Source organism: Dromiciops gliroides, chromosome 2 (genome assembly GCF_019393635.1).
Source record: "Dromiciops gliroides isolate mDroGli1 chromosome 2, mDroGli1.pri, whole genome shotgun sequence".
Lineage (NCBI taxonomy): Eukaryota > Metazoa > Chordata > Mammalia > Microbiotheria > Microbiotheriidae > Dromiciops > Dromiciops gliroides.
The window spans coordinates 6335166-6407254 of NC_057862.1; positions in this window are offsets into that span (position 1 = coordinate 6335166).

Below are 72089 nucleotides of genomic sequence, written 5' to 3' on the forward strand. Positions count from 1 at the left end.
CTGGTTGCAATATTGTGGAGGGGAGAGGAAAGGGAGGGAGGGAGGGAGAAAAATTTGGAACTCTAAATCTTATGAAAATGATTGTTGAAAAGTACCCTTACATCTCACTGGAAAATAAAATAAATGTTTGTTGCTAAAAAAATTTTTTTTTAAATTATTTTACTGAGTTAGAAAATAATAACTAAGTTCTTTTGGAAGAACAAAAGGTCAGAAACTTCAAAGAAATCATGAAAAAGATGTAAAGGGAATAGTTTTAGCAGTATTAGAGCTTAAGTTATATTAAAGGTGAACCTATTGTTGAACTGTAAAATGGATAATTTCAACTATTTCGAAATAATTTTAAAACCTATGTAGGCAAGAATAGACGAAAATTTAAAAATGGGAAAAAAAACATTTCATGCATAATCTCTCGGATAGAAAGTGATTTGGTTGGAGTATTCGTATGGTGTAGGATATGAGGAGCTGATTGACTTGGAAAGATATGGAAAGGAAAATGCTATTCATTCACCTTCAGAGAAACAGATGAGTGGAAATAAGCATAGTATGGTCTTACATATGTGTGTATCAGTGTTTATTTGTATATATCTGTATTCATATAGATATCTATGAATATGTGCATATAGCCATGCTTAATTTCAACCTTCTTTAGGGTGGAGGGGAGGGAGGAGGAAAATAATCAAGTAAAAAGTACATAGCAGAGAACACAAAACCCAAGGAAACAAAGAAATGATAGGCAGATTCAAAACTAATATGTAGTCTTTGTTATATAGGTTTTCTTGAAATGGAAATTTATCATTTTATATTTAATTCTTTCCTATATGTACATAGCAACTTTCTTTTTCTTTTCTCATTTTGTATTTAAGTTTAAAATTTAAAAAAATAAGTGAAGAATGATGAAATTGAGAAGATAAATTGGCTGGAATAAAACAAGCCAACCAATGACTTGATTTATTCCCAACTCCAACATAAGTGAGGATTATGAATCACTGAAGGCCTCTAATATTGTAGATTCTTCCCCCACCCCCTGTCTTCCTCTCTCTCTTTCACTCTATCCTTTACACACACACACATACACACACACACACACACACACACACAGTCCTCCTGTCCCTCCCTACTCCCTACCTTCTCTCATCCTCTCCTCTCTATCTTCCTCATTCTCTCCCTCATTCATTTCACTTTTTCTCTTTCCTTCCCCTCATCGTTTTCCCCTCTCTAGTTACCTCTTTCTCCCCCTTCTCTCTGTTTCTTTCTCTGCTTTCAAGGTCCTTTCATCTCTCCCCTCTTCCCTTGCTTTCCTGCTTGTTTTCTCCCTGACCCTTCCTTCTCTGTATTACTTCCTCTCCAGACGCCCTTATGAATCCTGCTCCCACAGTAAGGGAGCAGGTCCAATTTCTGTTTCCCACAACATAAGGGAAAAGTTCCAAACCCTATTTCTTTCAAATACTTCCTGGCAGGGAACTGTGGTTGAGTATTTGTTTCCAGAAATACCCCAGAGACAGTGGGGACTGGAGTCAACTTTTGCCCCAGTAACCCCAACATCAGAGATAGCCTGGCTTACTGGATAGAAGCTCTGATTTGAGCAATCAGGAAGACCTGAGTTCAAACTCTGAGAATCATACAGACTACCCATGTGACTTTTCTAAGATCATAGATCTAGAGTTGGAAGACACTTTTGAAGTAATTCAGTACAACCTCCTCATTTTACAAGTGAGAAAATTGAGGATAAGTGAAGTTAAGTTATACCAGCAAGGTCACATATGGAGTAAGTGGTAGAGTTGGGATTTAAAGCCAGGTTCAGAGACTCCAAATACTACTCTTTTCCCCTCACAGTTGTCATCTTGAGCAAGTCACTAAAAGGCTAATTTGGGAATCTTTTTAAGACTGTTTAGTTATAAAAAAAGTTGTAAAGGTGAAGACAATTTCCATTTTGGGAAGCCCCCAATATTGATGACATTACAGGAGCCTGGACCAAAACCAACTAACTGACCAACCAACCAACCAACCAAACTCCCATCAGATGAGGTTTCCTTAGCAAGGCCTTGGCTTCCGTCCTGTATCTCACAGCCCCCAGCTGGAAGGGGCCTTTGTGACCATCCAGTTTAAATGTATTTTAAAAAGCCTCCTCTCTATGAGCTACTCACCATGTGATCATCCAACCCCTATCTGAAAGCCTCCAGGGAGGCAGGACCCATCCCCACCTAGGCTTCGAAGTCCTCTTTTTTTAATCATAAAAGCATTTTATTATTTTCCAGTTACATCTAAAGACAGTTTTCAACATTTGTTTTCATAAGATGTTTAGTTCCAAGTTTTCTCCCTCCCTTCCCTTGTCCCTCCCCAAGACAGAAACAATGAGATATAAGTTACATGTGTAGAATCACATCAAACATATTTCTGCTTTAGTCATGTTGTACAAGATGAATCAGAAGAAAAGGGAAAAACCTAGAAAAAGAGAAAAAGAAAACAAAAACAAAAGTAGAAACAGTCTGGTTCAATCTGCATTCAGAATCTACAATTCGTTTTGTGGATGCGGAGAACATTTTCCATCATGAGTTCTTTGGAATGGTCTTGGCTCATTGTATTGTTGAGAAGAGCTGTCTATCACAGTTGATCATCACACAATGTTGCTGTAACTGTGCACAATGTTCTCCTGGTTCTGCTCGCTTCACTCAACGATCAGTCCACTTAAGTCTTTCCAGGTTTTTCTGGATTCTTCTTGCTCATCATTTCTTATAGCACAATAATATTCCATTACCTTAATATTCCACAACTTGTTCAACCATTCCCTCAGTTTCCAATGCTTTGCCACCACAAAGAGAGCTCCTATAAATATTTTTGTACACGTGGGTCCTTTTCCCTTTTCTATGATCTCTTTGGGATACCGACCTAGTAGTGGTATTACTGGGTCAAAGGGTATGCACGGTCCCATAGTCCTTTGAGGATAGTTCCAAATTGCTCTCCAGAATGGATGGATCAGGTCACAGTCCCACCAACAATGAATTAGTCTTCCAATTTTCCCATAGTTTCTTCAACATTTATTATTTTCCTTTTTTGTCATATTAGTCAATCTGATAGCTGTGAGTTGGTACATCAGAGTTGTTTTAATTTGCATTTCCATAATCAATAGTGATTTAGAGCATTTTTTCATATGGCAATAGGTAGCTTTTACTTCTTCATCTGAAAATTGCCTATTTGCATCCTCCTTTGACCATTTATCAATTGGGGAATGAGCAAAGACTACTTTTAAGCAGAAAAAGCAATGGCTCTGAAGTTAGAGGACCTGGCTTCAACCCTATTTAGGGACCCACTGCCTAGATGACTTTAGCAAGCTACTTTCTGTCCCTGAGACTCACTTTCTTTATCTATAAAATGGGAGGGGTGGAGCCATAGCTTCTGAGGCCATGCAGCTCTAGACTGTTGGGAAATCTTTTGTCACATTAAACATACATTTCTTCTTTTGTGACTACCCTTCTGCCCTCTGGGCTCAGGTAGAACAGTGTATGACCTCTTCCACATGCCAGTCCTTCAAATGCTTGAAGGCCATCATCTTGCTGTCCTGTACCCAGTTCTCTCTTCTCCAAGTTAATACCCCCAGTTCCTACAGCTTATCCATATGTGACATAGTCCCCCACTACCTCCCAATCCCATTTGCCCTCTTGTGGGTCCCTTCCATTTCATTAATGTCCTTTTTAAAATATGGCAATCCCTGAGCTGAATGCAGCTGGGAGTCACAACCCAGAGCCCAGGGGCCATCAACCTAAATCAAGGTCAGCTGCATTTTGCTGCCTCTTCCAGGGAATACATCCCCCCCCCAAAAAAAAATATAAAAGAACACTCTTCCACTGACTTTGTGAATTTCATGGATCATGTGACCTAATTGGCTACATTCAAATCCATGGGGTAATCTACTAGAATTTGCTTCATTGCAGGTATGAGAGCTGTCACATGACAATCATTTGTCATTCCCCACACCACCCTCTCTTGTTTCTCATGGCCTCTGAAGTTTGGCAAGCACTTGGATTCTCTTCCTGCCCATTTAAATTCAACTACCACCCCAAGGTCCGGAAGGAAAGGCCACCCTTTGCATTATAAAAATATGTAAAATAATAAATCAACATTTCTGAGAAATACATGGGGATCCTAGAATAACAAAAAGTAACTTCACTGGTGGGAAATTCCCTTTGAATGGGGATAATTCCATTTCAAGCTGAAATTCTATCCCTTTAACCCCCTGGGTGGTACAGGGACAGCCCCTGGGCCCATTGGTTTGTCTGGTGCTTCCACTCTCACCATCTTGCTCCTCAGGAGCCCTCCTGTTCTTGCTTATAATTCAGCCCTTGATGGAAGACTCATCAGAGGCTACAACTGCATTTTTTCCATTTTTCCATATTTTATGTTCTACTGGAGGGCTGTTGAGGGTTTAAGGAATTCTACCATGCTTGGAGAGAATTCAGTGATGGTAGTGAGAGTTCATGAATTTTTCTCATCTGAGGGATTCTAGGAATAGGACACAGCCAGTGCAAAGGTGTGGAGATAAGAGATGGTGTGCTCCATGCCAGGAAGATTGAGAATAGCTGTTCACTTAGTACATGGATGGGAGTAAAGCATAAATAGTGAGGCTGACTCCCCGCCCCCACCCCCCATGTAGCATGGGGGTGTCATCACGTGGCTTGAAAGGAGGCAGAATAGACACCCTTAACTTCCTCTTCCACCCTCCTCCAAGGGAGACTTTCCTTCCTGCCAGAAGGGAAAACAGGAGGTTGGGGCAGAAGGCTGACTGCCCCTCTGCTCTTCTCAGAGACAAGGGCCACTGGGCTATAGTTATATCTATCTGATCTCTTAAAATTGTTAGTTGGGGCACCTAGGTAGCACAGTGGACAAAGCACTGGCCTTGAATTCAGGAGGACCTGAGTTCAAATCCAGCCCCAGACACTTAACACTTACTAGCTGTGTGACCCTGGGCAAGTCATTTAACCCTCATTGCCCCACCAAAAAAAAAAAAAGAAATATAAAATTGTTAGTTGAAGGGATGTAGTTTTCAGGTTCAAGCCAAACTTCTAATTGCTGTTTATTAATGGAGAAAGGAGGACCCAAGTTTTAGAGCCAAGGTTTGACTCCCTTTCTACCAAATATCAGTTCCACAATGTAACATTCATCCAAGTCTATAGCAAACAGAAATCAGAGAAAGTATACATAGGAGAATATTTCCCAGACAATAGAGTGAAGGTGATCTCCTATTGGGAGTGAAGTAATTCAGCTCACCCAAGAAAGAATCCTAAATCTCACCCAAGGGGGAATTCCCTAAAGTCTCTAATGTAGCAAGGTGGTGGTAGGGATATGATGAGAGATTGCCAGCTTTTCTCATGCAAGTGTCTGCCCAGAGCCTTATTTTCCCTTCAGAAACCTGGAGTGGGATTGGCATCTTCCATTTGCTTTCTCTCAAAGCTGGAAGCCAGAAGCATCCAAAGTGACTGCAGATCCTGAAGAGACTCAAGGAAACAGACTGAAGAGCCCTGAAGAAGCTGATGAGTCCTGCTTTCTCCTACGCTCTGGTTCACTCCACCCCTCACACAAGCATGGGCCATTGATCTCTACCAGTAAGGAGATTCTAGGAGTAGTGGGCTTGAATTTCAAAAAGAGGAGTTCACATCTGATCTAGAGGCCACAGGAAGCCACTGAGTGACATGACCTATGCTTTATGAAAACCACTTTAGCAGGTGAATGGATTGGAGTGGGAAGACATTGGAAGCAGAAAGATAAAATAAAAGCCAACTTCCATATTCCAGGGAGGAGGTGATAAGGAATTGAATTTGAGTGCTGGCTGTGTAAGTGGGAAGAAGGGATTGTACAAGAGCTGTTGTGAAGGTAGAAACAACAAAATTTGGCAACAGACTGATTTCTAATTAAGCTTTTACCATCAAAGAATCTCTCTCTTTTTTTGCTAGAAGTACAGAAGAATACTAGTCCTTACCACAGTCCAGTGATGAGATGTACCCATGGAAAGGGTGGTACATAATTATAACATGGGATGCCAAGAGCAACAGCAAAATTTACTGTAAACAGCAAATCTGGAAGGGACCAGTGAGAATGCAATTCCAGCAACTTTTAGAAAAAGTGAAATAGTAAGACAGATCATAAATCTTCAGGGATTTACTTAAGATAATCTCCCCAGTTTTCATGTGTGTGTGTGTGTGTGTGTGTGTGTGTGTGTGTGTGTGTGTGTGTGTATGCTGAGCACTACATTAAGTACACACATTTCCCATTGGTTCACAGAACTGAAACATCTGGTGAATACATAACTGGTTTCTTAATTCAGCATCTAGAAAGCCAATGTAAGTGATCAGATGAAATATCTATGACTGAGGGGTATTTTGTTGGAGTTAGTAGAGATCATTAAAGGAAACAGGAAAACTGTAGTCTGGAGGAATTTATAAAATAAAAACTCTGGCAAAAATGGACATTTGGCTTTGGCTGGGATGAACAGCTTCTATGAAAGGAATCCTTTTTTGAGTAATTTTCTCTGAATAATTTGTTTTACATAATATTCACCTCAAGTACAGAAGATTCCCAGGCTGGCTGTCTGAGGACATGATGAACTTCTATATGTTGGAGCAGCACGTTCCTGTTGATTCCACGTTTCCGTCTTGTCAATCTTCTCTGGAAGTCCCTTAAGGGGAAAGACTTACCCTATTAGCATGTATCCCCAAACGCCAACTGTATTACTCACTGGCCATTTGTCAGGTATGTTATTGGTGGGAAGGTTGCTTTTTGGTATGGATGGCACCAGAGAACCTTTGAGGTCCCTTATAATGAGACCCTATGATTACTCTCTGTTCCCTCTTAGGACTCAATAGCCACTTTCTAATTGCCTACTTGCTGCTTTTCAACCATCCATCCATCCATCCATCCATCCATCCATCCATCCATCCATCCATCCATCCATCCACCCATCCATCCATCCATCAACAAGCATTTATTAAGTGCTTGCCATATGCCAAGCAGAGTCTCAGAGTAGGATGGGTTCTTTGTGTACATTTGGTCTAACTTCAAATTGAAAAAAAAGGATTCTTTTCTACATTGTCCCCAACAAGTGGTTACCTTTCCTTTTCTTGAAGACCTCTAGTAATGGGAAGCTCACAACTGCCTAAAGCAGTCCATTCTGTTTTTGTATAGCTTTATGTTTCCAGACATTGATTCTGAACTTACATTTTGGAATCTTCCTCTCATTTCTCCTGGTTATTCCTTCTAGGGCCAACTTGAAGAAGACTAATACCTCTTCAACAGAATAACTGTTGAAACACTATGAGACAGAAATTAGACAATCTTTTTCAAAAGAACTGTTGCCATTTGGCTTAAATGGGTGTTGAATTGGAGAACCACATGGAAGGGGATTGGATTGTGCTTCATGATCTCTCTGGGCCAAATGTAAACCCAGGCTTTACTCCAATGTATTAACCATCATGGATCAAGGCTCCTTGCCTCTGATACTGTATTTTGTCTATTTTGGATACATTTTTGTCTAAATCTATATAAGTACATGTAGTCTCTTCCATTAGAATGTAAGATCCTTAAGGACAGGGGTTATTTTGTTTCTGTATTTATGTTCCCAGTGCATTACATTCTGTCTGGTACATAATAGGTTCTTTTTTTAATCACAAAAGAATTTTTATTATTTTCCAGTTACATGTAAAGATAGTTTTCAACATTTGTTTTCATAAGATTTTTAGTTCCAAGTTTTTCTCTCTCCCTTCCTTTCCTTCTCCCTCCCCATGACAGAAAGCAATCTGATATAGGTTATATATGTACAATCACGTCAAACATATTTCTGCATTAGTCATGTTGTGGAAGAAGAATCAGAACAAAAGGGAAAAACCTCAAAAAAGAATACAAACAACCAAAAATTAAAAACAGCATGGCTCAATCTGCATTCAGAATCCACAGTTCTTTTTCTGGATGTGGAGAACATTTTCTATCATGAGTTTTTTTGGAATTGTTTTGGATCATTGCACTGCTGAGAAGAGCCAAGTCTATCACAGTTGATCATCACACAATGTTGCTGTAACTGTGTACATTGTTCTTCTGGTTCTGCTAAATTCACTTAACATCAGTCCACTTAAGTCTTTCCAGGTTTTTCTGAAATCTTCCTGCTTATCATTTCTTACAGCACAATAGTATTCCATTACATTCATATACCACAACTTATTCACCCATTCCCCAATTGATGGGTATTCCCTCTATTTTCCAATTCTTTGCCACCACAAAGAGAGCTCCTATAAATATTTTTGTACACGTGGGTCCTTTTCCCTTTTCTATGATCTCTTTGGAATACAGACCTAGTAGTGAGTGGTATTACTGGATTAAAGGATATGGACAGTTCCATAGTCCTTTGGGCATAGTTCCAAATTGCTCTCCAGAATGGGTGGATCAGGTCACAATTCTACCAATAATGCATTAGTGTTCCAATTTTCCCACAGCTTCTCCAACGTTTATTATCTTCCTTTTTTGTCATATTAGCTAATCTGATAGCTGTGAGGTGGTACCTCAGAGTTGTTTTAATTTGCATTTCTCTAATCAATAGCAATTTAGAGCATTTTTAAATTTGGTAACAGATAGCTTTTATTTCTTCATCTGAAAGCTGCCTGTTGATATCTGTTGACCATTTCTCAATTGGGGAATGACTTGCATTCTTATGAATTTCATTTAATTCCCTATATATTTTAGAAATGAGGCCTTTATGAGGCCTTTTTACAACATTGGTTGTAAAATTGTTTCCCAGCTTTCTGGTTCCCTTCTAATTTTGGCTGCATTACTTCTGTTTGTAATCAAAATCCATTTTGCATTTTATAATATTCTCTATCTCTTGTTTGGTCAGAAATTGCTCTCCTCTCCATAGACCTGAGAAGTAAACTATTCCTTCCTTTCCTAATTTATCTATGGTATAACCCTTTATGTCTAAATCATGTACCCATTTTGACCTTATTTTTGTATACAGTGTAAGATGTTGGTCTATGCCTAGTTTCTGCCATACTATCTTCTAGTTTACCCAGCAGTTTTTGTCAAATACTGAGTTCCTATCTCAGAAGCTGGAGTCTTTGGATTTATCAAATAGTACACTACTATAGTCATTTCCTACTGTGTCTCCTGTGCCTAACCTATTCCATTGATCCTCCACTCTATTTCTTAGACAGTACCAGCTAGTTTTGATGACTTCCGCTTTATAGTAGAGCTTCAGATTTGGTATGGCTAGCCCACTTTCCTGTGCATTTTCATAAGGTCTCTTGATATTCTTGACCTTCTGTTCTTCCAGATGAATTTTGCTATTATTTTTTCTAGCTCTACAAAATAATTTTAGGTAGTCTGATTGGTATAGCACTAAATAAGTAAATTAATTTAGTTAGAATTCTCATTTTTATTACATTAGCTCAGCCTATCCATGAGCAACTGATATTTTTTTTCAGTTATTTAGATCTGATTTTATTTGGGTGAAAAGTGTTTTGTAATTGTGTTCATAGAGTTCCTGGGTTTGTCATGGCAGGTAGCCTCCCAAGGAATTTATATCATCTGCAGTTATTTTAAATGGAATTTCTTTTTCTATCTCTTACTGCTGAGATTTGTTGATCATGAATAGATATGTTGATGATTTATGTGGATTTTTTTTTTTTTAGTGAGGCAATTGGGGTTAAGTGACTTGCCCAGGGTCACACAGCTAGTAAGTGTTAAGTGTCTGAGGCTGGATTTGAACTCAGATACTCCTGATTCCAGGGCCGGTGCTCTATCCACTGCGCCACCTAGCTGCCCCCATGTGGATTTATTTTATGTCCTGCAACTTTGCTAAAGTTGTTAATTGTTTCAAGTAGTTTTTTAGTTGATTTTCTAGGATTCTATAAATACATCATAATATCATCTGCAATTACTTTGTTTCCTCCTTGGCTATTCTAATTCCTTTAATTCCTCTTTCTTCTCTTATTGCTAAAGCTAACATTTCTAGTACAATATTAAATAATAGAGGTGATAATGGACATCTCTGTCTCACCCCCTGATCTTATTGGGAATGCCTCTAACCTATGCCAATTGCATATAATGTTTGCTGATAGTTTTCATAATAGGTTCTTAATAAGTGCTTGTCAATTGATTGAAGGTAGGGGATGTAGGTATTGTGGGAAACTGAGAGACCTTTTCCTTGGAGAGAAGGGACACATTCACCTCAAAGGTAACTTGATTTGTTCAGCCAGTGGTTATACTTTCACCTCACCCCTGGAACCAGCCTTTGATATTGAAGATACTATAAAAATTGGTTTCTAATTGTGCCTAGTGGATCATGGAGTACCAAAGAATACCAAATATTTTCAAGGCTACCCCACTTCCAAATAAAACAAAACAACCACTGAACCCAGCAATAAAAGTGGTTCCAGCTTATCTTTTCAGGTGGCTTCCACATGGGTGCCCTACTGGCATTTGACTTTCTAGCCCAACTGGATGACTTTCTGTCCTGTGTACTTCATATTTCCCCTCCCTCTCCACACTTTTGCCCAAGCTGACCCACATGCTTGTAAGACACTCCTTTCTCTGCTCTGCCTTACAAGATGCTGATTTTCCTTCAGGGTTCATCTCAGGCATCACATTTTCTGAACTTTTTTAGTTAAGAGTGGTCTCCTCTTCCATAATTGTATATATACATGTACACACAAATGCACATGTACATGTATATATATGCACATTTGCATGTGCATGTATATATACACATGCAACAAATCTTTTTATGTATCTGGACTCTGGTGAAGAGTTTTAAACTTGGAATCAGAGGATCTCAGTTCCAGTCTCAGCTGTGCTACTCACTATCTATGTGACCCTTGGACAGATACTTAAACTCTTGAATATCCTTGTCTGTAAAGCCAGGGGCTGCTACCCAACCTACTTTTTTGTATACAGAATTGTTGGTAGAGTCTCTTATTGATTGGTTAATTGCATGCTTGACTTGGTGACCTAAAAGATGCCTTCTTGCTATGGATCTGTGATTCTGCCACCCTCCAGCTGATCAAAAGCTGCATGAAGACTGGACAAGAAAATTTGTCCACCTTATACCTTAGCATATATTAGTCACCAAACTCATTTCAACTGAATCCAATTGAACTACTCAGATGTGTGTCCCTTGATTGCACCTCTGACCCAGAATGCAACTTTCTATCAGTTTCCACAAGAATGCAAGAAAATTGCAGCCAAAAGGACAGCAAATTCCCAAATATTTATCTTGTACTCAGTAGCATCAAGAATTCCATCAATTTTTGTGTTGTTTTGATTTTTCAAGTTTGTGGTCTGTTATTAAAGTAACTGAGAGCAAGAAGTCTTATGAAGCTTGTTTTAGGATTGAAAAAAAAGAAAGGTACAACAAATCTCATCTTCTGATACAAAAATCCAGCTATTTCTGTTTCTTTTTTCATCTCTTCCTTTCAAGCCCATATTCATTTTGGGCACCCTTGCTTATTGGCCATGAATACCCTGGGAGTCAGTCCTTGGTAATGGTTCTGCCCAGCCTCAGAAAAATCCCCGGCTCCTGGTGACATCCACCTGGCTGTCGGGCATCAGAGCGCTTTGTTCTGTGGGCATGAATGTGCACTATCTGTGTCTTGCAGACATCCTCTAATTAGAAAAGCAAAATCATTTGCTGCCTCCCTTTCCATTTACTGTGTGGGCCACTGTCACACACAGGAGCATGAGTACTCCATCCCAGGTTAGGAAATAGAGACACCAAGAGCAGCGAGAGAGACAGACAGACAGACAGACAGACAGACAGACAGACACACACACACACACACAAAGAGATAGATACAGAGACAGAGATGGAGAGAGAGAGACAGAGAGACACAGAGAGAGACAGAGATAGAAACAGACAGAGACAGACAGAGACAGACAGAGAGAGAAGGGGAAAAGAGAGAGAGACAGAGAGAGACAGAGAGAGATACAGAGACAGAGACAGAGGCAGAGACAGAGACAGAAAGTGAGCCTGAGTGAGTGAAAGAGAGAGATCAAGGTTTCTCAAGCTGTCTCTTTTATTGAAATTCCAACAACTGGAGAGTCCCAGACCAAGTTTCTCAAATGCTTCCCTCCTCCCACCCTTAGGGCAGGAACTGACCAGAATTTAACAAGGTAAGACCTGTCACCTTGACTTACACTTGCATGTTCTAAAAATGGAACTGAAAAGTTACCCTCTTGATCTGAATCTTGCTTTACTGGAAGGCTCGAATTCAGCAGAACCAGGTGGTCTCTTTGTGGGGCAGGGACTTGAATTCTTGGGGAACTGGATTTGAATCTCAGCTCCACTATTAAAACAAAAATAAAACCCAAGCCTGCTGCATAACTTTGGGGAAGTCCCTTTCTCTCTCTAAGACTCATTTTCTTGCTCCATAAAATGAAGGAGTTGAACTTGATGACATCTCAGGACCCTCTTGGCTCAAAATGATGCTGGACAAACAAGTCACTTAACTTAGCTCAACCCAGAGTTTCTTCATCTGCAAAATAATAGTAGCTCACACTAGACAGAGTTTTAAAATTGACAAAATATTTTCTTTAGGAAAGAACGAACACCTCTTTGAGCTAAGAGGTAAAGATATAATTATCCCCATTCTACAGATGAAGAAATTGAAGGTCCAAGAAAGAGACTTATCCGGGATCACACAACTAGTAAGTGCCTGTCCTCATGTTTGAACTCAGGAAGATGAGTCCTCCTGACTTCAGGCCTGTGCACTATGGTGCCCCCTAGCGAAACCCCGCTCTAATCTGGGAGAAGGGACTGAGAATCATCATAGACTCAGAAGAGCTAGAAGAGACTTTTGAAGCTACCTTGTCATCAGCCTTTTCAGCTCCAAAGGAGAGCATTGAGCCTCATCTGTGCCACAGCCCTACCTATGAGGAAACTGAGGCCCAGAAGCTAGATGACTTGGCTGGGGTCACAGGGATATTAACTTGAGGCTCCAGATCTTTCTGACTCCCACCAAGTTCTGCTTCTGGCCTGGGCCTTTTTAATTTATCAGAGGTCTCTGGTTGAGGGGTAGTAGGTGCTGATGGCACTGGGGAATACCAGTTTTGTATTTGTCATCCCCCTTGTCCCTATTATGCTAAGGCAGGGGTATTTGGGTAGGGTAGACTCTAGGCATAATGATACAGCAGATGGGCTCCATGTTCCCTTTTCTGGGGTGTACCATTGCCGGAATTCCAGACCCCTCAGAGAAGGTAAAGATAGTACCCTTGGCAAGAGTAAGGAAGAAGTATGCATATACAGGGTTGGGAAATGGGAGGGGGAGGCTAAAGTAAGAGAACCCCAGAATTGTGGGCTCTACTCAGCCAACTACTGTATGTAGTAGCTACAAAACTAGAGCATCTGAAGTTGTTCTTGGACTTTCCCTTCAGCCTGCCTTCTCTCTCTAACATTGATTAATGAAGATGATAGAAAGATAGGCCATACGATCTCTATCTATCTATCTATCTATCTATCTATCTATCTATCTATCTATCTATCTATCTATCTATCTAATCTATGTATCTATTCATCTATCTCTACCTCCATCTCCATCTTTATCTCTATTTCTATATCTTTATATGATTGAGAGGCAGACAGCTGGATGATAGAGATAGATGATAAATTGATAGGTGATAGATTACTGATAGATGGATGATATAGATAGATTGAGATGGATAGACATACAGAGACAGACAAGCAGATAGATAGATAGATCAATGGATGATAGGTAGGTAATTAACAGCTATATGATAGTTGGGGAGATGAGAGAGAGAGAGAGAGAGAGAGAGAGAGAGAGAGAGAGAGAGAGAGAGAGAGAGAGTGAGGACATTCAAGATCTTCTATGTGCCAGACATTGTCTTAAGCCCTGGAAATAAAACAGAACAAAAAATCCAACATGGGCCTGCCCTCAAAGAGGTTATATTTCTATCTCAAAATGTAAGATGTAACATGCTCACAGACATACAATACATACTCATACATAATTCACATATGAATATGCATGCACACACAACTCACATATATATTTATTCACACACATACACATATTTACACACCCTCTACATACACACATATGCATAATGCATCATATCAAGGCACACAGTCATCTATACTCATACAATATACTTATGTAATGCGCTCACATGAGAAATATGCACACTCATATACATAAGCACACATACACAGCACACATATATGTATGATAAAATAATGGAATTTGGCAGATGCCCAGGGGTCCCACCTGATTGATTTAGTATTGTTTGAGAAACTGACTAAGTACCTACTTGGGATGATTAGATATAAGCCACACCTGGCCTGCCCTGAGTGACCTATACTACTGACGTCACCAGGGGGACCACTCTCTGCCAACCAACTTGAAGGACCTACCTTTTGGGGGAGGGAGAGAAAAGGTAGAAAAGAGAACGCTCACTCTGAGTTCTCTGGTGAACTTCTGAGAGCAGACTGGAGAGGGGCTGCACAGCTGACTTCTATAGAAACTATGGACCCCAGTTGGTGAGTTAATAGAAACGAAGCCAGCTCTTTGAATTAGCTGAGCTGGAAGCAAGTTTGGTGATTGAGTCAGTCTTTGCTAGAGCCAGAGAGCTTATCCATTTTTCTCTTCCCCTATTCCCTTGTCCCTGGCTTTATTAACTTCACCTTTATTGTATATTCCCATTAATAAAAGCTGATTTGTTCATGGGAAAGAGGCTGTTAATCTCCTTTCTTATTGGCCTGGGAGAAATAACTTAAAAAGGCATTTTGGAAGGGAGGAAACTTTGGACCTAGAGGCCCCTCATTATTTTCTGAACCCCAATATTATGGTGAGCCACCCAATTAACTCTCCCCTATTAAATTTAGCCCCTACATATTTATGCACATATACTCACCCCTTTACATACATATACACATGCATCCACATATATGTGCATACACATGATATATATGCACCAATACAGAGATTCATAATGCACATTATATTCATATGCGCACAATACACGTGTGTACATACATGCATCCCATATTCACATAGCACACATGTGTACATACAGAATCACACACATTAGCACATTATGCCACACACATCCCCACATATATATAACCTCTCACAAATACACAGTCATATCCCCACACATACATTCATACCTACACTTAGTCACACACTTACAGAAAATAAATGTCATTGCTCTCCCCTCCCACCCAGATGAATTTGCCAACAGGAGAGGTGGAGATGCTAAGGAATGGGGGGGGGCAGGCATTGTATCCATTGAAAGGACTATTGCCTTCGCTGGAAGAGGTAAGGTACCCATATTGTCATTCTGTCCAGTAATGTCTTGCACACTATGTATTCCAAGTAAATATTTGTTGAAAAGGATAGAATAGAATATAGTTGAAGGCAGCTAGTCCATAAATTGCCCATTTAGAAGGAGCTAGGTGGTGCAGTGAATTGAGTGCTGGGAGTGGAGCTATGAAGACCTGAGTACAAATACGACCTCAGACTCATACCAGCCAGGTGACCTTGCCTGGGAGGGCCACATAACCTGCTTCAACTTCTTCAACTGCAAAGTGAGGATCATAATAGAACCCTCTCCCAGGACTGTTGGGAGGATCATATGAGATAATCTTTGTAAGTCACTTAGCACAGTGCCTGGCACAATGCAGGCTTTTAAAATTAATGTTAGATCCCTTTCCTTCTCTGCCATTTGGCAGTCTTATATGGCTACAAAGAGGAGTCACAGAAATCCTTCATTCACTATAGTTGTATGGAGCAGGTTCTCTTGGACTTGGCATCCATAGCAGTAGTACCAGTGGTACTGGTGGTGGTGGGGATAGTGGTCCTCCTGTCCAGATCCAGCACTAACCCCACATTTCACAGATTCAAATCTGCATTTTAATGAACCAAATGCATAGAATGATGCAATTAAAACCATTTTACTACAATTTCTCCTATCTGTGCAAATGCACTACAAATAGAATTACAAGCAGATACTTCACTTGGTCACAACATTAAACACCTTCATCATTCAGTTCAATTCAATCCAATAAACATTAAGTGCTTACTCTGTTCAAAGCACTGGCGAAACAATGACAAAAGTGATACAGCTCTGTCCTCAGAGAACTTCCATTCTATTGTGGGATATAATTGGCACAGTAAAAATACAAGATAATTCAACAAAGAAAAGAATATTAAAAACTGAAGGGATCAGAAAAAGCTTCCCTTAGTGGAAAGTGTAACCCTTCCAACGTTTCATTTTCCTATCTGTAAAATGTAGATAACTATACATAGGATTTTCAAAGAATTGTGTTAGTATCTCCTGATTATGACAGTCTGTCTACAATTTATAAACATGAAGTAGGGTCTCTCTGCTTTCCATACAATATCAACTAATGTTGAATGGATTGAAGAGATGGTGTGCAGAAACTGCTTTAAGATCCTAGGGAAACAAAAGATGAAATTCAAGATTTAAAACACTATGCCTGGGGCAGCTAGGTGGCTCAGTGGATACAGTGAATCCTTCTGGATTCAGAAGGACCTGAGTTCAAATCCAGCCTCAGACACTTGACACTAGCTGTGTGACCCTGGGCAGGTCACTTAACCTTCATTGCCCTGCAAAAAACCCAACAAAACAAAGCAAAACAAACAAAAACACTATGCCTATATTGTTAGAGTAAAGAATTTGCAGCTGTTTCGACATTGAAATGAGATAATCATATAAAGTGCTTTTCAAAGTCCAATATACCATGTAAAGGGTATTTCTTATTATTTTTATTATGATTTGATTTTTTCCTATTCATGCTCATTGATGTTAGAGATGTGTTCTAGAAAAGATGCTACTCTAATGTATTCTTTTATGTGTGGCAAACTATTGGACAGGTGGAAAAATAATTGTTGTTTGTAATTTGCAAACAGGTGGTAAGAATTACAACTAAATAAAATCATTTCAAAGGAATTTGACAAAACTGGATAAACACGAAATAGGAGAAAAATGGAAAATAACTCTAAAGATTACTATAATTAACTCCTCTCACCATCAAGGAAAATGGAAGCACCATGTTTGAACCCTACCATAATAGTATTGAATGTGCTCTTTTGGGGGGGTGGCAAAAATAACACTAAAGAGACAAAAATACCCTAAAATGGGGAAAAACAATTGAATAATTGACATACTTCCAAGGTATGTTGCAAAAGCATAGAAAAAAACCTCAGATCTTAGAAATATATAGATACATTTACAAAAAAATACCAACCTAAACCCCCAAAAAACAAATTACTCAATCCAACAATTGGGAAACCATAAATGACTGCTTAAACTTTTGCCTAGTCTTCCACCTGTATGCCATCTTTATGCCAGCCATCTATACACAAATTGATGATACCCTTGTTGAAAGTATTATTAGGGATCAAGAAGAAAACATCCAATAGGAGAGTGACTTTGTAGAATCTTTACAACACCTGGTACCTCATATCTACAGAATAATATCATTCAAGATCCTTTGCAAGAATTGAAAATAACAATAGCCCATTCAATAACCTCATTCTAAACTTCAATCTGAGACTACAACAAGGGAGAACATGCTGAGCAAAGGTGATGGAGGAGAACCAGTGCAGTGTTCAAGTTGAAGAGGGTTTCTCTGTTTTGCTGAGACTTCCAGATGTTCCTATTTCTGGTTGATGTTGTTCTGGAGATATTAAGCCTGAGAATAAAATGGATATTGAAGAAATCTATAATGACACAAGAGAGTCTGACCTAATCATCCACAAAGGAAAAACTGAGCAGATAAAGAACGTCAGTTGACCAAATAATGACACACACAGCTTGTCAAGAAGTATATTTGGGACAAAAATAAACATCAAGTTGGACCAGAAGTAAAGATGAGGAAGAAAAAAGTCTGAATTGCTTTTGGGAAATGGCAAAATTTTTAAAAATTTCCCAAGCTTCCCATGGAAACAAAAGCCCATCTTTGTTACAACAATCTTCCTCATAAATTGGAGGCCTTTAAGAAGAGACTGAACAATAATTATCCTGTAGTAGATATTTATTTATGTATAGGTTAGACTAAATGGTTGCTGAAGCTGCCTTTACTCTGAATTTCTGTGGTTCTGAATTTGGCTGAAGCTTTTGGTAGAGGTATGGAAAACAACATCTACAGAAGAAATAAAATGAATCTCACACAGAGGAAAATGGAAAGTCAAATGGTAGCTGTGAGTAGATAGAAATGTATACTCAGTGAGGACATTTGACAGGCAGGAGTATAATAAGTTATCAATAAAATGTATTGTTGTACAATGCCCTCCTTAACCTTGTTTCCCAGTCTCACAGTTCCCAAGCAGACTTCTATTAATTGGTTCCCCAGAAGATGACTCACCACAGCTCCCTTGAAGGTTCTTGGGATAACCTTAAGTGCTTGAGAATATTTTCTAATATTGTTGCTTTCATGCCCTCCTGTGGTGTACTCCCCACTGATTATCAGTTGGTCCGCCAAAGTTCACTGGATTTTCGCAAGGGGTTTTTAAATGACATGGTCTAGTGATAATGATTTGCACAAAGCAAAATGCCCCAGAAGCCTGGGACACACTGTCCCATAGCTATACACAGGTTCTCTGGGGAGAGTGGGCTCAAACTTACATGTGGTTGAAGAATGAATTCATGATTACTGAAGTAACTGCCCACAGAAAATGTATTGAGATTGGTTGAAAAAATGATATAAACTTATGGGTTTATGTGTTTCACAAAAAGAGATCCCAAAAGCAAATCAGTAAAGTTTTAGAAGTGATTTGATGAGGCAGATCTTTTCTCTCTTCATAGCATCTTTGTGAAGTTCTTCATAGGGGGCAGTTCTCTACTGAAACCTGAGGTTTGGCACCCTTCTTGTGTCTTGCCTGTGTCTACATTGTCTTTGGAATGTCAGCACCCAATCTGCTCCTATTCAATGGACACAACTATTGATATTGATGCGCAGTCAACATTTTCAGGTTTTTCATGGTTGACAAGCTTGTCTTGTGTTTAGTGGGAGGGAGGTAGAGAGAGGATAGAATTAATTCTCCCTCTACCCTTAATTAGAGGTACAACTGTTTGCCCCCTCAAAGAGCTCCCAGGGCTTATATCACTTGTTCCTGGAATCTCTTTTCTCATAAAGTTTCTCTCATTCTTTCATCCAGTCCCAATACACATCCTGTGTAGGCTAATCTGATTTCATCCAATGACACAATGACTTGAAGCACTAGAAGTGATTAAAGATCTAGCTTATACTTTTGGTTAATTGTTTATTTCTGTAATTTAATCAAAGAGAATTATATAGTTCCCTTAGGATACTGGGCTTCATTTTTTGTTACTATTGTATATATTTTTATTTGTATTCTTTTGGAATCCATTGTTATCCATTTTAGAAGTATTTGTGAAAGGTTGGTATTGTTAAAGTGTTAATTGCTCTCAATGGATTCTTCATAGTAAGCTCTGACTTCAGGATGCTAGTTTTTATCTTGACATACTCAACCAGAACGTTCTCTGTGATAACTTGGGATTGATTATATCTTGTCTTTGTCCGCCATTCTACTTAAGCTCTTGATTCAAACTCAAAGCTTCTAGTCTCTATTTTTCTTGGACACACCTTAAGAATCTTAAACTTCTCATGTGCAAATGACCTTTTGATATTACTGGAGATTGTCTCTGAGAGCTAGAGAAGCATTTTTCAGAGGAGCCTTACTCACTGCTAAAGGGGCAGTGAGGTTGCACAGTAAATAGAGCACTGGGCCTGGAGTCAGGAAGTACCAAGTTCTAATCTATCCTCATATACTTATGAACTCTGACTTTGAGCAAGTTGCTTACCCTCCATTTGTCTCAGTTTCTGTAAAGTGGGAATAACAATAGCACCTACTTTCCTGGATTATTGTGAGGATTAAATGAAATCATATTTATAAAATGTTTAGCACAGTGGCTGTCACAGAGTAAGCACCAGATAAATATTGGTGGTTGTTGTTTTTGTTGTCCATGTACCCAAGTGGCTGCTATTTATTTGGGGATCGCTGTCAGTAGGTGATTGGTGGATTCTTTCAATTTTTATTTTACCTTCTGCTTCTAGGATATCAGAACAATTTTCCCTGACAATCTCTTGGAGGATGATGTCTAAGCTCTTATTTTGGTCACAGTTTTCAGGTAGTCCAATGATTTCCAAATTCTCTCTCCTGGCTCTATTTTCCAGGTCAGCTGTTTTTCCAAGAAGATATTTCATATTACCCTCTTTTTATTTATTTGGATTTTCTTTACTGTGTCTTTGTTTCTCATAAAGTCACTAGCTTCCATTTGTTCAATCCTAATTCTTAGGCAGTAATTTTCTTCAAAGAGCTTTTGTATCTCCTTTTCCATTTGACTTTTCAAGCTGCTGACTTTTTTCTTATGACTTTCCTTCATGACTATCATTTCTCATTCCATTTTTTTCCTCTACTTCTCTTACTTTGTCTTAAAAGTCCTTTTTGAGTGCCTCTGTGGCCTGACACCAATTAAAATTTTTTTGGAAACTTTGGATGTAGGGGCCCTGACATTGCTATCCTCTTCTGAGGGTGCACCTTGATCTTCCTTGTTGCTAAAGAAACTTTCTAGTGTTCTCAACCTTCTCTGCTTGCTCATCTTGCCCATCTTTTACTTGACTTTTGTTTTTGTTTTTGACAGGCAATGAGGGTTAACTGACTTCCCCAGGGTCACACAGCTAGTACCTGTCAAGTGTTTGAAGTCAGATTTGAACTCAGGTCCTCCTGAATCCAGGGCTGGTGCTTTATCCACTGAACCACCTTGGTGTCCCTATTACTTGACTTTTAAATCCCTTTTCCATTGGGGCCCTACTTCTAAGCTACACTGTCCCAAGCTTCAGAAGGTCCCAGGTAGTTTTTGGTTTAATGAGGAGCAGGTTTTTCACTCACCTGGACTGTTCTCTGGTCTGAAGATGACCTCAAGCCAACTTGCTAATTAACCAGACAGCAAAACTTTGTCTGCTGTGGTTTTTAGTTCTGATGAGTCTATGCCCCTCCCCTACCTGGGCCTCCTGCCACTCAAGATTTCTTCCTTGTTTCCCACTGGAGTTGGACAACCAAATTCCTCCTTAGGTCCCACAGATACCCCTGTATTCTGCTCCCCTCCCCAAGCAGCTGTTCAGCCCTCTCCTTGGCTGCTATTTATGTAGTTTGCCATTCACTTTGCCCAATTTTCTTGTTTTCTCCTGTAGAGGAGAAAGATCTCTAAGATTGTTTCAAAGTCTACATCCTCTACTTTTAAGAAGCACTCACAGGAATTCAAAGTTTGCGCTTGTGTCCAAAGAGGTTTCTAAGAACCGGTGACTGCAGATACTGGGGGAATCTTCTGTAACCACTTGAGTTGTGAATATTGCTGATTCCACTGTCTAGACAGAATAGTTGATTGTTTGGAATATGTGAAATTTTGTTGGCCCTTTTGGGGGTTGTCCCAAATGAAAGTGGGACTTAGCCCAAGTCTTTATTAAACATTTGCTATATGTGTGTCATTGTGCAAAGTTCCAGTGATACAAAGAAAGGTAAGAACAAAAGTGAAAGAAAATAGCTCATGATCTAAAGGCACACACTCTAATAGGAAGAAACATATGGAGATCTAGGCACATACAAAATATGGGAAAGTAATTAGAAAAGAGATGGCATTAGCTTCATATACAGTAAATACTCAGCAAATGTTTGTGAAGTGAATTAAGGTAGATCAAAGCAGAGTTCCTTACAGTTTCTCAGAAACTCAACTTAACAAAAACCCAACATCTTTTGAATGTATATTGCTGTGTGTCTTAGGTGTCTGTATGTGCTTCAGCAAATTCCCACTACTAGACAATGTCAACATTAAGAGGAGACTCTTTGGTAGTACTCCATTTTGGAAAGAATACACAGGGTTTGCTAGTTCAGTAGGTTTAAATGACATACCATTGATGTATCATTCTTTACCTGTACTTGTAAGTCTACTGATCTCAGTTGATGAATACAACACTTTGCTGCCTGACTCAAACAGCAGCCACCATTTGCACAGGCCAGGACACCTCTCCTTCTTTATATGCGTTCTATGGAAAGTTGTTGACTCCATAATGAGAAAGCAGCATGTACAGTGTAAGAAAAATAATACTCTATTTGGACCCAGAAGAGCAAAATTCAAATCTGAGGTCAATTATTATCACTGTGACTTTAGGCAAGTACATGAATCTCTCTAGCCCACAGTTTCCTTATTGGTAAAAAGGGAGGGGGCATAGATGAAATAGCCCCTAAGGTCCCTTCAAGCTCTGAATGAGAGGGTTGGACCAGATAATCTCCAAGGACCTTTCCCAGCACTAAATCTATCACCGATGCATTATAAATCTATGGACTATAAATCTATCATCCCTAGATCATTCCACATGAGTATCAGTGAAAGAGACCATGTATTATCTAGTAAACATTTTTTTTTTAATCTCCCCTAGCAGTAAACCTGGCTATCAGGCAGAAATAGGCAACGAGCATTCATTAAGCACTTCCTCAGGCATTGTGCTTAGTTTTGGGGATACAAAGAAAGGCAAAAACAAAAAGAAATAAAACAGTCCATGATCTAAAGGCACATATATTTTAATAAAGAATATGTAGAAATCTAGGTTACACAGAAAGGATATTAAGACAATCAGAAAAGGGATGGCGTTAGCTTTACACATAGTAGATACTCTGTAGATGTTTGTGACATTCATTAATCAGTGAATGAATGATCAGAGGACCCAAATTTGAATCGTAGCTTTCTGATTTACCCCTTGGGCATCATTTGCCAAGTTCCCTCTCTAGGCCTTAGTTTTCTAATCTGGAGATTGAAAACGTTGGGCAGGATGGCCTTTGAGTTTCATTTCCAACCCTAACTCTGTGACCTCAGGATCTTATGACTGTGTATGAGACATTACAGATAAGAGAAAATAAACACAAAGGAGGGATCTCTGTGTCTTTAAGAAACATTTGCATTTCTGCACAAAGTAACTTTTATAAAACTTTAGGAGTGAATAATGGCACCATCCATGAAAATACTGGTAATACATCTGTGGTAGCAAAAGAGCAAGGGATTTTTAAGGGAGTCCATCCCAGTATATTCTGTTGAATTACTCCTTTCTTGGGATTATGTATAAAAATGATGTTGATGAGCATTACTGGCCCAGTGGTCTTTTCAGAGGGTGGCCCCTTTGAGTACTGCCCATGAATATAAGGTAACACTCTGGAGGCCTGAATTTGGGAATTCAGTCCAGGTGGTCTTAGTTTACTTCTCAGATTAAGGGAAGTGATTGAGGGGCATCTCCAGCCTCTGTGGACCTTCCCCACTCCAGTCCATCCTCCATACAACCACTCCAGTGTTTTTCCTAGAGTAGGGTTTATGCTCGCTTCTCCATTCATTAAACTCTTGTGCTTCTCTATCATCTGTAGTTCATTTGGCTTTTGATTTTTTTTAATTAAAACCCTTCACATACGGGGCTTACGGATTGGTTGGTCCCATATTTATCTGAGCTGCTTAGAATCCTGAGACTTTCACCATCCAACCCTTTCTGGATGACCACTTATTGTGAATAAGTAGTGAAATGTTCAGGTTTTTTGTCATATTCCAAAATTCCAACCTTGGCACTAGAGAGTGAACGGCCTCTTTTCTTCAAATCGAATCAAATTAAATAAAGTAAAATAAATCAAGGAGGAGAAAAAGAGAATGAGGGTGAAAAGCACACTGTGGACCCTGGGATAAGCTGATGAAAAATCATGTGCTACTCAGCATTTTGGCTGAGCTGACTCTGATGAGGCAGTGTCATTTATTTACCTCCCCAGCTCAGAAAGACACAGCATGGGGAGCAGCCAAGAAGAGGAGGATCCGAATGGGGAACAGGGAACAGAGCTTGGCTCCAGGTCTGTTGACTTTGGCACTAGCACTCCATGAAAAATGATGCCTCAGATAAAAATAAATGAGACTCTCCAAGTATGTGAATGAGAAGAGTTCTTTTGGAAAAGTTCATAAAGGCCCGTTAATCCTGGTCCCTGTTTGTCGCTCGGTGGCATGAGACATGCTGGTATTCTTTGGGGCTGGCTGTGGAAAAAAAGCTTGCCTAACCCAGGCAGCCATTTGTCACAAAGGGCATAAAAGTGTCAGCTCATGTCGAATGGATGCTGTGGAGGTTCGTTATGGTCGGGTTAATTGTATTTAATGTGACCGGGTGACATCATTCCTTCACTTACCAATTGGAAAAATCAAAAGGCCAATCATGACCATTTTAAAAAGTGAGAAATATGTTTATTGAATTGGATAAAACATGAATACTAGAAAGAGAATCACTGGGGAGTGTATCTTTAAGAGACTTTTAAAAGGAATTATGGTGGGACCATCCATGGAGTATTTACTCTCCAGTTATTTTCATCCTAATTTACTTACTCTGTCTATGTGCATGCTTCCATATGTGTGTGTGTGTGTGTGTGTGTGTGTGTGTGTGCATGTTATCTAACACACGGCTAATGTGCCTTCAGCAATTCATTTTGCCGACAGCACGGTAAATTGCCATACAGCCTTGCCCCTTTATTAGTGGCAATTATTAAATCCAATTTTCATTGTACTTACCACGCTGCCTCTGCTGCCTACGGGGCATCCCAATGGGAGGGATATGAGTTATGGCTTCTCTCCTTCAGCTCTACGCCTTTCCCCCCCAAACCCATTTGGTCTATTTTCGGCAGGATGTACCCTGCCTCTGTTTACACTGGCTGCATTTCCTCATTACAGACCCCTGTGTGGTGTACAGTGATAGAGGGGAGGGGAGAGCATGTGGAAACCTTGAAAAATGTTTTAGTGAATAAAATATAGCCTGGGATCTCTCTTTATGCAAGGAAATCACAGAACAAAATAAAAGCCACCCTCACAACTGGGGCTTTTGTTTCTCTTCTTTTTTCTCTGAAACATGCAAAAAATTGAGAACGGACTTCCTACGTTACGGAACCAGCATATTATCCCATGTTAAGTCTGTGGGTGAATTCTCATAGGGCATGTAACTGCATTATTTAATTTTTGAGCAGCAAGTCGGGGTGCAGGGTATATGAAATGTATAGGAGAAAATGATGTTAGAGCCACTTACCTGTCAGTCCCTGGCTGACCCTCCCCTCAAGTTCCAGAGGAGGGAAATCTGCATAGCTTTCCCCACACAGGGTTCACTACTTCGAGGCTGCAACACGGTTCTCAAACTCATTTTATTTGCTAATTATAGGAGGACCAATTTATTTACCTCTTTTGGGTCTATTCCAGCTGTCCTTATTTTGGTAACATTTTCATGAACACTCCCTGTTGATGGGGGATTGGAGGGACAGACCATTTACAAAGCAAGCAACTCTAGTAGAAATATAATCCCATTGTCTACCAGAAGATGAAAGCACTAACATACTTTGAGCAGGCTCGATTCCTGGGAAAGCATGTGCTTCCTTTCTCACTCGTCTCACTGAATGCTTGGTGGTCATGTCGGGTGGATGGAAAGCCCTTGAGGAGTCATCTAGGTACCATGGCTTGGGAAGCAGAGCTATTGCCACAATGGGCTGGTTTGACTTTGGTACCAGGCACTCCACTGGGAAGCTTCCTCCAAACCATCCGTTCTTTGCACAGCTTTACTTCAGCCACATTGTGAATCTGTGTTTCCCAGAAGGTGGCCCTTTGGTGGCACCAACCCCCTGGCATCCAATTTTGACTTGAACTCATTTTGGGTGTCACCTGGCTCATGTGCCTTGAATTTATTTCTGGGCTTCTTGGATTCAGATATCTGTTACCATTCAGGTGAGAGACTGTTACTACCTCTGATTCAGGAACATCTTATCCCAGGCTTGAAAACTAGAAAGATATATTTATATTTACACATTTTGGTTCACACCCTGCCCCCTTCCAATCCAATCCTACCCACTCCATCAATCAGTAGTTATTCATTATTATATATGGTATGTCTCAGATTTCTGCCCTATTATATGAAGGAAAAGTGGAGTCTTCTGGAGGGCAGGGGTTGTATTGGTTCTGCCTTTGGTCCTAGCATCCAACACAGGGTCTGGGTCATAGGAGGACTGAATCAATGAACATATCAGGTAGTGATACAAAGATGCAAGTAGAACAGTCTCTATTTTCAAGGAACTTCATGTCAACAAACACTATTAACCAAATTAATGAATACAAGGTAGCTTCAGTGGGTGACACATGCCATTGAGAGGCCCATCTAAAAGGTTGTGCTCAGACCCAGTTTTGAAGAAAGGGAGGAATTCCAAGAAGCAGTGCTGAGGAGGGAGTGTGCTCCTGGCATTGGGGATAGCCTGTGCAAAGGAGTGGAGATGGACTAGTGTATATGAGGAACAGGAAGTAGGTCCATTCAACCCAACCAGCATTCAGTATCTCCTCTGTGGAAAGTGTGGCAAATATAAGCACCAAATGAAAGTAGACCCTCTAGTCTCAAGGTACTTCTCTGTTCCCTTTCTTTTACAGTGGAGGGCACTGATGCTTACATGGCAGAAGTGACTAGCTCCACTGAGGTCAGCAGAAGAGCAGAGATTGCTAGCAGGGGGTCAGCCTCCAAGTACCTGCTCTTTCCACTCTATATCTCAGTACCTTGGACTTGCTTTCTTTTTTGGCTCAAAGAAAAGGATACCAGGAAGCCTTGGCCTATACTCTGGCATGCACCTTTTTCTCTACAAAACAAAACAACAGAAAGGAATGACTCGGCTGGGAGAGGGAAAGGCAGGTCTGGCACGCTTGGAGTGCTGCTGGTGGAATAGTGGAGATTGGAGGCAGGAAGTCATAGATCAAACCCAGCTTTGTTCGGCACTCCCTGTGTTCCAGTTTTCTCGTCTGTAAAAGGAGAGGAATGGATTGGATAGTCCTATGACCAAGGTCAGACCTGGCAAAGATTGTCAAGTGGGTGAGGATTGTCTCTGTGTTATTCCTCACCCTCCCAGATTTGCCTTTTTCCTGAACCCTTTTTTTCATACCTGTATATGTCCTTTCAACGTAGTCCTTGTACCTGGTATGTTGTTGTTCAGCTGTTTTTTTCAGTCATGTCCAACTCTTCATGACCCCATTTGGGATTTTCTTGGCAAAGATATGGTAATATTTTCCCATTTTCTTCCCCAGGTCATTTTTATTGATGAGGAAACTGAGGCAAACAAGGTTAAGTGACTTGCCCAGAATCACAAAATTAGTAAATGTCTACGGTCAAATTTGAATTCAGGAAGAAGAGTCTTCCTGACTCCAGGGTGTATAGTAAGTGCTTCATAAATGCTTGCTGACTGAATGACTGACTAGGCACAGAAGACACCACCAAGGCTGGAAATTCCCCAGTAGTTTTTTGGGCCTTGGAACAATCACTGTCTTCATTCAAAGTGTATCAGTACCATGTCCCATTCCTTCAACATTATTTGTTGCTAAAATAAATTAGGGTACAAGGAGAGCTAACAGGTCTGTGCATTGTCCCTCCCCTCAAACACAATTTACAATTTCAACAGGGCCTTTCTTAAGAGAATGCTCTTACGTAATAGGATTCCATAAATTGCTAAAACTAATCAGGATAGCAAGGAGAGAGTTTTTGGTAGCAAAGCTTTCTTTTTCTTTTCTTTTCTTTTTTTAAATAAAAGTATTTTATTATTTTCCAGTTGCATGTAAGGATAGTTTTCAACATTTGTTTTCATAGGATTTTTAGTTCCAAATTTTTCTCTCACCCTCCCTTCCCTCCTTCCTTCCCAAGATGGAAAGCAATCTGATATAGGTTGTATATGTACAATAACATTAAACATATTTCTGCATTAATCATTTTGTGAAAAAAGAATCAGAGCACAAAGGAAAAAACTTCAAAAAAGAAGGAAAAAAATAGCCCCAAAGTAGAAACATTATGGTTCAATCTGCATTCATAATCCATGGTTCTTTTTTCTGAATGTCGAGAACATTTTCCACCATGAGTTCTTTGTAATTGTTTTGGATCATTACACTGCTGAGAAGAGCCAAGTCTTTCACCATTGTTCCTCACACAATTTTGCTGTTACTGGGTACAGTGTTCTCCTGGTTCTGCTCCTCTCAGTCAGCATCAGTTCATGCAAGTCCTTCCAGGTTTTACTGAAGTCTTCCTATTCATTGTTTATTATAGCACAATAGTATTCCATTACATTCATATACTACAACTTGTGTAGCCATTCCCCAGTTGATGGGCATTCCCGTGATTTCCAATTTTTGGTAGCAAAGCTTTCAAAGCTCCTCATATTGTGTGGTCCAGACTCCATTTCCTCATCGTGCCAGCCTTGAGGTTGATGGCTCCTACATACTTAGTCAGACTATTCATTAATACTGTTTCTATGCCCTTGGGAATAGACTCCACTGAGGGAAAAGAACTGAACCCAAAGAACTGGAAGCACATATTCCCTTTTGTCTTGAAGGGTTTGCTTCTGAATCATTGGCCTGAACCTGACAGGATGATGGGGTTGATGGAGAAGAGAGGAAGCCTCATTTCTGTGCAGTAGAAAAATGGGTCAACAGGGTAGGGAAAGCTTCAATGGCAAGTCTTCTGCCAATGGGACTCAGTGATTTATCAGTAGCCCTGACATAGACACACAAGGTTTCCAGTGTTCAGAAAGTACGCACCCATTGTGTGCATATGTGTGTGCTTTTATCTGAGTGTGTATGTATGCATGTGTGTCTGTATGAGAGCTTATGCATGCATGTGTGCGCATGTGAGTGTCTGCAAGCATGTGTGTGAGTACATGCATGTGTGTAAGCCTGTGTGACTATTTGCATGTACACATGTGTGCCTATATATAAGTGTGTGTGTCTATGTGACTATGTGTGTATATGTCTGTGTATTTTCATGTAAGTGTCTGAGTGTGTAAACACATGTGAGTGTATGCGTGTGCATGTGTGTGTGAATGAGCATGTGTTTGTGTGTGTGTGTGTGTGTGCACTTGCCAAAGGAAGAAGTATACCTGGAGGAGGTGGGGGGGAGGGCCTGGAGCTGCCTCTGACCTCAGCACTTGCCCTAGTTTCATCGTGTTCAGCTGCTTCCTTTGAAACTCCTTGATAGGCCCTCTCCAGGGACTCCTGAAAACTCCAGAGGCAGCTTAATCCTCCTGGGTAAATTATCCATAGAATTGCCAAACCCATCTGATCATTTTAAATGCAGCCTCAAAAAAATAATGAAAAAAACTGCCAATGCTTCTTATTCTTCATCAAAAGAGTTGAGGGACCCACAGGGAAGCTGCAGTCCTAGATGTGTGCCTGGTCCTCAGTACATGAGGGTAGTCAGCTCTCCTTCTGGAGTACGGAAGCCCAAGTGACCACTGGACAGCCCTTCTCTCCTCTTGTTGGCTGTTTTGTTCCTGGGATGAAAGTTTCTTTTCTTTTGTTGGTTCATCTACTCTTTTCCTATTTTATCAGGGATCCTGTCCTGGGACAAGGATGCTTTTGCAGGAGATAGCAGCTATTTTAGGCCTCATTGCTGTACTACTGAGAGCCTTCATCCATGGCTATAAAAAGATGAGCTTTCCTTCCTTCCTTCCTTCCTTCCTTCCTTCCTTCCTTCCTTCCTTCCTTCCTTCCTTCCTTCCTTCCTTCCTTCCTTCCTTCCTTCCTTCCTTATTTCCTCCCTCCCTCCCCCTTCCTCCTCCTCTTTTCCCTTCTTTTTTTCTTCTTTTCTTCCTTCCCTTCCTTTCCCCTTCCCTGGTCACATCAGACTCTTGCCTCTGGGGATTTACAGCCATGCACATCTCAGGAAGGCAACCTAACCACTGGCTGTTTGCAGTGAAAGTACCTGGGAAAAGTGAGCTCTCCTTCTGGTGATTTGTGAGGGATACAACCACTCCATGGAGACTTCAAACACTCTCGATTTCTTTTTGCCATCTTGGAAGTGCCTGCTGCTGCCTCTCCCTACTTCTTCCCTGGACTTCCCCCCAACAAAGAGAACTGACTGATTCTGGTCAAATGTCCTTATTCCAACATGTTTCATTGATCTTCACTTTCTCTCCAATTCTCCCTGGTTCCCAATCTTGGCTTTGGTCATGGGCCCACAGTAGAACTGGTTTCACTGGAACATTATTTCAGCATCTATGGTCTTGGTAAAGTCACTTAGCCTTTCTGTGCCTTTCCCCTTTTTGCTGATAAAACCAGGGGGTTGGATCTGAGTTTCCCCAGACACCTTCTGCCTCTGAAGGGGGTTCATTGAGGGGGAGGAGGACCAGAGGTACACTCAGGGGACCTTGTTGTAGTCCTTATTGCCTGTTTAACCTTAGGTCAGATATTCTACCTCTCATTTGTAAAAGGAAGGAGTGAGGCTAGATGGATTCAGATGTGCCCACTAGACAGACGTTCAATGTTCAGTGCCTAGAAATCATAGCTCTTAAAAAATGTGGCATCCTGAGCTAGTCAGTTCCTGCCTCTGGGCTGAGCTTTTTATTCTGGAAATAGAGTTTGGCCTCTATAATACATATGGGCCCTTCCAGTTCTAAATGAATTATCCCAAGAAAGGTATCTCTGCCCCTCTGCTTCTGTGATTTCTAGTGACCTTTGTAAACTGTCAGGAAATACCATGAGAGACATCCCTACGTGTAAGGAACAACCATTAGGAGGTCCAGAGATTTCCAGAAACATAGAACCTTAGGGTTTCAGATTATTTTCAACAATCTCTTATAAAAAGAAAGAGACAGACAGAGAGAGAGAGAGAGAGAGAGAGAGAGAGAAGAAAAAAAGGAAGGAAAAAGAAAAGAGAAAGGTAAGGAAGGAAGAAAGGGAGAAAGAAAGAAAGAAAGAAAGAAATAAAGAAAGAAAGAAAGAAAGAAAGAAAGAAAGAAAGAAAGAAAGAAAGAAAGAAAGAAAGAAAGAAAGAAGAGAGGAAGAAAGAAAGAAGGGAGGAAGGAAGGAAAGAGGGAAGGAAAAGAAAAGAGAAAGGAAAGAAAGAAAAGAATGAAAGACAAAAAGAAAGGAGGAAAGTGAAAGAAGGAAGAAAGGAGAGAAAAAAGGAAAAGGAAGACAGTGGCTTCTTGTTCTCAAATGTTGAAAGGTAGACAACTAACAGCGTATTTTAATTACCTGAATGCTTTAACACGGAAAGTAGTCAGTTTATAGTTACCTTCAATATGTAGACTACAAATTATTAGTGCATGAAAACGGCATCCAAGTTCTGTTGCTGGGTCTAGTAATTTTGGATATTTTCCATGCTATTACTGCCTGCTCCATATACCTTTACTGGTTCGTTTTGAAATAAACTTAATGGCACTCTGCAGAAATGGACTGCCTACTGAGAATGGAAGCCTGCTTGCAAAGATGGACTGACTTCCTACTGGGAGGCACTGATTTGGCACAAACAGAGAAATGCTTTAGCATTAATTTACTCGAGTATCAAATTATTCAAAATAAATAATTAAACGCATTTTGAGGAGCTGGAGTCAATATTTGCTTTCAATATTTTGGATCCATTAACACATATCCCATATTGAAAGAGGCCAGGCCACTGCCAAGTTCCGCTCCTAGGGCAATGCATCCTATATTTGCTACAGGTTTTGTTCCCTTCAGGCATCAAATGTCGTTTCCTTGTCCCTGAAATTCCTCTGTGGTGCAGCCCCCATTGTGCTTCTCTGGCTAGTCCATCATTCTCTTGCTGCTTGTTCTGGTAGCAGTGTCTGAAGTCCTTTCTTCCTTACTAAGCCCATGTCCCTGCCCTTGCTGCTGGATTTTTCTTTGGGCATCTTGGTCCTTGGGGAAATATTGATCAGGCCTGGGTTGGCTCTCAGAGATAGGTACCCATTTGGTGAGAGAGATCCTCAAAGTCTTACTCATTGTTTCTGGTCACTGCCATAGCCTTAGCCTTGTTTGACCCAACAAACATGGACCAGGTTACAGAGGCCCACTTGCTCCAGTTCGAATTGGTGCTTAGACCATAGTGAAGGCCACATGATGATGGATGGAGATGCTTGACTTGGCTTCCACAAAACAGGAAGAATGTGTGTGTGCGTGTGCGTGTGCATGTGCGTTTGTGTGTGTATGTGTGTGTGTGTATGTGTGTGTGTGTGTGTGTGTGTGTGTGAGAGAGAGAGAGAGAGAGAGAGAGAGAGAGAGAGAGAGAGAGAGAGAGAGAGAGTAGCTCATTATTATTCATTAGTATTGTTCTCTTCACTTTTGTCATCATCTCTCAAGATGTGATGGGGCAAAAGTGGAAACTAAGGCTGATTCCGGGTACTCCCAATGCTGGGTCAGTGCCCACCTCATGCTGACCCTGAGGGGTGAGAAAGGCAGCGTGTTTCCCTTTCCTGTTATCTCCCAATTTGGGGTGGGGGACAGTGCCCCCAGTGAGCCCCAGAGAGAGACAAGAGTTAATTGCATGAAGGCCTTTCTAGTCCCTACATAAAAGCCAGACAATTTCCATTTGAAAAGGCTGACTCTTAATGAGCTCTATTCCATTAGCCCATCACTCCTAAAAGCATGGGGGCCCCTTTGAAGTCAACAAGGTGTATTCTGGGTATCTAGAAGACAGATTAATCCCAAACTGGAGGCAGGGAGGCACAGTGTAAACTACTCTCATTTTGAAGTTAGAAACTCTGTGTTCAAGTCTCAGCTCTGCTGCTGACCGTGGCTACGTAGCTCTGCAAGTCACCTCATCTCTGCCTTGTTATCCCTCTAGTTTAGAAGAAATGCATTAGACGATGATCAGATGGCCTCTAAGGACCCTTTCAGCTTTATGTAAATGATTCTGGTAATGTCTTCTCCTGGTAACCTGGTAACCCCGGAGTCTGGCTCAGTAGTGTCATGGTCTGGGGGCTGAGACCCCCTGCTACACAATGGAAAAGCTCACCATGGAACAGAGGGGCCTTGGTTCCCAAGTGGGAACCCTGACTCCAGAGTGCTCAGTCTCTGCCACAGCTCTCGGGTGCCTCCTCCTTAGTAAAGCCCATGTGAATCCTGGGCTTTTCCTTTGGCTTTAGTGAAGTAGAGGCATGCCTTTCTCATAAGTTTTAACAAAAGGATGTATTCTGCCTTTCCTCCCCCAAATATCTCTTATTCATGGGGCAAGAATCTTATGATCTACTTGGTGGAGTCGTCCTTTAGGCTGTGTCTGAGCAGCACATTTTCTGCATCTATGTTCAGCCAATAGCCCTGATCAGCGGTAATTGGAGAACATGGTCTGTGTTCTTCCCTCCTCTCAGGGCAGCAGAAAATTTGCTCAGATGTTAATCACTGTCGGCATGGATTTCATTTCCATTATTCGACAATATTACAAGCAGCTCTCAAAGCCAAGGAACAGGCCAGGCCCTGAATGCAGCCTGCAGAGGGGAAGAAAGCGAGGCTGCTTTGGGTTTGGCCTTTAGTCTTACTTTTTCTAAATGTGGTGCTTAAGGATAAATTCAGTCCCCAAAGGCATCCCAACCCCCCAGAGCTCTGCTGCACATGGGAGGGAGTCAGAGCGAGCACCCAGGGCTGCCTATCCATCCCCTTGGCAGGAAACTGCAACAGTCAGAGAGGGACTCCGGGAAGCACCAAGATGAAAGTCAGTTGGGAAGATGGCATGTGGCTATGTGGGGGTGGGATGGGCACCTCCCCTGCCCGGTGTTAACAAAGGGATTAAAATCCAATACTTAACCTTCTTCTCTAGTCCATTTTTCATTCATTCATACACATCAAGGGGATCGGGAAAATATGACAATGAATAGTGAGCTAGCCTCAGGATCCACAAGAACTAGGTTCAAATTCCATCTCTTCCTCATACTGTCTGTGTGCCCCAGATAACTCTCTAAGCAATAAATGGAAGAACGAGTTTGAGTCTTTATCCACGGAGGGCATTTTTTTTGTGGGGCAATGAGGGTTAAGTGACTTCCCCAGGGTCATACAGCTAGTAAGTGTTAAGTGTCTGAGGCCAGATTTGAACTCAGGTCCTCCTGAATCCAGCGGACCACTGCACTACTTAGCTGCCCCCCTGGAGGGCATTTTCATACAAGGTGATCACTATGATACTATAATCACAGTCAAGGGTGGGGGTAAAATATGGTGACATGAGAACATCAATACAGAAATAAAAGTAGGCAAGCAGCCTTGAGCAAACTGCATGGAAACCTCGAGGGACAGTTATATTAAGGACTCAATAGACACACACACACACACACACACACACACACACACACACACACACAAAACATGCTCACCATTAGTGCCTCATTACATGGGTATCTACATGTGTGGGCATCTATTGGGCTGAAAATCCTTGCACATAGTAGGTACTTTGTAAAAGCATTTTGAATTGAATTAAATTAAAAAAACCTCTGATATTAATATAGCACTTGAGGGTTTACAAAATGTATAATAGAGTATAATATAATATAACACAATATAGGAGAATATCATGTTTGTTGCTATATTATTGAAATATAATCTATAACATAATTCTAATGCATGGCATATCAATGCTTAACACAGTAGGTACACATGTCTACACACGTGCAGATATACATGTACACACATAAACTCTATCCATCTGTCTAGTAATCATACACATTGAATTTCACAGCAGCATCATTGCTTGGAGGGGCCTAGAGAATTCTCCTCATTGTACAAGGTGGGAAGAAACTGAGGTGAAGCTTGGAGAAATGAGGAGACTCCATAGAGACTTAGCCAGTCAATGTCAGTGGCAGAATGGGAAGCCAGCACTTCCTTACTCCAGAGCTATTGTTCTAATGAGACCACAGCCCTCACTCTTTGAAGCTAATCTTCCCAAACCAAGGGTAGATTAGATTGAGCAATAACTTATAATGCACATAAAGCCTTCCTTGTCTAGATCAGGATTTCTAGGCTGGGGGTTCGTGTGTGTGTGTGTGTGTGTGTGTGTGTGTGTGTACACACACTCAGATATGTGTATGTCCACACAATCACACACACATACATCTGTGTACACAGTGTGTGTGTATATACATATGTGTATATGTTTGTATATATTCAGTATGCATTCTCACAGAAGTGGTTCCCTAATAATGCTGCATTTTCTTTTATGCACTGACAAGGTTTCACAGACTGCTGTCACATACAAGGCAACAGTGCCTGATCCAGTGTCCACTTGCCTCTCCCCAATTATTTTGGATTCTGTTTCTTCATGCATTCCTTATTGCAGTCAAATTGCTCTGAAACCTGTCCCTGATTGCTGATGTTCCATCTCTAGGGCTTGCATCTTTGTCTAGGCAGTGTGCCATATCAGTAACTCTTGCCTTCATCATCTTCCCCTCCTCAAAAGCCAAATTTCCTTTCCAGCACAGCCCAGATGCCATTTCTGTTGCTCCCAGTCATTAGAGTGTTTTCCCTCTTGAAAGTGCTGTGCATTACCATGCTTATACCTCAGATTTATTTCTCTGATCAGGTTTTATTCCTCCTTTCCATCTTCACCAGCCCAGGATTATAAGTTCCTCAATAGCTAAGACTGTGTCATGTTCCATCTTTGTATCCCCAGTGTCTCAGATAATTACTGGCACAAAATGGGTGCATAATAAATGCTTGTTCACAAATGGACTGTCTTTATATGTTAGGTTTATGAATGGGTCTCTTCACAACAACTATGGGAGAGATGCAATGTCAGACTTATTATTCCCATTCTAAAGATGGGGAAGCACAGCTCAGATGGCAAAGAGACATTGTCCCATCTCATATATCTAGTTGAGTGTCAGAGGCAGGACTTGAATCCAAGCCTGAGGAGGCAGTCCAGTACTAGAAAAAAGAACACCAGCACTGGGGTCTGGTGTCAGCCTCGGTTTAAATCCTGGCATCACCATTGAACAACTATTGTGAGTATCATCACCATCACCACCACTGTGGGCTTCCATGCAGAACTTAATTTACATTAGCTCTTCTTTGAGCCTAAGCTTGCTCATTATAATTTCACATCATTCAAATTGTTTTCTGGTTCTTCTTTCCATTTACACTTTTTGTCATGATGCACATTGCTCTCCTGGTTCTGCTGGCTTCCCCTTGTATCACTTCATATGTGTCTTCTCAAGATTCTCTGTATTCATTTTCACTGTTACATACAATGTGGTAATATTCTATTAAAATAGATTTTATTGATATCTTTTGAGTGTACTTCATCCACACTTTGCCCCATATCTGTTTTTTTACTCCCTTTCAGAGAGCCATCACTTATAACAAATATATTTTCTAATAGAGGTAGAGAAAAAACAGCAAACCCTTCAACATATTAAAAATAAAAGTTTGCTACATGCAATTTCTCACAGTAATGGACCCCACCATGAGAAATATCTTCTCATATCTCTTCTTTTGAGGTAAATTTGGGCTTTATAATTTTGTAATGTTAAGTTTTGATTGTTTTATAGTTGCTACTGTTTCACTTTTAGACAACGTGTTTCCTGCATCTATTCACTTTACTTTGCATTAGTTCATATAAATCTTTTTCTCCTTCTCTGTATTCACCATCTTCATCATCTTACAGTACAGAAATAGTCTAATAATTTTATGTATCACAATTTTTAATGATTCTCTAAATTCCCTAGCAATTGATTGGCATTTACTTTATATTCAGTACTTATACTAGACTCCACTCTTAACATAGATATTTGTTACAAAGATTTTTTTTTCTCATTTCATGGCTTCCCCTCATTCTTGTTACATTGACTTTGTGTAAAAAAGTATAATATATCATGGAATCGCAATTGCCTATTTTATCTTTTAAAATTGATTTTATTCCATGTTTGTTAAATAGTTAGAAAGAATTTATTAATATGTGAAACACTGGAGATACAAAGAAAAAAAAACAACAAAACCCCGACTCCTGCCCTAAAGGAAAAGACAAAATGTGAAAAATTGTACTTGATTAAGAATCCTTCCCTACCTATAGCTGTGAGTGTTAGATGAGCTGCTTTGGTTCTGTTTTTGCTTTTATGATATAACCTTTACTTTGAAGATAATGGATCCATTTTGAGTTTATCATAATAGCGGTATAAGATGTTGTTCTAAAAGTATTCTCTTTCATACTGCTTTCCATGATTCCATTAATTTTTGTCAAATGGAGAGTTCTTATATGATTTATGTTTGGAGCTTTATTGTACATTGGTTTGTTTGGTTCAATTACTTCGGATTCTTCCTTCTCTAATCAATTCCATTGATCTAGGTTTCTATTTCTTTAACTGTTACCAAAAACTTTGATAATTGTTATTTTCCCACACATTTTATTTCAGAAGTATTATATTCTTTCATTCCTTCTTTTTCCATTTTCTCCTTGAAATTCTACATTTTTGGTTTTTTGAAATGTTTAAAATTTTAAATGCTAAAAATTCCTTAGAAGTATGTTTGTTACAATGCTAAATTTGTACATTGATTGCTGGTTTTATTTTGTTGGTCTGTCCCAGCCATACACACTAAATATTGGCTTGTGCTATTCTGAAAGCTAACTCCATAATCAGAGAAGTATGAAGAGCAAAGACAGTAACTCTCACTTTGGAATGACCTTATTATTTCTCTAAAGCCTTTAAAAGATGCAAGAAGAGCAAGGACTAGAATTTTCATTGCTAAGGGTGGGAGTTTCTGTGCTTGCTAAATCATGATTTGCATGAAGCTTAATTGCTTCAAGTCTGGTCTCATTTCTTTCAGACCTTGCACTCATGGGCCCCTGCTGATCTGCATAGCTAAAACAGGTTTGTCATCCTATATAAGGGCTGAATATGTGTCTAGTGGTTAACTGTAAAATCCTTATTTCCTTTTGCTTGAAATATTTAGTTAAGTTTGAAGACAAGAGTCAGTCAGATCTCAGAGGTTGGGGAGGCAACCTGGATTCATAAAGACAGAAATGTCCGAGAACCATGCGACTTGTTTTCTACCTCTCTGGACAGCTTGCTTAACTTTTCAGTGGCTCAGTTTCCTTATCTGTACAATAGGAATATGTGCTCTATTTATCTATTCCTCTTCTCAATGTGATAAAAGCTCCTGGAAAAGCCTAAGACATTGCAGATGTGAGAATTTAGAAAAGGGAGGGTTTATATGATCTCAATGGAACATAGACCTATGTCAGGAAGAGACCTCAGATGTCATCTATATCAATCACCTCACTTCACAGATAAGATCGTCTAGTTCAACATAATTTTCAAATGAGAAAATTAAGACCCATAGAAGTGACTTGACTTGCACATAGTCACATAGGGAGGAAATGTCAGAGGGAGGACTTGAAGCCAATGTTACTGACTTTAGGTCCTCTTTGTGCTACAACTCCAGACTCTTTGGTCAGCTTGTTATTTGGAACCCCCTCTCTAAGAGAAGTTATTGAATTTCAATGGATCCATGATCACTTCGGCATGAATTGGTCTTCTGCTGGTAGAGAACACACCTAGCAACACCCCCCAAGGCTTTCTGTCAGTCTTCAATAGATAGTACACTCAGTGAGTCAGTTCTCTTCGTATGTGGCCAGTCAAGCATGCTGTTGACTCTATCTTCCTACATGGCAAGTCCATCACTCCTTCCTTCACTCATGTGTCTCTGATGATGTGTTTTCTCATGCATGCATGTACAAGTGCACACAGATGCACACATACACACACACACGATCCTTGTTAGTCACGTCCACTGAGCATTACTCCATTTCTTAGAGCTCATTGCAATTGGGGGTCAAATAAGAAGATGTGGTGCTCCCTTGTGTGGCCATAAAGCTTTACTGGACAATAAGAGGATACTTGAAGAAAGTTGTGGTTTCCTTAAAAAGTAGGTGAAAGGGACAAGAAGCAAGCACACCTATCTCGGTTCCTCTTCTTCATTTCCCCCCATTAATAGAGAACAAGTAGCTCATCCCATATTCTGGAGGTCTTTCTTGTATTCTCTCTGACATCATAGGCTGTCTTCCACTTACCCTCCACTCTAGCCATGAGAGAATCTAAGTATGCTTGATTTGATGTGTCGTCTTATTGAATTCTTAATAGCATTTCTCTGCCTCTTCACCTACTGCAACTGGTGTTGGCATATAACCTGAAATCATGTGATTATAATTCAAAGTAAAGAGGAACCCTAAGAGACATTGTGGCCAATCCCTCCATTTACAGATAGGGAAAACCAAGGCAGAGCGTGCTTATGTTATTCCTTCAGTATAATACAATTAGTAAATATCTGAGACCACATTGGGATATAAATGTGAGGAATTAGAAGGCCGACCCTCTTTTGACTTCACTGGGGTTTCTTCTTGCAAATCCTGATCATGAGTACTACAAGAGGAGATGCTGTCTCTACAATGCCTTCATTTTACAGATGAAGACACTGATGCCCCAGAGAGGTTTGGTAACTAACCAGGTCAAACAGCTGAAAGCAGTTAAGCCAGAATTCAAACCCAGGTCACATCCCACTAGGAGGGAACACTCTCTTCACTTGAGCAGCTGTTTCCACAAGAGGAAAGGTCTGGGGAGAAGAGGTTCATTCTGGGCAACTGCTACTAGTAAGAAAAATAAAGCTTCTGCTCTTAGGAAGATCCATTGAGCCAGAGCCTTGGAATGTCAGAATTGGAGACAACATAGCTTATTTCCTGCTTATTTCCAGCAGCTTGGCTGATCATGATTGCCAAAGGCATCATTGGCACCAGATCAGTATGTTGGGCAGGGGATGGAGATGGGCACTCTAAAAGACAATGTCAGGGGCAGCTAGGTGGCACAGTGGATGGACCACTGGCCCTGGAGTCAGGAGTACCTGAGTTCAAATCCGACCTCAGACAGTTAACACTTACTAGCTGTGTGACCCTGGGCAATTCACTTAACCCTAATTGCCTCACTAAAAAAAAAAAAAAAAAAAGACAATGTCTTTCCTTTTCATCTACAGTGGGTGGTGGGAAGGAAGAGGAAGACCATTCTGGGCCCTGAAGGGGTCATCTTTTCCCACTGGCCTCTCTGAGGACATTTAGTAAGGAAAGGCGAGAAAGAAAGATGTTCCTCTCATCCATATCTCCAGATTACATATTTCTCTCTTCAGGGTCTTAGGCATGGCCTCTAGCCTAGACATATTCCCTGATGAAACCAGGCTGCTTTGCTGAGGTGCTGGGCAATAACCTTATGGTTTAACTTTCTCATATTTAACTACTTGAGAAAAATTTGTTCCAATGACAAAGCCAAAGGAAATGATGCTATTTCTATATACCAATTGCTTCCCCATCAATTCCCAGGAGAATGAAAGTTCCTTGAAGGCAGGTTGTATTTCTTTCTTGTCTTTGAATATTTAGTGCCCAGAATGGTGTTCTGTATATGCTAGGCACTCAGTGAATACTTGTTGAATTCTTGAAACTTGGTCCTGTGATAGCAGTCTCTTCCTAACAGACAGGGAGAAAGAGGATGAAAGAAATATAAATGATGGCCACATTTAAATTTTGGACATGGTATCCATTTGACAAACCCACCAGTCCTACACACACTTCTTTTCACTAGCTGATCTTCTAGTAATTTCACTGATTCTGTCCCTGGCTACAAAGGAATATCGGTAAAAGAGGAAAACCTGGGCAGCCGCTGCATACTCAGCCTGAGTAGGCTGGATTCAGTTGGAAATGTCTAAGCAGTATTTTGACTCTGAATTTGAATGGCCACACTTATTTTTTTCTCTGCAGGTTCTGCTCCCTAGTGGCACCTTAGAATAAGATCCTTCTGACCCCTCTACCCAGACCCATTGTTTCCAAACCGAACATGCCCCAGATCTTTGATCCTGTGTCATCATGATGTGCTTCTAGCTAGTTTTCTGTAATCACAAAAGGCTTTGATGATTTCTGGGCTCTGCTCCATCTTGCTGGGGGCCCAGAGTGCATGTTGCCATTGTCTCCATGTCATTCCTTTGCTTTCTTTTACCTGCAACTCCTAGAAAGTGCAGCTAGAACAAAGTTTAAGTTCTCACTTCCATTCCCTAAGTAAAGCATTGGAAAGTGATGGTTGGCTCCTTCAGAGATGACCCATTTGGCTTGGAATCCAACATGAACCAAACATGTGTTAGACTGGAAAGAGCCCTGGACTTAGAATCTAGGGAGACCTGCATTCTAACTTCACCTTTTTTTCTTTGTCTTTGGTATGAACATGGGCAAGTCAACAAATACAGCAACAACAATCATTTCTATCATGCTATAAAGCATACAAGACATTCAACATATGTCGTATCCTTTGATTAAATCAACTTCCCTGCTAACTCTGGGTCACGGGCTCCTTCCCCAAAAATGGAGGTGGCTCAACAAGATGATATTTGAGGCTCACTTCCTAGGATGGTCCTCTTATTTGGGGGCTTTTAGGCTGTGTCCTTTACAGACCAATGGCCTGGATAAAGAAACAGGGAGCAAAGAACTTGTAGGGTATCTTTGTGCTCTAGGGGAGTGGAGAGGCCAAGTTTGACTCCTGAATCCCTTAGCCCCACAGGCTGGTCTTCCTTGAAGAGAGAGGCCTTGGCTTGGGAAATAGCTTAGCCAAGCAAGTCAGGCAGCTGCTCTTCCTGCTTTCTCTTTTTTTTTCTTTTTAGGGCAATGAGGGTTAAGTGACTTGCCTAGGGTCACACAGCTAGTAAGTGTCAAGTGTCTGAGGCCAGATTTGAACTTAAGTACTCCTAAATCCAGGGCCCGTGCTTTATCCATTGTGCCACCAGCTGACCCCACTCCCTGATTGCTCTTATTCTGGCTTGTGTCACAGGGGTCCCATTGATCACAATATTGATCCCTGAAGGGGGCAGCAGACTGTCATTGCTGCCTGTCAAACAGAGAAAGGCAGATAGAGTGGGGGAGGGAAGGGGGAATGGGAGGGAAGTACAATTACAGTCTATCTCCCTCCTGCATGAAATAGACAAAGACACACAGAGATAGTGAGAGACAGAGAGAGCACAGAGTTATTAAGAAAAGGGTGAGAGAGGGAGGAAGGGAAGGGAGAAAGGAGGGGGGAAAGAGTAAGAGGAGGGAAAAAGAAAGTAAGGAAGAAAGAAAAGAGAGAGAAAGAGAAGAGGAAGAGAAGGGACAAAGGATGTGAAGGAAAAAAAGAAAAGGCAAGAAAGAAAGGAAAAGAAAAACAGAGAGGAGAGAAAAAAAGAAAAATACAGGAGGGGAAGGAAAAAGTGAAGAGAGAAAAAGCAAGGAGGAAGAATAGAAAGAATTGAAAAAAGGGAAGAAGGAAGGAAGATAGGAAGGAAAATGAAGGGAAGGATGGAGGAAGGAAAAAAGGAAGAAAGGAAGTAAAGAAGCAGGGGGGAGAAGGGAGGGAAAAAAGAAAGGAAGGAAGGAAAGAAGGAAGGAAGGAAGGGAGGGAGGGAAGGAGGGAGAGAGAAAAGGAAGGAAGGAAGGGAGAAAGGGAAAGAGGAGGGAGGAACTAGAATACATTGTGACTCGAATCTCAGTGATGAACATTAGCAATATTCAGGAAAAAAAAAAGAAATGTTCAGAAATACTGCTCAGCTACCCTTAACACCACCACGAACAAAAACAATAGAACAACATTGAAGAGCTTGTGGGGTGGGGTAGGGGAGTGGGTGAAGCAATATGTAAAAGGAGGATGGATGAGAATGAGGAAAATACATCAAGTAAAAAGGGGAACTCATCAGTTAGAGGCTGTCTCTGCTACTATATCTATAGCTATACCCATGTCTATGTCTGTATCTATATCCGTATCTGTATCCATATCCATATCTGTATATATCTCTGTCTCTATAGCTATATCTTCTTTATTTATGTCATCTACATCTATGTCTATAGCTATCTATACCCTCATACATATGCATATACATGCATAGGTGTATGCGCATTGCATATACATGTACACACACATATACATGCCCACAGATGAAGATATGTGTATGTATATATACGTACACACACCCCTCTGGGATACGATCTTATACATTAGGGTGTTCAAAGAATTGACTGAAAAGCACAACTCTATTCTTCTTTGGGTCCCAATTCTCATGTTATTCCCCTGCCCAAAGTTTGAAGGACTGAGTCTTAACCACCCCTCTTTCCCTTAATCATTTATTTTTATAGTTTGAAAAAGATATTGGGTTGGGGTGAGAGGAGAGCTCTCTATCCAAACTCAGGTTTCAAGGTGAGGAACTTCTATAGCTCTCGACAGATTGCTTTCCTCATGTGTTGCTGATGTCTCTCTACTCACTTAGCCATGCTGGTCCAGAGACATCAGCCACACCCCCTATTTCAGCTCTTGCTCCCACCCCCTCCTCCCCTCAATGTCCAACTCAGCAGGCCAAGCTTTCTACTTCACTGGCAGGGTCTCTAAAGAACTTCTGGACCACCCCCAAGTCCACCTCTTAGCTGTGAGATTAATCCCTAAGGCCCAGGGATTAATCAGTTCTGAGGAACAGCTTCTTCATCTATGAAATGTAGATAATTAAGCCTACAGTGCTGAGCAGAGAGGGTCATGGGGAGGTTCAGATGCCATCATGCATGGATAGTGCTTTGCAGACCTCAAAGGGCTTTGGAAATAATGACAGTTTGTTTGTGTTGTTGTTGTTGTCTTGAAAGATATGGGATTTGTAGGAAGAGGATCAGCATTTGAATCCTGGTTCTGCTAATTACAGCCCATGTGACCTTAAGCAAGTCATTTAATTTCTCTGACTCTTGTGTCCTCCTCAGTTGGGTTAGACCAGATAGCCTGTGAAGGTCCTTCCAAGTAGATTGGAAGAGGAAGTGGGCAGGCCATATTGGAAGGGCATGGAATAGTTGATGGGCTCCATTGGTAATCATAGAACATAAAAAGAACTAAAGGCAATGCTACAACATTGAGGCAACTTGAAGGTGCGGTGGATAGAGCACTGGGCCTGGAGTCCGCGATACTTAAGTTCAAATCTGGCCTTCAACACTGACCAGCTGGATTACCCTGAGCAAATCTCTTAGCCTCCATCTGTCTCAGTTTTGTCACCTATTAAATGGGTATAATAATAGTCCCTTCCTTGCATGGTTCTTGTGAGGATCAGATGAGATCATCGAAGTAGAATTTATCACATAGTGGGTGCTATACAAATGCTTATTCCTGTCCCCTTTTTACAGTGCATGGGACTATAGCCTTTGTAAAGGATCCATGGATGAAGGCATCCATTGGCATTTATTATGTGTCTATTACGTGAAAAGTACTGTGGATGAGACTCTCCAAAGATGAGGAAGAGGAACGTATCCGGGTCATTGGAAGCAATGTTGGTACTCATGTTGATACAGACCCACTCAAGTGTTTCAAACATCAGAAAGCCCAGCGTGGTTCTGAGGCAATCCTAGAGGATCTGGTGGACCAGTCAGAAGTAGGCTGTTCATGTGTGAGCTAACCACACAGCATCAAGAATCCAGTCAAAAGCACAATTAGCCGACATATTCAGGGATGGATGTCTGATTTTAGCCTCCAGAGGACTCTTTGCCAGATGGAGTGAACCGAGCAGTTGAGCCATCTAGAAGGCAGGAGCAAATGTTGGCAAGTTCTCTGATCAGCCTTGGAGAAGGATTTGCTTTCCTCTCCTACTGTTCTGTAGTTGCTTAAAACCAGTTGGGAACTGTGGTCATGTCACACATTTCTTTATTAAACCTAAAAAGGAGGAGAGAGGGTGCTAGCTCAAGTGATAAGTACAGGACCCACCTTGCAGGCACAATTCGTTACATTAAGAAAGGCTAATTTTGTATTATTAACTATAATCAGAAACACTGCATGAGGTTTGCCATGTTGACACGGTGCACTAGGTATGTTAACGCTGCTCAGTGGGTGCTCGTGTTTGCACACTGCTTAAACTTTCTTACATGAAAACCAGAATATTAAAACTATCCCAAATGGGCCTCCCTCCTCTTCCCTGAACACAAATGCAGATGATTAAGGAGACGTTCCCATCCACAGTCCCCAGGAGGAGCAGGGGACACTCTCAGCCTCTTCCCAGGGCCTTGCCATGCCAGTCCAACTGCTTCTCCAGCCTCATATGGGTCTGTTTTACCTCTGGCTTAGCTGAGCCCAGTGAGCAGCATATTCAGTTGGAGGCTGGCGGTGATTTGTGGGCTGGGAAATATGGATGGCTGAGACATTTCTCTCCATGTTTTTGGAGGTCCCAGGAAAGATGACCCGATGCAGGAGGAGATCATTGAAGAATAACAAGTCACTCTGTGGCTCCACAGCATCTCAACTTTGACTTACCATAAAGAACAAATGGAGAAATAGCCCAAGTCCAGGATGAATCCCACAACTGAAAGTTCATGTTATTGAGGTCATGAGCCAGGAGAGGTGTGGGTTCAAACACAACCATTGGCACTAGCTGGCTGAATGACCATGGGCATGTTGTTTTATCCATCATAGGACCATGAATTTGAAAAATGGAAGGTTCTGTTGCGTCCTTTTATTGGTTCTCTCCAATTTCTTCTGCATTTTGCTTTTTTTGTATTGTCTCCACATTAGACTGTGAGGTGCTTGAGAGCAGCTTTGTAGCCCTTGCACTTAGCAGAGTTCCTGGAACATGTTGTCCAGTAATTTTTCACTTCTGTCCACCTGGAACACAGCAGGTGCTTAATAAATGCTAGTTGATTGACCAACATAAGGCACCAGCAGTTCTGTAGGGGAACAGCATATGGCAGCTTCCAGTGAGGGCAGGTGGGGCAGTGAAACTCAACCCTAAGAACTTTAGTTATCCAGTCTCTCAAGAACAACGTAGATATTTGTAGGAAACTGTGCCCTTATATTTTGGGGGAGTTTTTCTTGTGATTTTCTTAGCTATTAAGTCTAAATAAATATCTTTGCCTTGAAGTAATGTGTTTTATGGTTGTTTTGGTATGTGGTTTTTGAATAGATGCTACCCAAAATGTGCCTTGAATGTAGAAGAAACTTTCAGGTCCACTCTCTGAGTGGGGCCAGAGATACATGTTATAATAAGAAGAAAGCTAGATAATGCAATGACTGGAGCACTGAACTTGGAATCCAGAAGATTTGAGTTCAAATTCTGCCACAGATACTTACTAGCTGTGTGACCTTGGGAAAGTCACTTAACTGCTGAATGCTTCAGTTTCCTTATTTTTAAACTAAGAATCATAATATAATCTACCTTATAGTGTTTCCTAATGATAAATTAAATATTTTGACTGTTTAATAAACATTTTTATTTAGAGTTTTGAGTACCAATTTCTATCCCTTACCCCTTCCCTCTTTCCTCCTTGAGGCAGCAAACAATCAGATAGAGGTTATATATGTGTAATTATGTATAACATTTTAATATTGTATAAAAAAGACTCAAATAAAAGAAAAAATAAAGGAAATCTGTGTTCAATATCAGTTCTTTCTTTGGAGGTGGATAGTATGCTTCATCATTAGTCATTTGAGATTGTCTTGAATCATTATATTGTTGAGAATAGTTAAGTCATTCACAGTTCTTCATCAAACAATATTGCTGTCACTGGGAACAATGTTCTCCTGGTTCTGCTTACTTCAATGTGCATCAGTTCATATAAGTCTTTCCAGGCCTTTCTGAAATCATCCTGCTTGTCATTTCTTATAGCATAATAATATTCCATTACAATCATATACCACACCTTGTTTGGCCATTCCCCAATTGATAGGCATTCCTTTGATTTCCAATTCTTAGCCACCACAAAAAGAGCTGCTATGAATATTTTTTGTACAAATAGGTCTTTTTCAATTTTTAGGATGTCTTTGGGCTATTAACCTAGTAATGGGTTGCTAGATCAAAGGGTACGCACAGTTTGATAGACCTTTGGGTATAGTTCCAAATTGCTTTCCAGAATGGTTGGATCAGTTCACAACTCTACCATCAGTGGATTAGCATCCCAGTTTTCCCACATCCCCTCCAACGCCCAACATTTTCCTTTTTTGTTATATTGGACACTTTGATAGGTATGAGGTAGTATCTCAGAGTTGTTTTAATCTGCATTTCTCTGATCAATCATGATCTAGAGCATTTTTTCATATGCTTATAGATAGCTTTGATTTCTTTGTCTGAAAACTGCCTGTTCATATCCTTTGACTATTTATCATTTAGGGAATGACTTGCATTTCCATAAATTTGACTCAGTTCTCTTTATAGTTGAAAAATTAGACCTTTATCAGAGATACTTGTTGCAAAAATTCTTCCCAACTTTTCTGCTTTCCTTATAATTTTGGTTGTATTGGTTTTGTTTGTGCAAAGGATTTAAAAAATATAATCATAAATATCTATTTTACATTTTAAAATGTTCTCTATATCTTCTTGGTCCTAAATTCTTCCCTTGCCCATAAATCTGACAGATAAACTATTCCATGTTCTCTTAATTTGCTTATGATATTACTCTTTATATGTAAATCATGTACCCATTTTGAACTTATTTTAGTATACAGTTTGAGATGTTGGTCTATACCTAGTTTCTGCCATACTGTTTTCAGTTTTCCCTGTAGTTTTGTCAAATAATGAGTTTTTGTTCCAAAAGCTTGGATATTTGGGTTTATCATAGATTAATGTAGTCACTTACTATAGTGTAATTTGTACACATTCTATTCCACTGATCCACCTCTCTATTTCTTAGCCAGTACCAGATTGTTTTGATAATTACCAATTTACAATATAATTTGAGATCTGGTATGGCTAGACTACCTTCTTTCACATGTTTTTTCAATCATTCCCTTGATGTCCTTGAGCTTTTGTTCTTCCAGATGAATTGCATTATTTTTTCTATATGTGTAAAATATTTTTTGATAATTTTATTGGTATAGCACTAAATAAATAAATAAATTTTGGTAGGATTATAAGTTTTATTATATTGGCTCAGTCTACCCATGAGGAATTAATATTTTTCCAATTGTTTAGATTTGTCTTTATTTGTGTGAGAAATGTTTTCTAGTTGTGTTCATAATGTTCCTGGGTTTATCTCAGCAGGTAAAGTCCCAAGTATTTTATATTGTTTACAGATATTTTAAATGGAGTTTCTCTTTCCATCTGTTGCTGCTAGACTTTGCTGATTATTTGTGTGGGTTTATTTTATTTCCTGCAACTTTAATAAAGTCATTAATAATTTCAAGTAGTTTTTTATTTGATTACCTAGAATTTTCTCAGCATAACATCATACCATCTGCAAAGAGTGATAGTTTAGTTTCCTCATTGCCTATTCTAATTCCTTAAATTTATTTTCTTCTCTTATTGCTACAGTTAATATTTATAGTACAATATTAAATAACAGAGAAAATGAGAATTTTAATAATATTTTATTTTCCCCAAAATCCATGTAAACATTTTCTTAACATTTTAAAAAATTTTGAGTTCCAGATTCTCTACTTCCTTCACTTCTTCCCCTACCTCCTCCCTGATATGGTAAGTAATCTGATATAGGTTATACATGTGCACTCCTATAAAACATGTTTCCATATTATTCATTTTGTGGAAGAAAATTTGAACCAAGGAGGAGAGAAAAGAAAAGAAAGAAAAGAACAAAAGAAAGAAAGAAAGAAAGAAAGAGAGAGAGAAAGAGAGAGAGAGAGAAAGAAAGAAAGAAAGAAAGAAAGAAAGAAAGAAAGAAAGAAAGAAAGAAAGAAAGAAAGAAAGAAAGAAAGAAAGGAGGAAGGAAAGAAGGAAGGAAGGAAGGAAGGAAGGAAGGAAGGAAGGAAGGAAGGAAGGAAGGAAGGAAGGAAGGAAGGAAGGAAGGAAGGAAGGAAAGAACAAGAAATAATGCAAAATATTATCCTTTGATCAGTATTCAGACTCCATCAGTTCATTCTTTGGACATGGATAGCATTTTCATCATGAGTCCTTTGGGATTATCTTGGATCATTGTATTGCTGAGAACTAAGCCATTGACATTTATTGTATGATATTAATGTTCCCATGCACAATGTTCTTCTGGTTCTGCTCACTTGAGTTCATGTAAGTCTTCCCAGATTTTTCTGAAATAATCCTGCTGATCATTTCTTATAGCACAATAGTATTCCATTGCAATCATATACTACAACTTGTGTAAGCACTATTCAATTGATCAGTAGCTCTTCAATTTTCAATTCTTTTTCACAATTTTGTACATGTAAGTCATTTCCCCTTTTTTATGATCTCCTTGGAATATAGACCTAGCAGTCGTATTGCTGGATCAAAGGATATACAGTTTTCTTGCCCTTTGGGTATAATTCCAAATTTCTCTCCTGAATATTTGGAACACTTTACAACTACACAAACAGTGCATTAGCATCTCACTTTTCCCACATTCCCTCCAACATTTGTCATTTCTCCCCTTTCTTTGGTCATATTAGCCAATCTGATAGATGTGAGGTGGTGCCTCAGAATTGTTTTAATTTGCATTTATCTAATCAATAGTGATTTAGAGCATTTTATATGACTATAGATTGATTTGATACCTTCACCTGAAAACTGCTTATTCATTTGCTTTGACAATTTATCAGTTGGGGAAAATTTTGTATTCTTGTAAATCTATCTCAATTCTCTATTTGAGAAATGAAACCTTTATCAGAGATACTTGCTAAAAAATTTTCCCTGCAGTTTTCTGCCTTCCTTCTAATCTTAATTGCATTGGTTTTATTTGTGCAAAACACTTTTTAAATTAATATAATCAAAGTCATCCATCTTACAAATTGTAATGTTTTCTGTCCTTTTTGTTCTCTTAAATTCTTTCATTGTCCATTGATCTGACAGGTAAAGTATTCCATGTTCCCCTAATTTCCTTATGGTACCACCCTTTATGTCCAAATCATGTACCCATTTTGATTTTATCTTGGTATACAGTGTGAGATGTTGGTGTATAGTTAGTTTCTGCCATACTGTTTTTCAGTTTTCCCAAAAGTTTTTTGTCAAATTGTGAGTTTTTGTTTCAAAAACATTGATCTTAGAGTTTATCAAGTGCTGGATTATTATGGTTATTTACTACTATATACCTAATCTGTTCCATTGATCCACCACTCTATTTCTTAGTCAATAGCAGATTGTTTTGATGATTACTGCTTTATGATACAGTTTGAGATCTGATATGGGTAGTTCATCTTCTTTTACATTTTTAAATTGATTCCCTTGATATTCTTGACCTTTTGTTCTTCCAGGTGAATTTTATTATTGTTTTTTCTAGCTATAAACAAATTTTTGGTAGCTTGATTCGTATGACAGTGAATAGGTAGATTAATTTAGATAAAATTGTCATTTTTATAGTGGCTCAGCCTACCCATGAGCAATTATTATTTTTTTTCTAATTATTTAGATCTGACTTTATTTGTGTGAAAGGTATTTTGCAATTGTGTTCATATTGTTTCTGCTTTTTTGTTGGCAGGTAGACTTCCAAGTCTTTCATATTGTCTACAGTTAGTTTAAACATAATTTTTCTTTCTGTCTCTTACTGATGGAAAAATGAGATATCTGTAAAGCACTTGGTAAACATTAGCATGCTATATAAACATTAGTTGTTGCTATTATTATTATTATTATTATTATTATAAATTTGGTTTAACAGCCATTTTCTACTTCCATAGACAAATATATACAATCTTCCACACCTATCAAAGGGGTGAAGTTTATATCTCATGAATGTGGGGATGAAGAAACATCCTTCCCTACTCTGGTCTCTTTTTTATACACTCACAATGACAAGCAGGGATATCTACTGAAGTCCCTTAAGACTTTTCAGCTCAGCTCTGTCTTTGGGCTGTCACTTTCCCCCTTCATAAGACTGATATCTAGACTTCCCATCCTCAGCCTGTACTGAAGAATGCTGAGAATAGATAGACAGAAATAATATAGATAAATATAAAAACATTTATTTAGCATTTACTATATTACATGCACAATGTTGAAAGATAAAGATACAAATATAAGTAAACACAATAGATATTACCCTCAAGGTGTGTACATTCTAAAGAGAGAAGACAACGCATAAAGGGGAGTCAGAAATGGTGGGGTAGGTTTTATTTGTGACTGAATGACATGAAGTGGACCAGAGTGTGATGTGGGGAGTCAAAGCCCTAGCAATGTCAAGTAGGCTCTCAGCTGCCAGAGTTCAGTGACCCAGGACCAGAGGCCAGGTTATCACTGTGAAAGAGGCAGAGGAGATGACTCAAAGACAGAAGGGATATCTGCAGCAGCAATGTCTACCACCTAGTGGACCTCACCCTGTAACATCCCCAATGATTCCACCTCCCTTCAGCAGCTCAGAAGGAGCACCCCAGGATTCCTCTAATGTTGAGCCCAGTCACCTGTCCATACTATTTGCTTATCTCTGACTCCTTTCTAGGTTCACATCTGCAATAAAGTTCCCATATGCAGTTGTAAGTATCACAGGACACTATTAACTTTGAAATTTCCCTGAACAATATCAGTTTTTTTACTTCTGATCTTGTTCCCATTCATATCAGATAGGAGCCCTCCATGAAGGGCAAACTTATGTGCTCCCAATACTCTTTCAACATTTAAATGGATTGGAGGTCTCATCAATTCAGGAGTTTTTGCTAACAAAGTAGACTGTAACCCACCTTATATGCACATATTATTCAATTCTTGCCCATTTCCTACCAAAAATTTAATACAAGGGGTCCACCCAACTTGCTGGAAGCCTTCTGTGATTTCTCCTGGCAACTCTAGCCTTCTACAGAGCTCCATTTCATTTCTCATTCTCAACACATCATCAAGTGAGCAGTCCATCTCTCTGTTGTGGACTTCTTTGGTGATATCCTTTACTTTCAATCTTCTTTGCAGTTCACCATTGGTGATTTGTCACAGCTTTCTCACACCCACCATGGTTCATTCCATTGACTGCTATGTGAGTCTCATCTTTTTTATTTATTTCTGTTTATTTATTTATTTAGAATTTTCCCCAAGTTACATGTAAAAGAAAAACACATTTTTTCACCTTGATTTTTTAAAAAAACTTTGTGTTCCAAGTTTTCTTCCTGCCTCCCTCCTCATCCCTCTCTAAGAACTCAAGCAATTCAATATAAGTCATACATGTGCAGTCATGCAAAACATCTTCACATTAGTCAGGTTGTGAAAGAAAACAGACAAAATAACTTTAGAAGGAGGAACAAAAAATGAAATGATAGTTCAATCTATATTCAGATACCATCAGTTCTTTCTCTGTTGATGGTTTGTATTTTTCATATGTCCTTTTGATAGCATCCTGGTGAGCTTCATCTTTAGTTCTACAGAGATAATGGTGTCTCATACGTCACTGCCACACAGTAACACAAGTAAAATGTCTGTAGACCTTTGTTCTTCAGGAATCTTGGGCTCAGTAAAAATCTTTTGCAATTTTCTAAAGGCAATCTCATCTACTACTTCCTCTTTTTCACCTCTGGGTCCAATTTTACTCATTGGCCATCTATATTGAACATTCCATATATATATCTTGTTCAATAAAGTCTATAAGTTGTCCATTTAGATGCAAGTTATATCTATGCAATAAATACTTTTCATCTATTTGGTCTTCCCTATGTGTTTGGACAGGCCAAATTCCTTGGAGTTATAACTCTCTTTCAGTAAGCTTGGCAATACAACCATGGGGCTCTAGGTAATCAGTACAAAGTATCCTGATTTACAATGAGACCTGTAAGATGTATTTCATATAAAATACCATATGCAGTGTACTTTGTAATCCTTCAAGAACAATTAGTAATTGAAAGAGCATTGAAATTGAGGAACATTTGTGTTCGAGTGAAGATGCTCTTATTTAACATCTACAAAATCTTGAACAAGTGGTGCAGTAGAAGGACCATGGGCTTCAGAATCAGGATCTGGGGTCAAATCCCACCTCAAATGTTTACTCTTAATCTGATCTTGGGCAAGTCATTTAATCTCCATGGGCCTCAAGTTCATTATATAAAAAAATAAGATTAAATTTGTGATTCCTCCACCTTTACACCCATGATTATAAATTATCATATTTAATCCTGTTTCCTAAGCTATATGATGGAGATAAGAATAGCATTTGTGTTGTGTGAGCAATCATGTCACAGTAGATGAAGTGGTGAACTTGGTATCAAGAAGACTTCCATTTATATTCTTCTGCCAAACATTTAGTATGTGTATGACTCTGGGCAAGACCTTGAGCTTCTCTAAAACTCAGCTTATCCATCTTTAAAATATGGATGATAATAACAGCACCTACCCCACAGGTTGCTGTGAAAATCAAATAAGATGATAAACACATATATATGAAGTAATTTTAAAACGATAAATTGTCACACAAATGCTGAATATAATTGTTTCCTACCCTACTAGACTATTTTGAAGGTTACCAAAAAGAAGAAAGTAGAAATAAGTTGTAACTGTTATATGATTATAATGATTACTTACAATCATAAATTCCCATGCAAATGCTCATACGGACCATTTCACTTCTTGACAATCAATAAGTTAATGGTTCCGGAGACAGTATTCACATTCCTCCTATGTTCCAGGGATCAGTAAGTTTTCTCATTTCATTTTCAAAATAAAGCAAAATATTTGTTTTTATTAACTTATTATCCACAGAAACCCAGCACACTCATCATTGACACTTGGAAGGTACATTCAGACTATGGAATCCCTTGTCTTAAAGCAATTTCTCTGTGGCATTCCCAGTCTCTGTTAAAAATAGAGGGGCCGGGGCAGCTAGGTGGCGCAGTGGATAGAGCACCGGCCCTGGAGTCAGGAGTACCTGAGTTCAAATCCGGCCTCAGACACTTAACACTTACTAGCTGTGTGACCTTAGGCAAGTCACTTGACCCCAATTGCCTCAATAAAAAAAAAAATAAAAAAAAATAGAGGGGCCCTCAAGATGGCAGAGGAAAGGCAGTGAGCTCTTGAACTCATGACACGATCACTCCAAAGACATCAAAATAATGCCACAGGACAATGCCTGAAGCAGCAAAACCCAAAGAAGAATGTGCTGAAATCATCTTCTAAGCCAGAACAGCTTGGAAGGTCAGAAGGAGGGAGTTGCTATGCTGAGACAGGAGTGGAGCCCAACCCCACAGTCACCCTGACACAGATCCAGTTCCAGGAAGGGCTCACAAGAGAAAGAGCCCCCCGATCAGCTGAAGCACCAGTGTCATCTGGAACTAAGCTCACAGTCTGGTGAGTCAGCTGAGCCCTTGGCAGGGGGAGTCTGCAGGGGTCTATGCTGGTGCTGAGGCAGAACTTGAGTTTTTCACCCCTGCTCAGAACCAGGAGGTAGGCTTGAGTAACAGTGGCCCAGGTGGGGGAGGGGCACAGGCTTGTCAGACCTAACAACCACAACACACAAAGCTGATTGATTAGAAAGTTGGTCTGGGGTCATCTACAGACCAGGAAACAGGCAAGGTGAGTGAAGAACCTGATCCTCCTTAAATCATATCACCTGGAACTTCTGAAGCTTGTGGTACTGCAGCCTGGAAACAATGAACCACTTTAAAGAACTAAAAGTCAAGTAAAAGAAAGGCAAGATGAGAAGACTGAGAAAGGTGAGGACCATAGAAAGTTTCTTCAGTAACAAGGAAGACCAAGGTGCACCCTCAGAGGAAGATGTCAATGTCAGGGCCCTTATATCTAAAGTTTCCAAGAAAAAATATGAGTTGATCTCTGGCCATAGAGGCACTCAAAAAGGACTTTGAAGATAAAGTTAGAGAGGTAGAGGATAAATGGAAAGAGAAATGAGGGTGATGCAGGAAAGACATGAGACTCTCTGACTAAAATAATTGCCTAAGAATTAGGATTGAACAAATGGAAGCTAGTGACATTATGAGAAACCAAGACACAATAAAGCAAATCCAAATGAATAAAAAAATAGAGGGCAATGTGAAATATCTTCTTGGAAAAACTGCTTACCTGGAAAATAGGTCCAGGAGAGATAATTTGAAAATTGTTGGTCTGCCTGAAAACCACGATCAAAGAACAAGCTTAGACATAATCCTCCAAGAAATTGTCAGGGAAAATTGCCCTGTTATTCTAGAAGCATAAGCAAAAATAGAAATTGAAAGAATCCACCAATCACCTCCAGAAAGAAATCCCCAAAGGAAAACTCCTAGGAATATTATAGCCAAATTCCAGAGCTCTCAGGTCAAGGAGAAAATATTACAAGCTGCCAAAAAGAAAGAATTCAAGTACTGTGGAGCCCCACTCAGGATAGCACAAGATCCAACAGCTTCTACATTAAAGGACCGGGGTGGGGGGTCATAGAATATGATATTCCAGAGGGCAAAGGAACTGGGATTAGAACCAAGAATCATGCACCCAGAAAAACTGTGTATAATCTTTCAGAGGAAAAAAATGGGACTTTAATGAAAAAGGTGACTTTCAGGTATTGGTGATGAAAAGACCTGAACTGTATAGCAAACTTGACTTTCAAATACAAAACCCTAGAGAACAATAAAAAATTGGAGTTGGGGGACATATCTGGGGTCATGCAGTAGGTGATTGTCTTGTGTCTGAGGCCAGGTTTTGGCTGGGATTCTCCTGGGTCCAGGGTGGATGCTTTGTCCACTGTGTCACCTAGCTGCCCCATGATGACATCTTTAGGGTTATATTGAGGGGTGAGGGGAATACACTGGAGGAGGGGGAAGGACAGAGTTAGCATGAGGTGAAATGCTACATGAAAGTAACAGGAAAAGGCTTATGGAGTGGGGGAAGAGATGGGGGAGGAGCAGAGCAGTAAATGAATTTTACACTAATCAGAAAAGGCTCAAAGACCTTAAACTCTTCGGAGTTGCCTCAAGGAGGGATTAACACACACCCAACTGGGTGGAGTAATCTATTTAGTCTGGGCTGTAAATGAGCCTAACATTCATCAGAATTGGCTCAAGGAGGGAATAATGTACACACTCAATTGTGTGCTGTAATCTCTAACTCTGCAGGAAAAAATAGGAGGGGAAGGGGATAGAGAAAGAGGGGCAAAAGAAAGAAGGGCAGATTGGGGGAGGGGACAGACAGAAGCAATTCCCTTTTGAAGAGGGATAGGATGAAAGAAAATTGATAATAGAATAAATATCATGGGGAAGGGAATAGGATGGAAGGGAAACAGTTAACAATAGTAACTGTGAAAAAGAGAAAAGTGGGGAAATTGTACAAATATCTATCTATCTATCTATCTATCTACCTATATATATATATATATATATAAATTCTTTGTGGTGGCTAAGAATTGAGAATTAAGTGATTGTCCATCAATTGAGAAATGACTGAAAAAGCTGTGGTATATGATTGTAGTGGAATGGTATTGTGCTATAGGAAATGACAAACAGGAAAACAGGATGATCCCAGAAAAACCTGGAAAAACTCATGAACTGATGTATAGTGAAGTGAGCAGAACTGGGAGGACATTGTATATAGTGACAGCAGTATTATTCAATGAGCAATTGTGAATGACTTAACTACTCTCAGCAATATATTGATCCAAGACAATCCCAAGGGACTGATGATGAAGCTTACTATGCACCCCCACAGAAAGAACTGATAAAAAAGAGCACTTGTGGATTGTATATATATAACCTGGTTGGTGTCTTTTGGAGGGGGGAGGAAAGGGAGGGAGGGAGGGAGGGAGAAAAATTTGGAACTCTAAATCTTATGAAAATGAATGTTGAAAACTACCCTTACATGTAACTGGAAAAAAATAAAATAATTGTTTGTTGGAAAAAAAAATAGAGGGACTCTTGGGGGGGGGGCAGCTAAGTGGTACAGTGGATAAAGCACCAGCCCTGGATTCAGGAGGACCTGAGTTCAAATTCGGACTCAGACACTTGACCCTTACTAGCTGTGTGACCCTAGGCAAATCACTTAACACTCATTGCCCCTCCCACCCAAAAATCGAGGGAACCTACACATTCTACTGAATGGCTACAATGATACTTTTTGGTTGCTGTTCAGTCACTTCAGTCAACGCTGACTTTTCATGACTCCATTTGGGGTTTTCTTGGCAAGGGTACTGATGTAATTTGTCATTTCATTCTCCAGCTCATTTTATGGATGAGGAAACTGAGGCAAAAAGGGTTAAGTGACTTGCCCAGGGTCACACCACTACTAAGTGCTTGAGACCAGATCTGAAAACAGAGAGATGTGTCTTCTTGACTCTAGACTCCATATTCTGTCCATTGTGCCACCTAGCTTCTTCAAATACTTTTATACAATTTTTCTTATATAGCCTTAATTTGATTTTATGAACCCCCTATCTAGGCCTTAGTCTCTTGCTTTGTAAAAATCATGACTTTAGAATTGAAAAGCATCAATCCAGTCTCTTTATTTTGCATATGAAGAAACTGAGGCCCAGATTATAAGGTGTATCCCCATTATTTATTTTGGAATATATGTAGCAAGGTGACAAGTCCTGAACTTGGAGTTTAGAAAAGCTTAGGTTGCACTTTTCCTCAATCCTGATCCTGATCTTCCCCCTTAACCTCTCTCATCCTCAGTTTCCTTACCTGTAAAATTGGGATAACAATAGCATCTCCTGCTTAGGGGTGTTTTGAGGCTCAAATGACACATTGTATGCAAAGTGCTTTGCAAACCCCAAAGCATTTAAATGCATGCTAAATATAATTGTTATTATTTGGTGAAGTTAAAATTATGTATAATTATGGTATAGAGAAAGTTTATTTAGCAGCACAACAAAATGAAGTTATAAAAAGGGTATTTTGAAGTGAAAAATTAGTTACAGCCATAAAGGAAAATGGGAAAAGCAATCTGTAGAGAGATTCCTAACCCTTTTCCCACAACACTAAAGACAAAAAGTCATCACCATGTTGCTCCAACATCATCGTCTCAGATATGTGTATGAATGAGATCAAAATGTCACTAAACATAAAAAAGATAGGAAAAGAAAATAGATTCATGACCTTGAATTGGAGCAGAGGAGCTTTGTATCTAGATAACCCAATTGCAAAATCATGGACAAGTGATTCCCAAAGCATTTGGAGAAGGAAAATATTAAAGTTATGGGGGAGCAATACTGAACATTTTCATTAATATTGAACCAAGGCAAAATCCACAAGTATCATAATGTCTTCATTATTCATCATATGGATAATGTTGTGAGCATCACTTCTACCAACATCGAGGACACCATCAATGGGGGTATTAGGAGGAAATGGAAAGACTATCTCCAGTGCTATTCCATAGTAGAACACATTTATACCATCACTCAATGGGCTAATAGACATTCTTGTGTTTTAATATCATTTGTGGGCTATAAAGATTAATTTAATGGAGCAAATCTCTACTGTGTAAGGTCCCTTCCAACAAATTGTTTTCAACCAATACAACAAAATTATTCAAGACTCCTTTTTTTTTTTTTTAGTGAGGAAATTGGGGTTAAGTGACTTGGCCAGGGTCACACAGCTAGTAAATGTTAAGTGTCTGAGGCTGGATCCGAACTCAGGTACTCCTTACTCCAGGGCCAGTGCTCCATCCACTGCACCAGCTAGCTGCCCCAAGACTCCTTTTGAGGTACAAGAGATGTAACTTCCTTTGATGAACTGTCCAGGTTATCAGATGAAACATCACATTTGGAGTGTATGCTCACTTAAGGAATTATCCATTATGAATGCAAAATCCATGTTGAAGAGATTCACCTAACCATTCATGCAGGGAAAAAAATGGATGAAGGGCAAGGCAAAACAAATTGATAATGATGTGAGCCTAGAATCAAAAAGGTAGAGGAGTAAGCACTAGATTTGCCTTTAATAGCCTCAAACATTTTCTAGAAGCAGAGATCTGTGGCTTGAATGCCAATACTCTCCATTTCATGTCTGTAAGTCATGAAGCACAGTGATCTTCAATAAATCAAAAAAGAGAATTACTAAGAAGCAAGTTGGTGTAATGACCAGAGAACTATCCTTGAGGTCAGGAAGAGCAGCATTTGAGTCCAGCCTTTGACACCTACAGAGTGTTTGATTTTGACCATTGTATCTCTGCCTTGCATAGTGCCCACAGTACTCACAAAGAATTGGTGTTTAATGAATATTGGTTAAATGGAATTGGACTAAAGTCAAGGCCTCTACTTTGTGATGACCTTGAAGTATCTTGGGCTTTCTCCAAGTAGGCCAGAAGGGTCCACAATGTGACAATGGAGCCAGACGTTGAGAAACGGACTGACTACTGTTGATAATTTTCTCAAGGTACCACAAAGTTTAAATGGCAGGGTATGCATTTAAATTTGGCCTGGTCTTAACCCCTCTCCTCCAAAACTGGGCTTTTGCTATCATTCATTTTTTTTAGAAGCAGAAAGGTAGGACAGTGAATTGAAAGCTTGTCTGGGAATCAGGAAGACCTGAATTCAAATCCTGATTCAGATACTAACTAGCTGTGTGACACCAGGCAAGTCACTTAACCTCAGTTACCCCCTATCTAGGCCTGTAGAAAAAGGATAATGGTAGAACCTGTCTCCTTGTTGTGAGAATGAAACAACATAATATCTATAAAAAATCTTGTGAATATTAAAATGCTGCATTAATTCTAGTAATATTATTATTTTATTATTTTTGAAGCCAAGTAATTGATGAAATGGACTGTAATGTTGGATAGAAGTATAGAATGGATCAGGTATACCCAAATTATTTTATCATTATTGTATCATCCTCATCTTCTTTGTTATCTTTATCCACATTTACATAATGTTCTAATATTTGCAATGAACTTTACATATATTATTTCATTTGACTCCCATAAGAACCTTTGGTGGGGGGGACGATCACACATATTACTCCTATTTTACTGATTAAGAAACTGAAAATGAGATACTCAGGCTGAATAACTTACACATTAGCACACAGAGAAGTAAATGTCAGAAGTGGGATTTGATCCCAAGTCTTCTTGACTGAAGTTGCAGCATGGCATCCACCTCAGGATTCCATCTCCCTAGATGGGCTGGCTCATCTCACACCCCACTGCAACAGTAAAGAAAGGGGAGAAATGTTGATGATAAACCATTAAAAGTTTCTTTACTCTGTTCAAAGTTACCTGAGCTGTTGAATGACTAACAAAGCCATGATGATTAGGACTATTCTCTGGCTACTAAAGCTTACCTCTAGAGATTGTTTTAGCTGTGACCTCATACCAGAACTAATTCTTATGCATCCTGGAAAGAGGATTGGGTTTTAGAGACAAATTAGACATTAGAGACTGCTCTGGCACAGATGTGCATGTTCAAGAACTAACACCTTGGACCAATCATAGAAAGTTGATCATCTGTGTGTGTGTGTGTGTGTGTGTCTGTCTGTCTGTCTGTCTGTCTGTCTGTCTGTCTGTCTATGTGTCTCTCAGGGTTCTGTCTTGGGTCCTCTTCTCTTTTTACCCTATACTACTTCACTTGATGATCTTATCAGCTCCCCTGGATTTAATTTCCATCTTCATGCAGATGGTTCTTAAATCTACTTTTTATGCCCCAGTCGCTCTGATGACCTTCAATTTTGCCTCTCCAACTGCCTTTCAGACATTTTGAACTTATTGTCCAGTAGACATCTTAAACTCAACATATTTAAAAGAGAACTCATTTTTTCCCCCTAAACACTTTCCCTTCCTATCTTTTCTATTTCTTTAGAGGACAACACTGAACTCCCACTCCCTCAGATTTAGAACCTAGGAATTACAATGGATTTCTCACTATTTCTCAGCTCCCCTTCCACTGCCATATTGAAGCTATTGTCAAGATCTGATAACTTTATTTTTTGTAACATTTCTCAAATATTTTCCCTTCTTTCTTCCAATACTGTTACCACCATGGTTCAGACCTCATCTTCTCATAGCCAGTCTATTATAGTAGCCTGCTAGTGGGTCTATTGGCCTCAAATCTCTACCCATTCCAATCCATTCTCCATTCAGCAACTAAAGAGATTTTCCTGAAATGCAAGTTGGATTATATCACTGCCCTATTCAATAAACTAGTAGCTTTGTATTGTCTGTAGGAGGAAACACACAATCCTCTGACATTCAGAAACCTTTATAACCCATCCTCTTCTTACATTTCCAGCCTTCTTACATCTTACTCCCCCTCACAAACTCTTTGATCTAGTGACACTGGCCTCTTGGCTGTTCCATGAATAAGACACTCCATCTCTAAGCTCTGGGTATTCTCAGTTTCCCATGCCTGGAATGCTCTCTCTCCTTCACTGTGACTACTGACCTCACTGGCTTCCTTTAAGTCCCAACTAAAATTTCATCTTCTACAGGAAGCCTTCCCCAAATCCTCTTAATTCCAGTGCCTTCCCACTGTTTATTATCTCCTGTTTATCCTGTATATGGCTTGCTTTGTATATATTTGTTTGCATGTTGTCTCCCCCATTTGATTGTAAACTCTTTGAGGGCAGAGTCTGCCTTTGGTCTATTTTGTATGGCACAGAGTAGGTGCTTAATAAATGTTTATTGAACTGAATATCAATGTCTATCTTTTAGCTATCTAGATGTATAGACAGACCTATATGTATGTACATATATCCATGGATATAAATCTATTGTAGATAAACATGTTACCTATATATTATATATGAGTATACTTTATACTTCTATATGTATAGTGTGTTTACTATATTTATCATATAAAATATAAATCCTTTCCTTAGCTATTGATGGCACTCAATTTAGCAAACACTTGTTAGGCAAAGAAGGAAAGAAGGACATAAAGATTCATAAAGCTGCTAGGTCCCAGGTGCTGTGCTGAGCACTTTATAAATATGATCTTATTTGATTTGTTGCACTTAGAGTTAGTAAATAGCCAGGTTTGAATTTTACCTCTGCCACTTAGGAGTTCTATTATCAAACCTCTTTGAGCCCCATGACATTACCCAGAACTTGTCCACTAAGGTGCAGGCAGATTGAGATCAGTGTAAGTGGAGAGAGCCCCCAACCTGGGAGTTCCTCAAAATGATGATGTCATCAGTTCCTCACATATTCATGGTGATGCTATTGGCACTGTATCCCTTTTAAATTCCATCTTATGGGATTCATCACAGAGTCCTTGCCTTTTGAGATCTCTTTGGATTCTGATGGACTCTACGCCCCCTCATATAAATATTCCTCCATTAATGTACAAAGTAGGATCCTCCCTCTGAATGACATCCTCCTTTTTTATTCATTAGCTGTTAATGAAGTTGGTTTTCATCCATCAAAGCAAAGCAAATCCCCTCTCAAGATAATATCTGGGTGCTTTATACTAAGTAGGCAGCAGGTCTCATTCTCTTATTAGTTTGCAGTCAGATTCTAGCTTGTAAACTTGAGCTGTTTCTTGATGCCAAACTCTGCCCCACTCCCACTGAACCCCCTCGTATAAGAGCATGTCAATAAATTAGAGAATAGTTGAATTTGTTAGATTTCCCCAAGCATTCTGGGGAAGTCCTTGGACAATTTGCCCCATAAACCCAGTTAATTGCTTTATATAGGCAAGCTCCATCCACTATTTAGATGTTCGTTCTGACAGACATTTGCAAAGTGCCAAACAGACATGTTTGTCAATATGGTGATGGATAAAATAATTATTTTATTATGGGAAGTTCTGAGTTTAAATCAAGAGAATTTCAGTTGTGCTGATGGCTGACATGGCCTTAACCAGCTGCTTGAGGAGAAAGGAGAATAAGCTCCAGTTTATTTTCTGCAGCTTTTCCGGACTTCCTTATGACTGGAATGGAAATCTCAAGGCACCATAAAATTGAATAAAAAAATGTAAGTTCAAATTATTTTTTTATTTTAAGTCAGGCAGGACTATAATAGAAAAAGATCATCAAAAACAATGAGAAGAAATAATTGTTAATTTCTACAGTACCTTGAAACTGAAACCCAAGAGAATAAATGGAATAAGGATACTATTAAAATTTCCTCTTTTATTATATCTTCTCTGCCAGAGTAATTGTTGCTGTGTCCAATATATGCAGGGGACAATTTACTAGCTGTTTTCTATTAGTTTTTAACATTAACATATACAGAAATAAAATGAATTGCAAGCTTTCTTTGGTTAATTGAATGACTGACAGTCACAGATGGGTCTGTGACAACTCCTCTAGAATATCGAAAAATGGGGAAAACCAAATAGATGTTGTATTAAAATGTGATGCAAACTTGTCTCTTTATTAAGGGAATATTGATGCAATATTAGAGATTGCTTTACATGAGGCTGAATAGAAAGGGCTACCTTTCCTCTTCCCCCTCCCCAAGAATGAAATATTAGCATTCAGAAAGAATAACCAAAACAAAATCTCTTTATATGTCGTTCCCACAAAGGATTAAAAAGAAATCACAGGAACATTTTGTAATTCAGATATATTTTCCCCATGAAAGAATTCTTTTTTTCACTGCTGCTATTCTGTTCATATTTGACTAATTAACAATTTACTAATTGGATAGAATTGGTTCTGTTTAAAGAGTTGTTATAATTAGGGGCAGCCAGATGACACAATGGATAGAACACCAGGCCTGAAATCAGGAGAACCTGAGTTCAAATCTGGCCTCAGACATTTAATAGCTTTGTGACTCGGGGCAATTTCTGTTTGTCTCAGTTTTCTCATATGCAAAATGGGGATAATAATAGCATCTACATTCCAGGCTTGTTGTGAGGATCAAATGAAATAATCATTGTAAAGCACTTATCACAGTGCCTGGCATGTAGGAAGCACTATAAACACATTATTTTTATTATTGTTATTATCATTATTAATATCAGTGAGGATAAGCACACTTAGCAGGTCACAAAAGCAATATTGCCAACTTTTTTATGATAGATATTGGGAAATAAGATCCCTCTTACCACAAAGATGTCAGAGAGATTTCTCAACTCTTTATTGGTATAGATGACATTCTGGGTTGACATTATATGGTTGGTCAAACACTGGTTTGAATTAGTGAATGGTTGACCCAAGTTGGTTATAAAAATAATGGAAATAAAAACATCCTGATCATTTCCCTTTTCTTGATATGCTATAGCCTGTCAATGCCCTTTCTAAACTGTGGTGCATGTGGTAAACACTATAATCCAGATTGTGGCACTTGAGACTGGGTCATACAACAGTTGTTCAGGGGAATTGAGGACATGTGACCAAGAGAAGAGGGTAGGAAATGAAAATGCTTTATAAGCAACTGGAAGGGCTGTCCTTTGGAAGAGGGTTTAGGCTTTATATTGGGCCCCAGGGAGAAAAACTATGGAAAATGAATGGAAAGGAAGATTTCGGCTCCATGTAAAGACCAGTTTCCTAACAAATAGACTGTCCTATAGTGGTTTGGCCTCCTTGGAGGTAATGGGCTCCTTTCACTGGGAAATTTCAAACAAAAGCTATGTGGTTCTTTCTTGGGGATAGTATAGAACGGATTCTTGGTTAGCTCCAGATTGCATTCAGAGGTAACTTAGATCTCTTCCATTTCTGGCCACCCCTTGTTCTGAAAATAAGTCAAAGTGACCAATTTAATAAAAGGGCAATGCCAGTATGCTCCTGAGCACACTATTTCAAATATTTCATATTAAGACACCTTGAGATATAGAGGGGGGAGAGAGAAAATAAGAAACAAACCTTGAAAAGTAATTTATTTCAGGGGGCAGGAGGTACCTAAATTGGTTCATTGCCCTTGGAGGATGTAGATGTGAAAGCTTTAAGGAACTAGTGGGTAAAAGTTTTCATTTTCTATCTAATTAAAAAAAAGAACTATGGTTCTCCTAAGAAACTCTCCCATCTGTGTGAGGGGTTATTTGGGAAGTGATATTGCCCATCTATAGGCACCAGTGCGATTTGCTTGGTCAACCTAGATCTTGTTCACCAAGGAGCTTCTTAGGAGATTTGATTAGAACAGCCACTGTTGAAATCCAGACACTCAAAAGTTTACAATGCAGAGATATATAGAACAATGGGCCTCGTATGTGCTCAGTGAAATAGCATTGTGGCCCTGAAGTTATATTAATTCACAATTCAAATATTGCTAATAAAATTTAACAAATGGAAAAGCAAAATGTCAAACAAGCAATAACCCCGGGGATGTTTCTCTTAGGCTGAGTAAAGAAAAGCAGAGTGACTTTAATTGGTGACAACAACAGAGAGACAAAAGATTACGAGTTGCAGGGATGTAACTGGAGGGGGAACGAGTATAATTTTCTCTAAAAGTAGAATGTAACAATGCAACCCAGCCTGGAAAAACAAATATTTTAGGATATTGTAATTGACATGAAATAATTATGAAAGTGATGAATAACACTAACTCGGTGTAAATAAATGTGACTGAGATTCAGGACCAAGGAAAGCTCTTCTACATAGGCATGCCTGAGCCCAGAATCATATTTCATAGAGTTAAAGTTGTGAAGGAAGAGGAACGACATTTATGGAGTGCAAAGCACTGTGGGATTTTGTGGGAAACCACATCTATTCAGCTTGTCATGAAACATCTTGATATTTACTCTTACCAGTCCTGGGCTATGACTTTCAAATCCTAAAGCTCTTATGAGCCCATTTTCCAGATAAAAGGTTTTTACATGAGTGCTTAAGGATCTCTACCTTTTGACTGTTCTTGGTCCAGTCTATGAATGAGCTGTCCTCAGTGCTGGTGCTGAAGAGTCTAGGCACTGGGGCATGGCAATGTTTCCTTCTTCCTCTTGACCAGTAGAACCTGATTACTGGCATGTGCATTTCCAGAGTGAGTTTTTCTTCTAATCTCAAATGCTTCTTGGGAGTCAACCTACACATAATGGGACTCCTATATTTTCTTCATTGAAATATTCTTGAGACAATGTGTAGAAGAAACATTGCTGCCATTTCTGAAAAAAAAAAGATGCCCCCATTAAACACACACACACACACACACACACACACACACACAACAAAACAAACAAACAAACAAAACCCCAAACCAGCAATCACTTACTTTTTCCCAAATATCCAGGTGTCAGGAAGTCCAGAGAGAAAACATATGTGAGATATAGACTTTCTGGGGTCATCCAGATGTTTACTCTTTTTCTGTCTTAGAGTGCCAACTTCAAAAGGTAACCCTGGGATTTAGTCTTATTTTTAAAGATGGTGTGCATTTCTACTGCTGCTAATTGTTGCCAAGAGGTTTCTTTTTTGTTGCTCTTTCTGCCATTCTCCTTCTCTGCCTTATTCAGTATCCTCAACTTGATCACAGCCTTCCTGGCAGCATATTTTCCAAGTGCTCTTGGAACTAGTTAACAGATTTATGACAACTCTAGGGCTTTGAGTATCTCCGGTCACTGTTGCTTAAAATCTAAATACAACTAAAGGGGACTGGGTCCTAAAAACAGTGGAGTTTGATCCACATTTTGTGCCCAGTCTGTTACATTAAGAAAGGTTAATTCTATATTAAATACCATCAGAAACACACTATGGGGCCTGTCACGCAGCTATGGTGTGACGGGTGCTTTAATACTGCTCAGCAGGAAACCTTGTTATATTTTTTATATGTTAGTAGATGTCTACTTAGAATTGATCAAACCTTTCCTTCTGAAACATATATGCCAACACCTTCCCCACACACTATAAACTAGACTCTCAGAAAACAATAATGATGCTTATCACTCACTCGCCTTGAGTTTGCTTGTGAAAAACCTCCAGCCAGTGTGCGACTGGAGCCCGGAAAGCATAGATCTTTTTGCTGTACTGATAATTCACTCACAGCTGGAGATTGATGACTATGTGAAGTCCATAAAAGATGTTACCACTATATTTTCTTCTTATGATTTATTTTATCATGTTGTCAAGGTTTGCAGAAAACAAGGAACAAATCAATGGATGTCGTGCTTAAATATTAAAGAAGGCGGTAATGCACATTTTTATTCAGATGCCTGATTCAATCTGGGGGCTCGGGAAAGAGTCACAGCAACAAAGCTTTTATTTGAATTACTTTTGGAGAAATTAATTTAGGAGGAATGCTTGAATTGTGAATGGCAAAAAGGGAACTAACCTTATTTGTTTAAATAGGAATATATCGTAGCTGGAATGCTCAGAAAAGAGTTCTAACAAACTGAGGGGGAAAGCCTACATTGGGAAGCCAAAGAGAACTTTTGGTTGTGACTGCTGAAGGACTTGGAGGCTCCAGCATGGAGGGCAAAGATGCCAGATGAGCCAAAGGGATGGGCTTTGGGTTCCAGGATGGATGGGAGTTGCATACTCCACACTTCAGCTTGGAAACGAATCATTTACTTCCTCATTACATGAAATCAAGATCACCAAGCTTCCCTCTCAGAAGTGCTGTTTGTAAGCAGAGCATATTTCAGAACTGCTCAGATCTGGTTTGATTTCCTCTCCCATGCTTCATTAGATTTCAAACAGAGAATAGCAACTAAGCTTTTCTTCCTCCTCCTACCATCCTTACCCCCCACCCTCCATCCTTAATTTGACTGTGCAGGTGAGCACAGATTGTATTTTTTGAACTGATAAAAAACTAAGTCTAAATTATCTGGACTCTGAAAAAAAACTGATTTTTTTCCTCTTCCTCATATTCTGTTCCAGCATTTAGGGGGAAAAGATACATGATAAGTAAAGGAGCTGATGACAGAGATATATTAAAAATAACTTCTGGATATCTCTGGAGGTCACGATAGGTTCTGCCTTCATCTACCAGGTGGTTAATGTAGCCGGAATATGACAAAGGTAGCTGGGATTTGAAATTCCTTCTGAATCATCAAGAAAAAAATCAGTTCATGTCAGGAACTGATTTAGTTCTGTTGGATAATTCAGATTAGCAACCTTGCAGCCATCCTCATCTCTTCATGCTCCCTCTTCCACAACTGATTCAGTTCTCAAATTTGGTTGGATTTGTCAATAAATGTCTTATGATCACCCCCTTCTTCTCATTCTCATGAGGATTTCCTTATCTCTCACTTGACCTATGGAATTGCTTGCTTAATTGGTCCCTCTGCTTCGAGTCTTTCCCCTTTCCAATCAGTCTTTCACACATCTGCCAAACAGATCTTCTGAAAGCCCGGCTGGCCATATCACTGCTCTCCTCAAGGAGCTTCAGAGGCTCCCTATTGTCTTGAGTTTAATGGACAGATTCTTCTGTTTAGAACTTAAAAGTCCATCCAATCTGGATCCACCTCTTTCCCGATTGATTTGGCCTCCGTCATGTTCCCTGTCCTCCAAATTCTATCTCCCACTGAAATGGTTTTAGACAGGCTATTCCCTATACCTGGAGTGTTCCTCATCTTCCTCCTCTCCTCTGCTTCTTGGAATCCTTGGTAGGTGTCAAGGCTCTGCTCAAGTATCATATTCTACAAGAGGCCAAGGGATGGTGCTCCCCTGAGATGACTGGACTTGCATTTTCTTTACTTTTGGCATTTATTTATCTGTGAGCTTTCCTTCCTGAACTTCTGGCCAAAGTTGCACATAATCTCCTTGAAGGAGAGTATTTTCTTCTTGGTCTTCCTATCTCTAGTGGTAAGTATAGTGCTGGAGACACCCAAGACATGCTTCAAAAAGCTTTATTGAATCGAATTGGAATCAGTATCACATTGAATGTTAGCTGTACATCACTAACTTATCCATCTTTAGAACTTGCTTATTCATGTGGATGGTGCACCTAGTGCCTTTCAGTTGCCCCCGAAGTCAGTTAATCAGAAGGCAGGCCCTGTTCCCTGACCACTGTGAGTAAACTGGATTTGACAACACAAATAAATTAGAGGATGTTTGTTCATTACCCAGGCGTCTTCACTCAAAGAAAGGCTTGTAGAATTTGTTACTGGAGGAATCTTCAGGATCATTTAGGCCAAACCGTTCATTTTTACATAGAATAAAATAAAAACAAATAGAATGAAAGCCCAGAAGGGAGTGGGAGGAAGATTTGCTCAAATTTGTCAAGAAAATAAGCAGTAGGATTATGATCTGAACCCTGGTTTTGTTATTCTAGTCCAGTGTTATTGCAGGCACACACACACACACACACACACACACACACATATATACACACACATATATATGTATATATATAATATATGTGGTATATATAATGCCTATAGTATGTATATTATAGATATGTATGGTTTTTCTCTATATTTATGTATATGTATATATATATTTGTGTATATAAGTATATGTGTGTATATATATATATATATATATACATATATTCCCCATGGGGTAATTTCTATGGCAATATTTTAATTACCTTTAGTATCTGAAGAACCTTTCCACTTTATGAAACCAAGTAATCTTTACTTAACAGAGCAATAAGAGCATAATGACAAACATTACTATCTCTTAAAAAGTTGGAATGCAGGAGGTTAAAAGTCCAAAAGGGGAGCAAACACAAGGAAATGTGTTTCATTTGCACATCCTCCCTTCTGCTGTATAACCTCAAAGAACATTTCATGTCAATGACATCTCCACTGAGCCCATCCAAACATGGTGGGTAGTTGGACAGGAGAAAGCTGATGGGGTGAGGGATGGCAGGTGTAAGGCAGCCAAATGGCTGCAGGTTCAACCTAATGGTCCCTCTGGTATTTTATAGGAGTAAATGAAAAGGAAAATGGATTAGCCAAGAATGGGGCCCTGAGCAGAAGCTTGGGAGCACTTGAGGGATTTTCAAAGGAGAGTGAAGTATATGATGGAAGGAAGAGTGTTTCCTATAAGGCTTATGTCTATTTGGCCAAGCACAAGTGTCAGCAGGTGCAGAGCAGAACTGGCCTGCAGGGGAAACAATTAGAATCAGAGCCTGTGAGACCTTCAAGGAAGAGACCTCACAATCATTTAGCCCAATTCCCTTCGTGCCCTGAAGGGAGGAAACTGAGGTTCAAAGAAGAGCCAGGAACTGCCCCCTGAGGAAGGCCACAGAGCACTCTGGGGGGTCAGAGATGGGACTGAATCCAGGCATCTTGGTTTCTAGTCCAGTGCCTCTTTCTCTTCCCAGGCTTTGCCTCTACAAGTGCATAGGAATACTGCGATGGCTTTTTTTTGGGTGCTAGGTGCAGACTTAGAAGTTCATCTGTTTGGGGACCTCTTAGTATGGAAATTCCCTCTACCAATGAAGATCAACAACTTGTCATCTTTTTTTTTTTTTGGTGAGGCAATTGGGTTTAAGTGACTTGGTCACACAGCTAGTAAGTGTCAAGTGTCTGAGGCAGGATTTGAACCCAAGTCTTCTGAAATCTCATCCCAGTGCTCTCTGTAAACTTCCAAGTAGTAGGAGCTCAACAACTGAGATGTGTGGCTCTTATCAGAGTGCAGCAGCATTGAACTATCTCAGAGAAGATGGAGTCAGAAGGGCTCTGAGTGGTCAGCTACTCCAACCTCATCATTTTACAGGTAAGGAAACCAAAGCCCAGAGTAGCTCAATGACTTGCCCAAGGTGACAAGGTATCTGAGATGGGATTGGAAGCCAGCTTTCCCTGGCTCCACATCCATCTCCATGTGTCCTTGTTAGCATAGATTAATGATCAATTTTGAGTGTTCTGGCTAGGGAAAGGGGAAGTTAGAGACTGTTGTGAAGAGATATTATCCTAGCTTTTAAACAAAGATTTAGGGATATGGTTCCCATTGTTTAACTCCAAATGAATTTAAAGTAAGCTACAAGGTCTTTTCTATAAATAATAAAACAAGATAGTGAAAAATCTCACAATGTTACAAATTCATGTGGGCATCCTTTGCAGAGCTCCTCTTTCCCCTTAAAGAGTTCCAGAAATAGTGAGCACCCCCTCACTGGAGGTTTTTGGACCAAGTTTCGCTGACTACTTCTTGTGCAAATTGTCGGGGAGAAGGGAGATATGGAATTCAGGTACAGCTTGAACTAGATGACTCACAGAACCTTGATTTGAATCCTGACTCTGTGACCTTGGGCAAGCCACCTGACTTCTTTGGGCCTCCCTTTCCCATGTTCACAATGAGGCCATTGGATAATTGCCCTCCAACCTCCCCTCCAGCTCAGGGACACTAAAGAGTCTGGGATTTCTGGGATGGGAAAGGAGGTTTCACTTAGGGTTGCCCTGGAACTTCTGAAAGCCTATATCCCTGATTCCCTTTCCAAAATTGCCATGTGATCTTCATGCTGAAGGTGATGCCATAGGAATAGTAACGGTATGATGATGTGAGTTTAAAAAGAATCCTTCTTCCTGTTAAGAACTCGACAGACATCAAGAACCATGAATATTTCCACCAATAAAGAACAGGAAAAGAGGAATGCAAACTGGGCTGTGACAGCATCACTGTGTTTGTTGTTTACAGTGCGTACATTCCAAACATTGCATGAGAATTCTAACCTTGCCCTGTTCTCTGTGGACCCTTCTGACTTTGCTTCTACTGATATGACTGATCTGCCTCCAAGGATAAGGTGGCTCTTTGGGAGGTCTATTTATAAAAGAAAGATACCAACTAAGTCAGAAGCTATTTGCTGGTTGACTCTTTAATTCATGAAAGGCTCACAAACCTCTCATGGCACTTAGCTTAGTCATAATTAACCTGAATGCACAACAGAGATGTCAGATTTTGTTATTTAGTGTTATGATCATCTTCATTATTAGTCCAGAAAATAGAAAAACAGGAATTTTTCCTTTCTCCTATCTTGCCTCACTACTCCCACTCACCTCTCCATTCTTTCCCCAGCTTTTGTCTAAGGGGAAGGGTTAATGGGAAAGTAAAGATCTATTCCCAGGGCTTGGTCTAGTTAGGAGCAGGTAGTGGGGAGGGGATACTTAAGAGGAAGGGGCCATGGATGGTGATTCTCCATCTCCACCCCATTCCAATATTGACTAGACATGTATATTAAGAGATAACAGGAAACAATAATCTCCTCTAGCTGCCCCTAACAGAACCTTTCAATATTTCTTTTCAAGACACATCCATCAGCTGAGGTGCTGCTGATGAATTGGGTGCTGAGATCCAGAGGAACATTTAAGACAGTATAAATGTATGGTCTATCTTTGTTTGATTTACTTGGGCCGACTCTGGGAATCAATTAATGTTCCAGTAGGACTATCATAATTGAAAGTTCATAGATCACAGTTCATAGATTATGGCAATAGATTTCAAACTAGGAATTTCTGAGGTAATCTAGTTCAATCTCTTTATGTTGTACATGAGCAAATAGATGCAGAGGGACTGTGACTTGCCCAGGGTCACAAGTAGACCTACACAGGTAGAGAGTGGAAGAGCCAAAGTTACGTTTGTGGGCATGACTCCAAATTCAGTGCTTTTCCCAAAGTAATGCAGAAGATAAGCTCCCTGAGGTCAGAGGCGGTTTCTTTTTATGTTTGTTTGTTTTTGTATCCCCTGTGCTTGGAACACAGC